General features: G+C 39.9%; 3 protein-coding genes across 5 annotated transcripts; 1 reads left to right on the forward strand and 2 right to left on the reverse strand.

Annotated features, from left to right (window-relative positions):
* Positions 1 to 20,545: 20,545 nt before the first annotated feature.
* On the reverse strand, positions 20,546 to 29,971 carry si:ch211-76l23.4. Of its 2 annotated transcripts, none has more exons than XM_038707863.1 (4): positions 29,770 to 29,971; positions 25,448 to 25,573; positions 24,811 to 24,940; positions 20,546 to 22,465 (listed from the first exon to the last, which is right to left on the reverse strand). In XM_038707863.1, exons 1-4 carry the CDS (start codon positions 29,786 to 29,788, stop codon positions 22,201 to 22,203), a joined length of 540 nt encoding a protein of 179 aa, XP_038563791.1. In that variant the 5' UTR covers positions 29,789 to 29,971; the 3' UTR covers positions 20,546 to 22,200. The 2 variants fall into 2 exon arrangements, with proteins under 2 accessions (XP_038563791.1, XP_038563800.1); XM_038707872.1 differs by having other exon boundaries at positions 29,791 to 29,955.
* Positions 29,972 to 33,442: 3,471 nt separating this feature from the next.
* flr (fleer) lies at positions 33,443 to 49,259 on the forward strand. 2 transcript variants are annotated; one of them, XM_038707886.1, is made up of 20 exons: positions 33,443 to 33,616; positions 34,077 to 34,142; positions 34,992 to 35,201; positions 35,834 to 35,890; positions 36,010 to 36,145; positions 37,071 to 37,175; positions 37,294 to 37,422; positions 39,046 to 39,095; positions 39,557 to 39,709; positions 40,906 to 40,971; positions 41,161 to 41,214; positions 42,143 to 42,208; positions 42,533 to 42,609; positions 42,878 to 43,085; positions 43,303 to 43,350; positions 43,956 to 44,027; positions 44,867 to 44,970; positions 45,811 to 45,889; positions 46,827 to 46,956; positions 48,442 to 49,259. In XM_038707886.1, the coding sequence occupies exons 1-20, from the start codon at positions 33,569 to 33,571 to the stop codon at positions 48,576 to 48,578; spliced, it is 1,995 nt and encodes a 664-aa protein (XP_038563814.1). In that variant the 5' UTR covers positions 33,443 to 33,568; the 3' UTR covers positions 48,579 to 49,259. The 2 variants fall into 2 exon arrangements, with proteins under 2 accessions (XP_038563814.1, XP_038563824.1); XM_038707896.1 differs by lacking the exon at positions 43,303 to 43,350.
* Positions 49,260 to 49,620: 361 nt separating this feature from the next.
* Positions 49,621 to 60,202, reverse strand: cunh16orf89 (chromosome unknown C16orf89 homolog). Its single transcript, XM_038707907.1, has 8 exons — positions 59,866 to 60,202; positions 58,630 to 58,782; positions 57,619 to 57,769; positions 56,814 to 56,931; positions 56,322 to 56,484; positions 54,955 to 55,059; positions 52,014 to 52,103; positions 49,621 to 50,442 (listed from the first exon to the last, which is right to left on the reverse strand). The coding sequence occupies exons 1-8, from the start codon at positions 60,185 to 60,187 to the stop codon at positions 50,339 to 50,341; spliced, it is 1,206 nt and encodes a 401-aa protein (XP_038563835.1). The 5' UTR covers positions 60,188 to 60,202; the 3' UTR covers positions 49,621 to 50,338.
* Between the last annotated feature and the right edge of the window lie 746 nt (positions 60,203 to 60,948).

Raw genomic sequence — 60,948 nt, forward strand, 5'->3', positions numbered from 1 at the left:
ACAGCCTTTAAAACAGGCACAGCAGCCGCATCAAATCCACTGAAAAAGCACTTGTAAAGTTACTCAGCTATTTGAAAGGCATCTGACGTCCTGTTTCTTCTTGAAACTACTTTTATGGTTGAATAGCTGGCTGCTTGCTTGCACGTGTGCTCTGCTAGTCTACTTGTCAGATGTTGCGTTTCACCCGGTTTCCGGAGTCGTGTCGTCTTGTCACATGATCATATGTGGGCTATGTGACACGAATATCAAAGAAAATAAAACTAAATTCATTCTGTTGAATCTGTGGAATCTATTTCTTTATATTTCATCATATTCCTTATAGCCTACTGATTGCTACAGACTTCTGAGGTCAAAAAAATGGAATGAGAATGGGCCGGATATACCAATTCCTTTATCAGTTAGTTTGTTATTTTGTGACTTTGGTGTTTTAAAGGGTTAGTTTGGATTCATACTAACTGATCGAGGTAGACCAGCAACTCCTGTGTTATTGTTTTTGTCGGAGAAGCATGGTGGTTTTGAAGAGAAAATGTTTTAGTTACGCTGTCAGAAAATGCTGTAATGTTTTGATTAACAAATGGAAATAAATAGCACATAACAAGAGACAGATCTGGTCTCTCTGGTTCAAATGTTTTTTTGGGGGGGGGGGCAGATTGTTATTTTCTCAGTGAATCACGCCCATTTGTCATCTCAGTGTGGTTTTTCACCTGATTTTCAGCAAGCAATGAAACTGAGGAATCCTTCCACGATAATGAATCACTTCCTGCGGTGTGAAGATGACGGACACACACACCTCCAGACCTCGTGGGGACAATAATAAAGGCAGATGATATCTAGATGAGTAGAGTTCCTGCAGTCTCACACACATACAGACTGCTACTTGCGGCAGGAAGCATCTGGTCTCACCAATGACACAGTTGGTGGAGTGTGACTCCGACCACCTGGCACTCTTTAAGTATCCTTTTATAGATGAAATGAATGACATTATGTCTGTGTATGATCTCATCAAAGCCCTCACCCTGTGGAGGCTCTTTATTAAAACACCTGTTGTGTTTTCTCTGTATGATCACACCTGTCCGTCATTGGCGAAAATGAAACTACTAAGTGTGTGCTGACACATTTTAACATTTAACTTTAGCCTTAGTGCCGACAGCTGAAAACAGAGGACTTTAATAAACAATTACACAGACACTCACGTTTTCCATCCTGGTTGGATTTGGCAAAGCAAACACATAAATCCACTGACAGTGTGTTTGTTTTTGTTTTTTTATTAAAATATGCTCAAATAACACTTATACTGTGCATGTTCCGGTATTTGTTTTGAGATGTCGTGTGAGACCACTTGACGAGCGTTTTAAGTCTTTTTAATGTAAACGGAGATCAATTCTGATACGCAGCTTAAACACTAGTGTGGACGGAGATCGAAAACGTAGCAGTGTGGATGTAGCCTTAGTTTTCCTTCCTCTTCTGTGTCTTTTGTCAGGGAATGTAACCTCTTCCTGAGACCCTGAAGAAAGAATGTTTTTAAATTTTGATTTTGTAATTGTCGTCGTCGTAATCGTAATTCCAGTAATTGAGACGTAAGAAACATGTCACAAAGATTTATTTTTCTCAAAAATGCATAAACTTGCTTTCCTTTTCTATTACAGTTATCTTATATATAACAATGTAAAACTAATTTCAAACACATTCATCATGGAAAATTCATATTTCTTTTTTTTTTATATTACTACCTTTTAAAAACATTTTCCTCACATGAACGCATGAATGCATGGTACATTAATAAACAATTCTCGGTGTTTGAGACACAGAGAAACATGTTGCACTTCACACACTTCACAAAGATCTTCCTGTTTCGTCCTTCTCTCCCGCACCTTAATATGACGATTAATACCAAAAATATGGAAAATCAGTGGAAGCAAGTCCCACTGTCTGCTACAAAGGACATAAAAGTTTATTTTAAAAGGCTTAACGTTAACATACACCTCTAAAATCTTAATATAATATAGTTATCAACAATACAAACTTGACATTTGTATAAAGTTTATCATTGGCCTCTCTTAGCGCCACAGAAGCTGGTTGGTGTGATTCAAGCCATTTTGAAAAGACATCACTAGAAAGCCCAGGATGTACTCTACACAGTACATTGGGACTCAAACAGGTTACATGCATGGTGTTTGAAATAAAGCCCTAAGTGCCATGTCCCCCACCGAGGACTAAAATGTTTGTGGCACCCATTCACAAAAAATTATTCATTAATTCATTTTAATTCAGTTACATGTTGTATATATGTTGCAGTAGGTTTTCTGTTCATGTTCAGAAATTTCCTCACATAAAAACTCTATCCCTCATGTTTTCTGACATGTCGAGGAAAAAAGTCGTAATATTACAAAACTAACTTCATTATTTTACTACTATACTCTGCTGTGCATTGGGAGTTAGTGGTTCAGGGCCTTGCTTAGGGGCACCTTCAGCAATTGTCCATGCTGGATTCGACCCTTTGGTTCCCAAGCCAAGTTCCCATGGACTGAGCATAAGGCAACCCAAACAAATATTTCTCCCCATCAGGGAATCAAAGACCGGTCTTCCACGTGACAGGCGGAGATACTGTCCACTATACAAACGAGGAGATGTTGTTTAGATCTGCTCATCTGACAGAGATCACAGCGGCAGGCTGTAACAAAACAATGGACGGAGGATGCAGCTGTGCCACACGTCACATTTAATTGACGTGGCTTTGAAGTGATGGCTGCGAAGCAAGGATGTCTCATTTTGTTACATGCCTGTTGCCTCGACTCCTCTCTCCTCGTTTCTTTTTCTCGTCATTCTCACTCTGCACTGTTTTTCGCTGCCACATACTCTCGTTTCACTTCAGATCCAGCCCCGCCCTACTGCCCTTCAACAACCTTGACCTTCCCTGCTCACCTTTGCCTGCCTCACCCTGCATCCTTCACTGCCTGATCTTTGGACTTCTGCCTGACCTCTTTTTTGATATGTTTGCATGTTTAGTCTACCTGCCTGGTTCTTTTGACTGTTTTTGACTAAAAGTAAACACAAACTTTTACCTAACCTGGTTATCAGAATAGTTCAGTACACATATTTTTTCAACTGCCTGTTTTGTTGAGGAACACTCAGATTATTGTTTAAAGAGCTCTGACCATTTCACTACTGCAAAGATTAAGTCAAATAAAAGTGATTAGTAATTAAATATCCTTATTCATCTATCAGGTAAAAATGCTGCAGTGTTCTTCTGCAGTGTTAATGGAAAATAATGCGGAGTAGATGCATAATGTGGGACTTCTGCCATGACTGTTATTCTATAAGACTCTATAAGACTCACCTCAGCGTTTTCCAAACCATATGTCGCAGCACTAGTGTGGCTCTATGGCAACATACAGCGGCGCTCTCAGGATACCCAGGGGTGCTGCTCATCGGCAGGATAAATGGATTGTTGTTTAGAGAGTTGGAAGGTCCGGATGGAGCCCGGAACTGTGGAGAGAAACCACAGAGTTTGGTTCAGATTATGTGAGATGTGGACCAAAGACGAATGTCTGCACAGGTTTTGGTTAAAGGATTTTTTGACAACAATATAGAATATCGCCAGCATTCAACTTGGTATGTAGCAGTCTGCACTCAAGTATTTAGGTAACTAGATCTTAGCTAATTGTTGATTAGCAGTTGGTAGAACTATGAAAACAAGACCCAAGTTGTAATGGAGCAGAATGGGCCTTTCAGATGAGTTTAGGTGTTTCTTCTTGCACTTTGCTCTGTCTGATCCGAACAAACTCACACATGAACACCCAGTTGGATATTCAGCGGTGGTTCATTGTTCGAAGTGATGTTTGTGTGACACATTTACAAAAATGTACACACCCTGACACCCTGACAGAGCTGTGGATGGGCTGCGGTCCCACGCCGCCTGTGGGGACCACATGGCCTTCAGTCCAGGGCCAACACACACAACTCGCCACCACTTCCAACCTCCACCGTCTGTTCTGTCTTCGTGACTGGCTTACGAATGAAGTGTGCTGTGTGTGTGTGTGTGTGTGTGTGTGTGTGTGTGTGTGTGTGTGTGTGTGTGTGTGTGTGTGCGTGCGCACATGCAAAGATATTGGGTGTCCACATGTGTGCTGTGTGTGCATGTTTGTGTGTTACTGTACTCAGGCTGGAGGAAGCAGGTGCTCTGTTTATGTGGACTCATACAGTACAGTTAGCATGAATTACAGGTGTTTGTGTGTGTGTGTGCGTGTACATCTGTCGTGATTGGCATCAGATGACAGTGGAGGCTCCTCTGCGTACCACTGGGAGGAGGAGTTCATCTCTGTCTGAAGTCTCTCACACAAACACACTGATTTCATGAGAAATTAATGATAAAAAATATAACACGATGGCATGTGTGATGAAAACTCATCTAAAGTGGTTCTTCTGCACAAAAACAAAACATATGACCAAAACCCTCACATTATATAATAATAACAAGCCCAAAGTAGCATTTGCACATCCCAATATTCATATTTATGTAGCATCTTTCTAGTTCAGACGTCACAGACTGCGTCACAAAAGCAGGACATAAAATAGAGACACAATGTAAAATAAAAATAAAATATATACAGTTTGAATTAGAGTCAAAGGAGATTGAGCTGGAGCAAATCTAATTTTTAATAGCATTTTGGCAGTTATATTTCGAGGTTCTACATGGATGTATAACTGAGTTCTACCTGTACAGCAGAGATAAGATATACCTTTAAAACTCCTTGTAAAAGGCAAACATGACGGACCCAGAACAGAACCCTGGGGCACACCATAAAATACTGTTGCAGATGAGGAGGCAGAGTTACAAACTGAAAGCCTCTGGTCAGAGAGGTAGAAAATGTAGAAACAGCACCCACACACTGAATTGATGTAATATAACCCCTAAAAAAATAAGTATTTTTGTATTATTTTGTATAAGTATTATTGTTGTGCAACCTCCTATGATTGTCATTTGGGCTCTGTTTCGGTCTTTCTTTCTTTTCCTGTCCTGTTTTAAAGTATTATTTTAATGATATCTTATTTATTTCATATGCATGTTTGTCTTTATTTCTTTTAAGAGAAAAGAGTTAAAAAGGTTGGGAAAATTTGAGACGTAATATGTAAATGTGACCATGTGTGCACCTTCTTCCTTCTCTTAAACCCCCTAAAAAATTAACTAAAGGGGGAAAGAAAGTGCTGACTGACAGATGATTGACTGACAGGTGGAGATTTATTTATCACAGACTGGGATTTATGTTCTGCCCAGTTCATCCAATTTTACACTCAAACGCTTCAGTTTGTTCTGATTGGACTGCTGAGACGCTCCCAACAAAGCTAACAGTATCACAGACCCGGATCCTCTCTGTTCAGACTGTAGCTGTTTTGTTTTTTAATGATTGAAGAGAAGGATCCTTCCACTAAACAGACCACTACTTCCTGAAATTATATTAGTTGTTGATGTGATTAGTGAGTTTTCTTCCACAGCAGCAGCATTATTTACATTCCACTCTGCATTCCAGCAGAGGAATATGTGCTGCACATCAGCACCGTCTTAAATCAAAGCCCGTGAATCTGTGGCAGGTCAATTACTGTCTGACCTTGTGAGATCAAAGTTAAACACAGAGTGAATCAGAATACAAGTCTGTGCTGACAGCTGACATTACATGCTCACTGTCACTTCTGTAATTTAGTAGGATTTTGCCAAATGCAGTGTCTTGCATCACGCCATTAAAATACAGCTAAATGTCCAGTGGGTTTTCCTCTTTTTTTCCTCCAGTAAAATTAAAAGTGCATATGTTTTATCTGCAAAATGTAAAGAAGCATCTCAAGTAAACGTTCTTATATTGCAGAATCGCACAGTATTTCTGTATGCATAGTTTAGTCTTTCCGTCATTAGCGACTACAGTTGCAACACACGCACCACATACTGCTATATAATGGCTACAAAAATATATACTGACAATCTAAATAATTTAAAAAACTAATTTGAATAACATTGTCTAACCCACAGAGTCACAGTCATAAAGGCTTAAAAAGGTGCATTTCATTTGTAATTGAATCATCTCCAAATCTCCACTACATAAAAATGTATGGCAATCGCTTATCTGGAAGTTTGTTGGGGTTTTTTTTGCTGTCTTCATGATGCGATGTGTCAACAAAGTCATTGTTTAATCACTAAGTATGTTTCCATTGCACTTTGTCACTTTAGTTTTTCTTGATAAAGTTTTCAGCCAAATGTTTTTATCAATATTTTGAGATTTCCTATCAGGTTTTTATATGCACAAATTAAAAAATGCGCATGAGGTAATTTTGGAAACTAAAATTTGTTATGTGATTTTGTAAAGAGGACTAAAAGAGGACTCACTTTTCAACCAAATTTGTTTAACTAGACATCCAGACACCTTTTGCGTTCACATCACCAACGTGTCGTTCTCACAACAGGTTCATTTCATACAGGTTGGGTTTTCTTTAGGATCATATCGTAATGTTACTTAAGACATAAAGATTTCTATCAGCCTAAAAATGCTGTAAACCTGTATTTTTCTCAACAAAAAAAAAAAGATGTTTGAAGAGAGGTTTCATTAGGTTTACCCTGAACTACATCACAGCTCCAGCGGGCATAAAGGTGGATGAGGTTGTTATAGGTTCAGTCACGGCTCAATGCTTTCTATCAAGACTACAGTTCAGGCATTATTAGACGGAGATGACGTGTGTGTGTGTGTGTGTGTGTGTGTGTGTGATAAGATGAGAGAATCTAATTGACAAGGGAAATTTTCCGCTTCAGGTGTCGCCAACTTGTTTGTGACTGTGTCTGTAATCAAGCTGCCTCCACAAGTAAATGGAGCTGCCACCGTCTCCGACTCCTAATCAGACTAACCAATGTGTCTGTTCGCACAATTTGGCCTCTGAAGAGTCTCGACATCCTGCACATTTTTGGCCTCCAGATCACCTGTGACAGATGTGTCGTCCCGTTGAAAGACAGCCTGTGCCCCGATGTCACCGGGGCCCCTGTAAATGTCAGGGGCTGCTCCCGATGGGAAACACATGACGTGCGTAATGATTGTCCTCTCTTTTTTTTTCTGGCTAACATTTTCAGGTGTCTGACGATGAAAAGAGCTTCCTGCATGCTTTGGCCTCACCTTCGTCATCTGACATTTCTCCTCAGTGTCCTGTGAAGGGCGTCTTGTCACATTGTGTTTTCAGTATTTAAAAAGCAGGCCTGTCACTTCAAGAACCGCTTCAGAAAAATCCCTGCAATTCATGTTTTTTTAGCTTTACCCATAGCTTTTAAACCTGCTCATGACACGGAGTTATTGAGGTGTAATAAAAGGATGTAATATTGTACCGTTCGCAAACCTAGTGACAGAAACACCATACTAAAGTGAGACTGTTTTCATCCAAAGTTTTTTCATTGCGCTCAATGTGACACACAGAACAATTACAGTAACAGACATGCAGCTGAAAACAAAGACAACAAAGCTGAAGAAAGATCGGTAAACATGAACACAGAAATATTATGTCCATATAAATAAATAAATACAAGAGTGCAAGAGGAATAAATATTGAATAATTAATGTAAAAGATTACTTTATATATATGAAGTCAATGATCTAACCTTTGACGACACTTGGTCACTTGGTCTACGATGGTCACCGACACCCGTCACCATCCAATCACAGCCCCCCCTCACGCGCCTCAGTAGGCCTATAAGTTAAGTAACGTTAAATGCAGCTACTGTGGAAATAGCTGCAAGTGAAGCCTCGTAGTGCATCACACTATCAAACATGGACTTCAGCACCGACAGTCTTGTTAAGCTAAACGGTGCGTTGTTTCATGACTCAAATGTTGTGAAGAAGATGCACTTGGTAAAGCTGAGATGATCACAATAGGACCAAAGACTGTGCAGGATATCCTGAATGATCAATCCCCGACTGAAGGTGAGCCCGTGTTGTACTTTGTTTCCACCGACAGAAAAATGTTTCCAGTGTGTGTGAGATATTTTTCTGTGTCTGATGGAGTGAGTTGCAAGTTCCTTTACTTTTATGAAGAAAAAGCAAGCACACCACAAGTAGCTGTGTACTTTTTAGTTTGTCATGTGTGCATGAAGGGAATAACATTTTGTAACCTACAGTGCAAGAGCCAGAAGTGTTTTGACAGATAGCAAAGGTAACAGGTGCTGTTTCAATTAAAGGACACTTAAAGTTACCTGCTGTAAATAAACTATTATTAAACCTACCAAATATTTAATCAAGAGATTAGCTATCATTATGACAAATTGCTTAAAACAATACACTGTATATTCACCACCGTACCCGTACTGCTGCAACAGGCCACTTTTTGTCTCTTATTTCATGGTGACAAAGTTGGCAACACTACTCTGCACTCCTCTGCATTTTGGGATACCATTTTCTCTGTTGGAAAGTTTTCAGATACAAGCAAAGAGAACAAGCATGTTTTGTTATTGAGCAGCCTCTGGCACGCCCCCTCGCTGTCCAGAGTGTAGAATCCAACTCCATCACTGTCACGTCAAATGATGGTGCTGAGTGCAGGAAGAACTTCTTGGCAAACTCAGCTTTCTCTGTCAGTATGTGAAAGGTGCTGAATTTCCCCTTTAATTACTGAGTGTAATCAATTAACTCTTGAAACTAAAGACACTTTTTACTTTTTACTATTTCAGGTGTTTTGGAAGCAGTTTTTATGTGTAGAAATAAAAGGAAAAGATAGATTACTGGTGTAAACAGAAAAAATATCTCAACATAACAGCATTTGAGTTCTGTTGGCCTGCACTGAAGAGAGATTAGATATGATTAGAGTTGTTTATTCAGGACATTACATGTTTTGTTTCTGTACTTCTAGGAGGGCTTTCAGCATGCATGTCTCAACCAACTAAAACCAGCTCATGTAAATCCACTGGCTCCCTGTTGCTGCTCGTATACTTACCCACAACGTCAATCCAGACTCTTCTCCTGTGTTACCAATCTCACTTCAGTTGGCAGAATCACTCTTCAAAAATCACTTGAAGACCGACCTCCGTCATTTGCTACGCCCCTAAATGTCACTTCATGCACCTGCAGCCTCGTGGCTCTTGTGGAGGCAGTTCTTCTTGAAGACTAATCCTTGATGTACTGTGGCTTGGATTGTACCTCATTTCATTGAACTTGGACTAAATAATCTGCCAAATGACTAATCATTAAAATGTTTATTTGCACCGTAGATCATTTTGGGATTGTAGGCTCATGTTGTCTCCTAATTGTAGGTATAGCTGTCAGTACATCTGCTCACAAGTCAAGTCTCAAGTCACTCGTGGTTATAATAAATGTTGTACCACCTGCTGCGTTCAATCCAGGCTGCTTATAAAACTGCATAGCTGTAAGGAATTCTGTAACTGTAACCTGTTTTTCACTTACAGAGCACAACCATGAAATGAGCACTGCAATTAATGACAGCTTATTAACTAGCCTACTGTAAGTCAACACACCCCACAGTCACTGTGTGTGCGACTTAAGTCGGACTTGGGTCCGAGTCTCAAACTCGAGTCCCCATCTCTGACATCTAACCTGCTTTTTGTTCTCATGGTTGTTTCCCCGAAATTTTTGTCAGCTTACAAAGTTCTTTGCGTGGACGACCTCTCCTTTTTCTCTGTAATTTATTAATTAAACTCTGGCCCCGTAATGCACCACAGCATCACCTTACATTCTGTTTCGCTTTTGCTGCATCATCCTGCGTCGCCATGATTCATCTAATCTCACCTGACTGCGAGCCAACTCGTTTACCAGTTTTACAAGAAAGATAACAATTAGCTGGTCTGAGCTGCTGCAACACCTTCTGCTGTTTGTGACTCACGTCCAAAAGTCTGCAGAGTCTCCAAACAAATTAACAAGACACTCAACAATTCCAGCTGTTTTCTGCTTTGTTTCCAAACAAATACCCGCTGTTTGTGTTGAACGAACCAACACACACACACACACACACACAGACAGAGTTGGCTGAAGAGCCCGGGGCATCTGGGACTTGGATTAGAAGCCATGACAGGGAGATGGAGGAGGGATTACTCTGCCTGCCTCGTTTCAGCTTTCCTGCCTCAGTTTGTTTGCATGAGTGAGATGGAAGAAGAAAAAGAAAAGATTCAGAGAGGCTGAATGTGTTGACCTGAACTGTCTGCTGCATTATTGGAAAATAACAAATGAGAAAAACTAAACTAAAGCTGAGAAACAGCAAAATATAAACGGTAAAAGCCAGAAATGATCTGTCAGTGAAATGACACCAACTCACCCCACATCTGTCATCCTCCTCTCCACCTCTGATTACCGGATACTGCCAAACAGAAATGTTGATTTTGGGCAATTTCCGAAAAACCCTAAATTACATAACATTACATTTCATGTACATCTCATTTCCTTACATCCAAAGTTTTTGCATGGGTCCAGACCTTAGGATCCACCCGCTCCACTGAGTTGACTAATTCTGATCTGGCATTGCAACTTGAAGCAGCCGTTTGTCGATTAAAAAGCCATCGATCCAATGAGCACAGCAGGCGGGCTAACAATTAGCCAATCAGTGCCACGGGCGGGACTAAGGCTGCTCTCAAGCTGTGTCAAGCTGTGCACCAGAACTAAGGAGAGGAGGAGTATTAACAACAATGACTGTGACATCCCCCCACATGGAGAGAGGACTGTTGTGAAGTTCAACAGAAGTTCCATCATCAGCCGGATTTCAAATAACGATGAGACTTCATATTAGGAGGAAATTGATAATCTTGCAGATTATCATCCTCAGCACTGCTCTGCTGAATATAAGCCGAGCAGTGGTACCATGAACTTCAGTCTCCTGCATTAAAGGCGTCCTTTCCCCACCCAGGCCTCCACACTCTAATTTTCATTGATCATTGACATGAAACATATAAATTGTGAAGTGCTGAACCGGCCAAAGTGAACTGTAGGAATACAATATGCGTATATTCTACTTTCTCTGACATAGAAAAAAAAAAGCAACAAATTCTCACATTTTAGGAAGCAGGAGAGGGCGCTGTTGGTCTGTCAGATGGTCCGTTAGTTTGTTGGTACGCAGGATAACGTTGACGATGGATGGATGGATTGTTACAGACGTCCAAGTTCCCCACAGCATGAATTGTTATGACTCTGCTGATCCCCTAACTTTTCATCAGGTCAAATTTGAAATTTGTCAAACACTTTTTTAGTTATATGTAGTTAGTTATTTCTAGTATATATAATAGTTTATTTTATAATCAGCAAATGTTAACATGATAAACCTCAGTGTGTTAGCATGGCTGTGGACTTATTACATAATGAATGACTTGTGACTGATTCATTATTTTTTAATATAAGTTATATATATATTTATATTTGATATAAGTTAAATTACAAATTTACAATAATACTTAGAAATTGATCAAATCTCTTGTTCAGAAATGTATATTAGTTGTTCAAGTTTCGACTCTGAGCAAATCTCATATCATTTTCCTCGCTTCATTAGGTTTAATAAAGCCTGCCATTGTTACAGTGTTTCACTGTTTAACCAAACAGCCGAAATCATGTTATTGCCAACATAAATATTAATATTTACAAGTTTTTTCATTATCCAAACCAAATTCCTTTAGGATGCTTCTTTTCACAACAGTTTTGTGAATAATGAGAGAACAAGTGTGAAGCTGTTTGAATGAGGCTGCTAATATTTAATTACTTTCCAGTATGTGCCAGATAAATATTTTGCCAAGCCTGTTGTCTGCGGGGCGCGAGTGGCTGAGGATTTCTGTGAATCATGATCAAAAGAGTCGTTACCCTTTAATTATCATCCTCAGTGTCACAATGCTCATTATTCAAGACGGCAGATACCAAAACAAACTGCACGAGGAGCTTCGGGCGTGTCTGTTTACTGATGACACTGAATGCAGCACGGTCGAAGCATCACTGTGCCTCATTCTTATGTGACGAAAACAGAAACACACAAGAGAAATAAATGTCACATGATCATTATACCTTTGAAAAGTGATATTTCACACAAAATAAACCATTTGAATATCATTATGGTTTCCATTATTGACCCATTTTGCCATTGTCCATCTGTATCACCAGATTGTTCCAAACACTCTCGCCTAAATGTGGCTAAATACACAGATTTGTCTGAATCCTCGTGCACGACTCTCGTGATTCTCCATCCAGGTCATCCAAGGGTGAGTGGACATTTTGTTATTGTTTAGCGGCAGAAATAACAACCAGTCACGTCAAGCCTCTGCAAGTTGTTTTTTAAGACCAAAAGTTAACTTAATTCATTTTTTAATCCTGGTACAGAGGTTGTTCATTGATTATTTTATGTTATTAATGTGCATATGTTATTGCTGCTTTTGGTGAGCATCAGTATGCATGGGAGTGCGTGGAAAAAACGCTTTGAAATATGCCGTCAGAACTTCGTCTACATCCTTGACTTGAGTGAATTCAGACAATAAAAAGAACTGTAGCTCTGTACCTGATGAATAATGAAATCAGAGCAGGATATTAATGTCTGTGCAGAGCTGAAGCCTTTAGTAACTTCATGAAGTCACGAATGTCCATTAAAGAATGTCCATTAAAAGGGGGAAAAGATGTGTTAAAAAGCTGTTATAATTTAATAGGCAAAGAAAAAGTTAAACTTATAACTGTTATATTTAATTGTTTTTTTTCCATGACCAAATTCAAGTTGCAGAAGGTAATGAAGTGATGATTAGACCGTCTGTGGAAACAGAGAGGTGAATTTCATCAAGTAACCAAGTGGATGCCACCTCAGTGACACCGACTGCGGTGAATGCAAACGAAGCCGACTCGTCCTGCCTTTGATGCTGTACAGCTGCTGCCTCTAAAGTTGCAGTAAATGACATCAGAGAACTGGAAACGAAAGAACTCCAGAGAAGACACTTTGGATCTCAGTGCAACGAGCCTGATTAGAAAAGATTAGGGAGAAGAATCACTTGCATACTAATGATTAGAGCGGTCGTGGTTTCAAATCATTTTTAGCCATGCTAGGGACGGTGGTGTCAATTATTAAATGTCCTGTAACAAATTGGCACCGAAATAAACCTTGACTTGTCTGTTAATTATGTAGCCTAATTAATACAGCATTAGAAAGGAGGAGGTAAGCTACATCTTACTCTTCTTTTTTCTTACCAAATTCATGCAGCTAATAACCACGAACACACACAAAGTGGGCAGTGAGCCACACCTGACCGCCCCTTTCCCCTCTCAGATAAAACAAAAGGAAACCGAATGACATCCAGGCTGCAAGCAGAAAAATGTACTGCAAATTACTACACCGAAAACACATACAGATGACAAATAAGGATCAGACTAATCCTACCTGACCAAGCCTCAACATACAACTTATTAACAATCGTCACCACCACCGTATCCTAGCATACTGCTACGTTTGCCTGAGCAGAAGCCCAGAACAGAGCGTGGAGACTCAGGTCTGGCCTTTCCAACACTTCACTGTCAGTCACATTAGGCAAAACAGCATTCACCTGCTCTAACCAGCCAGGCAAACATTTCCTTCTTTTATCTTTTTTTAATGCCCTTCTGTCGTATGTAAAGCACCTTTAATTACCTTGTTGTTGAGGTTGTTGAGATGTCATCCACAATTTGGGAATGGATGCCTTTCAAACAAATAAATTAAAGCATATTGAATGCTAGAGTACTTTTTTTTAAAGAAACGAGACATAAGTGATTTCTAGAGAGGGTTGTTGAGATGTACCCTGAAAAGGGAGGTTTTAACCTGCGGAGGACGATGGGCAGTGACTTCACTTTATTCCACCGCCGTGAAGCCAAAACCGAGATGCGCCTTAACCAAAAGGGTCCTCTGAGTGATGGGACAGCTAAGCATTAGCATGTAAACATGTTAACTACATTTCATATCAGCATTTTAACATTTATAGCTTCGAACTTGCAGAGTTGGTTTAACCAAATCACAAAAAAACATAATATGCCACAGTGGTATCTTGTTCTGCAGATAGTTTTTATAATGTACCACGTTTTCTAGCATCTGTCTTTGCATTTACAGCTAGTGTTAAAGCGTTCACGCTACCTGAAGTCTGCATGCTAGTGTAGGGTTGCCCTCTGTCCTGTATTAGCCGGGATGTCCTTTATATTAGGCCTAATTGATTTGTCCCATACGTGACCTCTCTTGCCCCGTTTATTGACTACTACACTGATCTAGCCACTAACAGCAGTTGTGCTGATAACAACACTTGACGATGGTCACCGACACCCATCACCATCCAATCACAGCCCCCCCTCACGCGCCTCAGTAGGCCTATAAGTTAAGTAACGTTAAATGCAGCTACTCTGGAAATTGACAAAATAGCTGCAAGTGAAGCCTCGTAGTGCATCACACTGTCAAACATGGACTTCAGCACCGACAGTCTCGTTAAGCTAAACGGTGCGTTGTTTCACGACTCAAATGTTGTGAAGAAGACGCACTTGGTAAGAACGAAAGCTGACATGATCACAATGTATGTTTTAGGACCAAAGACTGTGCAGGATATCCTGAATGATCAATGTTGTTGTCTGATCCTCTGTTTGGGCGTTTTACACCTCCTTCAGTCCGCTCTCCAGTGTCTTGCGTTTGGGCTCCCTCCTGTTTGCACTTCCTCAAACTCGGGACACTCGCTTGTTGTCCTTTATTTCATAGTGACAAAGTTGGCACCATTATGCTAGGGCCACCTTCAGATGTTGATTCCCTACTAACACGAACTGTTTACTTCACAAGTATCCTCACATACAGAGCCACTCACACATTAAAATGTATTTTAATATCTATTCTAAGCCAGAGCTGTGGCTTTAAGAGGTCGAGGCCCTTTTTGTACCTTTTTGTAATTTGACACCACAAGTAGACTTCACATGAAAGCATGAAATCAGCTAGTTTATTAACTTCACTTCTCCGATTTATGTTGCATTTGGGAGAGTAGAGATGTCACTGTAAGTCAGAGTGGAGAGATTGTGGGACAGTCGCTATGTAAAGCTTCTTCCAACTCGCACAGATTAAGATCTTAAAATGATGGAGGGCCAGCGGCTCGTCATCCCTCCCCGGGGAGCGCTGCAGATTTACCCTCTGATTTAAATGTGGTCCAAACACAAGCCAAGAGCTGCAGCATCCTGTCTCTCTCAAACTGTCTGGCTCTCTCTGTCACTCTGAAACTAACTCTCACTGAAGGAATCACACAGCATGACACGAAATATATCAAGACATCTAAGAGACGGCCCTAGAAGAAGAGACGAACGACACTAGCTGCTCTTTTCCCCGCCAAGTGCTGCCTTTAATTTATGCATGCAACACATTGCTTCAATTGAACCTTTCAAAAAACTCAGAGTACATTACAGAAAAAGATGTCTGTGTCGACTTTTACATCCCCCTGCACACTGAGGACTACGCTCGCTGCAGCTGACAAATCAACCTCCAATGCAATGTTCCCCAGATAGAGCTTATTAAAGTTCACTCTCATTTTTCACCTGGTGTTTTTTTCTGTTAAGTCATATCACAACCTGTCGAGAAAATGCTTGCTCTCAAGCTATGTCTAATAAAAGTCTGTTTATTTTATCGGCCAGGGGGTCTGTTCTTGATTCCAGGAAATGCAAACGGCTCCACAAGGGCATGTCACCGGGAAAAATGACGCAATCTCCCCATTTCCTGCAGACAGGTAAGGGTGAAATGCTGTGCTTTACAGCCAGTTATACAAATACTATATACATCATCAGCTCACCACCTGTGCTGGAAGATGTATGAATACTTAAACAGGAAAATTTTTAACAGCTTTGAGCTGTCAAAATATGTTGCACTAGTTTAATTTATATTATTAAAACTGAGTCTCAGTCAAGTACTGGTCATATCTTTGTTGGTCTGTCAGACGTCCACCTCTTTGTTTGGCGGTATGGCTCTGTTCAGGGACCTCCCTGTCCTTCCATGTGCCCACAGCAGCACAGACCCCAGTGTCCAGAACAAAGCAGGCATAAAGGAGGAACTGGCGTGGAGGTAGGTAACGAAGCATCTTGCAGAGGAAGCAGGAAGGGTACGCGGGCTAAAGCAGTTCCAATAAAGCGTCTTGTATGGATGTTAAGAGGGGAATCGGCTGGCTACTATCGCCTGATCTGCTGGGATTGTGAGCTGAGCTCGACTTTGTTAACTGCCTGAACTGACACTACGCTCGATTTAGCACAAAGCGCCGCTGTGCTGACCCACAGAGCTGCTAGCAGGGCTGTAGACTCTTAGTTCTGTTTCACTTTTGATTTAGCAAGGCTTAAAGGTTTCCACCTGCTTCCAGTCTTTGTGCTAAGCTAGGCTAAACATATCCTGGATATCATTGTACAGCACACAGATAAAACTGGTATGTAACAAGGCACATCCATAGCATTTCAGTTCTTCATTTGACAATAACTTTAAATCTGCCATTAAGAGGATCATTTACTGTTCTTTTCCAGCAACTGATTCAAGGTGAAACCAATAGTGTGGAGTAAAGACTCACGGCCATGGATGAGTTAAGAGGATGGCAGCTTTTCGGTTAGAGGTGGCACCTCCCTTTGACCTCCAGATCAAGGGGCCTTGAGTAAAGGGCTGTAAAATCAATACCCACACCTGATTGGTCCCTATCTGATTGAATCTTGTGACATACAATGATAAATGACTTCCTTTCAGATGAAGGGTCAGAGGTCATCTGTGTTAACAGCGTCCCAGTAAGTAAGTAGACAAAAAGATGTTTTCAAGGTTTGTGTGGGATGGAGACAAGAAGAAAATGAGTTCTATCAGCTTCAGAAAATCATATTTTATCAGTGATCTGAGATACCAGACATTAAAGTTTTAAAAAAGCAAAGTGCTGCTTCTTCAGTTATATCACTGCCAGTGCAGCGTGTCGCTGACACCAGAAAGCATGAAATGTGTTATTGATCTGAGTGCCCCTCTGACACAGAAATGTGAGGACAGCTGAGGATCTGCTGCCGGTGAATCCACTCATGAACTGGTCAAGTGAGGAAAAGCAATAACTCTGTGTGACGATGAATTACGGCATGAAAGTGAGTCATGGGTTTGAGTTTTTCTTTCATGTTGTATTCATCACATGATTTACTGTACAGTCAGTTCATCACTGAACAGAGAGAACCTGGAGTTCATGGTTTAGTTTTGGACGTGTCACACAAACATCAATGAAAACGTCACACTATTTAGTTTGAGAACAAAACATCATGGTTTTCCTCAATGACTTATGATCTGCTAGGATTAAATGTGCTCATTTTTGCTTAAAGTAAGTGGATTAATACAGTATTACCTACTACTGCAGTACACAGTATTTGCTGTGTGTTCGAGGTTCGAAGGTAGGTAGGTTACAGAGTTACAAATCTCAATATTACTCTGTAACCTACCTGAGTAATATTGAGATTTGTAACTCCCTTCTGCTACAGAGCAGACAATATACATTAATACAGAATCAATTGTTTAAAATGGTAAACAGAAATAAACTATAATCAGTGAAGCAGTGCTGAGGATGAATTAGAGTTTAAGAGTCTGATAGTGTCTGATAGTCTCTGCAGTCTGGTGGTCTCTTCCCAGAAGGCAGCAGGGTGAACAGGCTGTGGCTGGGTGGGTCTTTTAGTGTCCTTTGGGCTCTGCATAGGCACCTCACCAGTATCACTGACGCTCGGGAGACGGGTAGCAATAGTCTTCTGAGCAGTTTTAATCACCCGCTGCAGAGCCCTCCGGTCCTGGGCCGTGCACATCCCATGCCAGTTTCTGATGATTCCAGTCAGGATGCTTTCTGTTGCTCCTCTGTAAAAGCTGACAAGAACTTGGCGTGGGAAGATATCAAGATGGTTTCTTTATCATTATACAACACAAGGTTGTACAACAAAGTTAAAGTTTGTATTCCCTTCATGCTACACATTTATAAACATATATACAGTACATACATGTATACTCATAACATACTGATACTCCATCAGACAAAGTTAAAATAGTTAATGATGAACAATTTTAAAGATTATTCTAATTCAAGACATGTAGACATCAGCAGGTTTATATTGGGGTTGTATTTGTTGCAGTTGTTAAAAACAATTTAATCCACTTATATTAAAAATAGATCAAATGAATGTGTAGGGTTCACTCATAGTGACAAACTATCACCTGACTGTAGTTTTCCTCATCTAAAGGAGCGTTTTAGCGTCTTTTAGCTCATTGTTTTAATTTTACAGCTTTATATCAAACCAGCTCTGATAATCCCACTGAACAAGACCTGCTCATCACCAAACAGCAGGCAGACACAGTTAAAAACTAGCTGGTGAACATAGTGGAGCATTTAGCCCCCCCGTTCTCATCGCAATGGACCCTTGGTGCCACTTTTTAACGCCCTGGACTCTTTAGCATCATTTTTTCACATGTAGTGTTCTAGTGTCAAATTAGCGAAAACAAATATGCAACGTCCAGTTAGACTTTCAAAATCAAACAAGTGGTCAACGTTGTGAAACGTTACAATATGGTTAGGTTAACGAAAGGATCAAGGTTTGGATTAAAATAGCTACGTTACTTAAGTGACTTAAATTAAGTACGTTAAGTAATGTAACAGACGTACTTTAGATAACTTACGTAACATTACTAAAAAGAATAATGCTCACTTTTTGTTTCACGTGGGAAACAAACACCGGTCTCCTGGGTGAAAGCCCAGTTTCTGACCCACCCAACCAAATCCTTACCCAGACGTTCATGTTGTTTACACTTTGTATTCTTTTAGCATTGGTCCATTACGCTAAGGGGTGCCATGTGCGTTGGTACCAGATGCCGAAGTACTTTACAAAGTGAAGCTATTTCACGATATGGGAATGAGAATGGATTTAGCAGCTAAAGACCAGATATTTCACTCAGGAGGTGGTGAGGACCAAATCAGAGCTTTAACTCCTGTAACGTTCACCCTGCTTCACCTCTGTGGGCTCTGCCCCACATCATCTCCTGCAGTGAGTCAGAAATGAGAACAAGGACAGATTACACACAGTATGCTACAGTATTTGGGATTACTGATATTTCTCTCAGTGGCTCTGATGTAATACAAACTGGGTCACAGCTCAGGGACACAGATACAGTAGAGTTTGGTTTGAGTTTGAGTTCAAGTCTTTGACAGATTAAATTTTGTGCCCGCAGATCTTTATTTAATATTTAGCACACATTATCCACACATTACAAGCATTTTATTCTTTACTTGTTCTCACAAGCCCCAGAAATAGCTTTGAGATCTTCACATTTAGCTTACCATTGTCATCAGTCATCATACAGTACACTGCATAAATCTTTTAAGAAACGGTCCGAAGCTTTGACTCAAGAGTCAAAATACTCAGAGTAGAAAGACATTTTGTGACAAGTGTGATTCTTCAAAGCTGAAAATTAAGACAAACAATCATGTCTACCCAAAATGCACTTCTTTGAGCACTGACTCAGCCAATAACTAGCCTCCAAATGTGATGTGTCATTACTGCTTATTATTTATCACAGCGTCACGCACACACCTTTGTCATCATTAAAATGGCAAACCACCATTTGTTGTATCCAACATTATAAATCTTTGATATACTAAAACGTGCAAGAGGACAGGTTATAAAATGTACTTCCTGTAGTCATGTTGACACTATTAAAAAATTTAATTTGGGATTTTAATGACTAAAATCTTAAATGAGTTAAAGAAGGATGTAGTAACCATTTTAAGTGATGCTTATCTGTGGAGGTCCTATAAGATGTGTGTATGTGGATCAATAGCAGCAGTATTCACAAAAATATGTAAGAAACAACATTAGCCACATATAGCTGAGAAACCTTGGTTAAAATTTGCATGGGGCAGAGCTGACATTAAAATCTAAAGCCAGGCCACTGTCCACAAACAAACAACTTACTGATTATTTAATTTTTTTAGAGCCTCAGCAGAAGCTAAGAAGAGATACAGTTTGCCTTGAGGCTGGCGATAAAGCAAAGGTCTTGAGGTCATTCAAATCAAAAGTTGGGGGTCGCTTAAGTCAGTCATGTTAATTTTCTAGGAAACATGAATAACACATACCACGGCAATCTGGCCAATAGTTGTTGAGATTTCTTACTCCACCGCTTGGACAATACTGCCTGAACTACATGTGATTTTAAATAAAGGAAAAGATCACTGCAATAAAACTATTTGGAAGACCTAGAATAAATAAACTTTAAATGGCTTACAAAACTTTATGTATTATAAAGAACAGGCAGGATTATGGTGATGGCGCAATGGATAAGACATGTACCTTTGGTGTGAGAGACCTGGGTTCAGTTCCCCACTGTGACCCATCTACCATTGTGTTCCTGAGCAAGACACTTAACCCCTAGTTGCTCCAGAGGCGTGTGACCTCTGACATGTATAGCAATTGTAAGTCGCTTTGGATAAAAGCGTCAGATAAATGTAAAAACACTTCATCTTAAAAAGGAAATCAGATATCCTTTAACATCTTCAGCTGTTCTGTCTTCTGATCAAAGTGAAACTTATTTTGAAGAAACAATGACTGAATTATGAATGTAATGCAATGAGTGAGTTTATTTTGAGCTCATATGATGCAGCAGGAAATCCAAACCAACAAGCACGTTTGTCCAACAAGCATTCAGAAGAAACAGAACAAGTGTTTTCTCACCAGCTCAGCCGTGCTGTAAGATATCACTCAGCATGTGTAGCTGAACTCGCCAGGAGCTAAAACAACAACAACAACAACAACAACAAGGAACGAGGAAATCTTTCAAACAAAATGATTTGAAATGTTTGTCAAGATACAATGTTACTGGGGGGGTCACACTGTAGAAAAAATCATCCTTTATCAGGAAACCGTGGCTGTGTTTGAAACCACTACACACCTGAGTGTGCAATTTAATGTAATGGGATGGATACAATCCCACAATGTATTTTACAGATAGAGAAAAATTCACCTTTCAGCAAAATATGCTTCTGAAATCTCAGTTTACTGCTTACTTTACTATTCAGTGTCGAGTGTGACGAAATCAAGTGAGTGATTTCAGACACAGCAGGTGTGTGGATTTCTAAAACAAGTGTCTATGTTACCAGTGTCTGTACACCAATTACACTGATTAGAAAACCGTCACAGGAAAACAACATTTATTTGGAGTGCTGGATCCTGGCAACACACTGAGTGCAGCTCTGACATCTTTTTATATAATGTGTGTTTTTATTTAGTTTTTATTTTATGTATGAGTGTCATCTTTTATTTACAGTATATTTTAGACGTTTTATCTTATACTGTATTGTATATGTTCAACCCGTTCTCATCACAGGGCATCACATATGGATGCTTAGTCAAGACCCATTGGCATCATTTTTTTACGCCCTGGGTAAGCTTTAATGAAAAAAATATGTGTCCGGTTAGACTTTCAAATTAAAACTAGTGGTTAACATTGTGAAACGTAGCGATTTGGTTAGTTTTAGGCAACAAAACTACTTGGTTAGGTTTAGGAAAACATTGTGGTTTGGGTCAAAATACGTTACTCACGTGGTTTTACTCACGTGGTTTTACTCACGTGGCTTTACTCACGTGGCTTTACTCACGTGGCTTTACTCACGTGGTTTTACTCACGTGGCTTTACTCACGTGGTTTTACTCACGTGGCTTTACTCACGTGGCTTTACTCACGTGGCTTTACTCACGTGGTTTTACTCACGTGGCTTTACTCACGTGGCTTTACTCACGTGGCTTTACTCACGTGGTTTTACTCACGTGGTTTTACTCACGTGGCTTTGCTTATGTAAGTTATGTAAAAACGCTAAAAAGAGTCAATGTTGACTTTTTGTTTTACACAGAAAACAAATACTGGCCTCCTCTGTGAAAGTCCGGTTTCTGACCCACCTGACGACCTAGACCACCTCCTTACTTGGACTTTTCTGTTACTTATAATAGGCCTACTTTTAGCGTTGGATAATGACGCTAAAAGGTGCCATGTGCGTTGGTGTCGGACGCCAAAGGACCTGACAAAGTGCCGCTATTTGACGCCCTGGGAATGAGAACGGGCCGATATTTTAATTTTTTTTTTATTTTTGTGCTTGGTAAAAGAATTTCATTGCATGGAACATGATAATTATGGAATTAAAGAAAGATTAGAGATGTAAGACAGCCGTGAGAAGAAGCAAACATCAGGATGGAGGAAGCACACCATTGGTTGATTAGGAGGGAGTGGGGGGTTTTTTCCTTATCAGCCTCCTCCCATTCTGTTTGGGGCCGGGGCCCGGAGCGGGACCAGGTGCCAGATCGGTGGCCGGGCCAGTGTTGGCGTTGTTGGCGTTGTTGGCATTGTTGGCGCGGCTGGCCTTGACCTCGTCAATGAAAGTTTCTATGGCGGTGAACTTCTCGGTCAGATCGCCCAGGCGGGATTTGAGGGCGTTGAACTCCTTGTAGAGGTCGTCTAAGGCCTCAGACAGCGGCTGGATTCTGAACAGGAACACAGAGAGTAGTTAGTTCTTGCACAACTTGCCCTCTGTAAATTTCAAACAGGAGAATTCAGACCACATTTAAATTCAGATATATGTTGTTTTTTTGTAATTCAGTAGTATTGAAATGTCAACATGAGGTTTTCAGTACTGATTAAATTTCACAATTGTGGAAGATATAATGTATGAAGAGCCAGTATGGCGAGGGCGGACTAGCCGTTGGGAGTACCGGGGGTTTTCCTGGTGGGCAGCTGAACAAATGGGCCGATAAACCACATAGTATTAAAACCGAGACAAAAAAACTGCAGTTGAAAATCAATTTGTGTATGGCTTGATTGACTGGCTCATAGTGTGTGGTTACTGGACCAGACAGGGGTGGGGGCGGGGCCATTTTAACATGTCTGGTTATGTCAATCGCACACGCCACATCAGAACATAATAAAACAACTGCTCCCAAACTTGCCTAATGGTAAGAATAGTTATAAAGTTAAATTAACATCCTAACATTACGTACTAATATTGAATTTTCCATTTATATATTTTACTGAGAGTGTTATGTTTTAGTGGTATACTAACATAATCTCCTAATCCTAATGTCTCATCTAGGCTGAGGTGTGAATGAGTTTCTGCAGCGATAACCAAAGTCGCAAGCTTTGTGTATTGGTAATTTCACCTTTTTTTTGGTGCAGATAGAAATTGTTATTCAATTTATATTGAAATATCCTGTAGAGTGTTTTTTTTAATGCACTCTAGTGGTTGATTCTGGGTACAGTATTGTTTTTTTCCATGTGTCTAGCATGGCTCCAGCAAATTTGTGGGTCCAAATTTTGTTGCATCAATAATCTATTAACATTTAAAACACAGATGCATGGTCCGGACAGCCACTAGGCTTGTATGTGTCATTCATTTTTTGTACTCAAGGGATCAGCTGAGGTACTTGAGGAGAGCCAGGTAGGTGTTTCTAGTTTTGAAAATGCATTTTAATGGCTCATTTTGTGATGCACTGAATAAAATGCTTCGTCCCAGTCCGCCCCTGCAGTATGGGGAGGAGACAGCTTAGTTTAGTGGGAATTTAGTTCAGTAACTTTTGTCAGAACTGACAGAGCAGACGTTTTTGTCCTCCTGTGTGTTTTGAATGAGCAGAATATTCCACATGAGTGAAATAAAACAGTCTGGGTATTGAGGGTCCCCACAGGAATTTGGTTTATGCTTCGGGCTGAAAATAAAGTCAGAGTTGGTTGGGTGCACTCTGAGGCCGACGCCGTCATAAGAAACTGCAGCTGAAATTGCAGTTTTAAAAAAGTCAAAATAGAAACGTGCTGTTGTGCAGAAACAGGCTCGAGTTCTCCACAAGGAAGTCGGGTGTTTCCCGCATCTCGCCGCAGTTTAGAGGACGAGACATCATTATGGTCCAGTAGTTACTTAAACAGTAGTGTAGTGGCCATGTGTGAGCTAAATGCTCTGCCTTATTTTCTTTTCTGCTCAGTTTAAATGTTTCTGTTTCCTCACTTTTTCCATTTTTGTCCTTTTCTGCTTCATAGTCATCGAGTCTTGCTCCAATATATTTTAAATTACAATGCTATAATGAAACACATCAATCAGGTTTAAGAGAAAAGTAAATTAATTAACAGTTTTGTAATAGAAATGTATGCTCTCATCTTACACAGTGTGATCTTTTGTCCTGCTTCTCATGTGAAAACTAATAGAGGTGAAATGTTACTGTTTGTCTCAGAGGGATGTGACGCATGAAGCTGTATGTATAAATACGATCATTAAATCCACAGATACAGTATCTCTCAGCCCAACAAGCTGGGAGGTCCATTTGCAAACGACATTACAATAAACTCTTGCAGGACAGTTCTCTCTTTGTGAAATCCAGCTCTATTAAGGAAAATATTCAGACCGCTGTTGGTATTTAAGAAAAGTCTAAAAGTTTCATTAAAGGACTGATCAATGCAACAAGATTTTACATATGCAACTACTTATTGAGTCTTGGGTCAAACCAAAAGCTTTCTGCAAACGTCTCAGCCAAGCTTCAAAACCAAAATTACATCTGTGAGCATGGCAGCTAGACTACAGTCTGGATGTTTAGTCCCAGAGGATAAAAAAGAAATCAACCCACAATTCCATGACAATCTGCTGATAAAGATTACTGTATGTGAAATGATTGAAAGTGGATCTTATAGTGAGATTATTTAGTTTAACTGCTGTTAAAGAATGAATCTCAACCTGCCAGAAGGTTAACAGAACTGTTTACGTGGTGACCTGGTGTGCAAAAATGTACAACTCATCCCACTAATAACCTCTGACACAGTTCAAAGTCTTGCCCTCTCTCTCCCTCCGTACCTGGCGTAGTCGGGCAGGAGAGACTGGTGGTCGTTCTGCAGAAGTCCTTTCATCTGGTTCAGGATGTCGAACCTCCAGTTGTCCAGAACCTCAGTCAGGTTGGACACGCCGCGCATGCTCACCTTCTCGGCTGGGACAGAAAATCACAATTAAAACACATCCAAAAGTTCACGCACAACTGATGAGGAGTGTTCGGTCAGGTGACACATTGTTAGGCACAAGAGACTCATAACTGAAAAAGGACAACAAAATGATGAGCGATGCCTCTCACTTTTAGGGACCCTACTCTCTTCCATTGGCACAAAGAACTGCAGTTGGACCTTATTGATCACAGGACGTGTAGCCTGACTTAGCGCAAAGACTCAAGGCAGCGAGAAACTGCTAGGTCGGGAGCATTTTTGTCAAACAATCTGACTGGTCATTGTTGTATATTAGTGGTCTGCGCCTTCTCCTGTCTTCTTGTGTCTGCCTTAGGAGAGCAATAAAGCTCAAAATTAAAAGACAGATTCATTCACACGTTTACAGACAGCTTTGCTCTGAGCAGCGTGATCTTTCACCTCTAGCTTTGACATCATCATGATGAGACCTGAATTTGACCTTTGACCCAGAATAAACAGAGACTAATCTGGGTGCTCACAGCCATCCCTGTAGTTCCACTCGCCAGTGGTCGACTGGCGTCGCCTCTGGGCCAGAACCGTTACTGTGGCGACGGCCAGTAACAGCAGCAGCACGCTCAGTTTGGTGGCCATGATCACACCAGCACCTGGGGGAAGAAAACCCCATGAAATTAGTATTTTAAACACAGAGCGATTCATTTCCTTCATTGTTTTTTTCTTTTTAACAATGGAAAAAATGAGGACCTAAAAAGTTCCTCTCAGGAACTTTCATGGAGCATTTTATTGTCTTTCAGCACATTGTTTTGGTTTTGTAACCTGCAACTTTGATTTGCTCGCACCAGTCGGATCAATGCCACTTCCAACGACATGCAGCGGGCCTCATCAAATACTGAAGCTTTGAGAAAACCTGACAAAGCTTCGGTATTTGATTCAAATACGCTTTGTCAGGATTTCTCAAAGCGTCAGTTTTTTACGCCCCTGTAATAAGGATGTGTTGAGCAGCAGGCAGCAGTTTTCATCAAACAATCTCTGTACATTATCTGCCCAGCATCAACAAACACATTTAGAGACTAGCTGGTGAAGAAAGTGGAGCATCCAGAGCCAGAAGCTGGTGGAGAGACCAAAGCAGAGCTAGAAGGAGAGTGAATACATTTATCGGGTGGACACAAATGCAACTCCAAACAAATGCTAATGTTTCTCTATATGTCTGCTGAATGAGTAAATAACTAACTGCAGGATCATGACTACTATGGTGAGACCCTTCTTAAAGAAATATCATTTTCACCATCATCTTTGAACATCTTTAACTATTTTAATCTCCCTTTTTTGTTTTTCAGTTCTGAGCCAGGATTTTAGTTCCATTGCTTTTACTTGCACCACACATCTGGAACAAATGTCCACAAGTTTTTCAGCTATTTTAAATCATAGATCTCAGTTTTCCAACTGCATTTAATTCAATTCGGGACCATTCATTCAGGTCTTGCACTGCAGTATGACTCATTTTTGCCTAGAATTTTATTTAGCTATTTTTGACTCCTATTTAAATTATTTTTTTATGTTTTATTGTGTTTCATTTATGTCTTGACTTGATACGTTAAAATGTCTTAAGTAAAGAATTTTTAATTACCTTGACCGTGAAATGTGCTCTACGAATTAACAAAACTTGCCTTTGCTCGTCTAGTTTAATCCACTTTTTTTCATTTTTTGTAAAGCACTTGTATTTACATCTTGCACAAACCGTACTATGTAAAAATTGATTGTTTTACTGACTAATTGATTGATTTCAGAAATGATTGCCACCATGTGAGCCCAAAGTAGGCACTGTTCCAGTTCAGTTATGTAACTTGCAAACCACTAATGTTTCTGCATGCCTTGCTCTTCATCAAGTCAAACGACTCGGAAGCAGAGTGAGTATATATGTTTAGTTATTTGCACTTCATCAATACATTAGTATAATTAAATCATGTATCCAAGCACCATTTTTTGTATTCAGTCTTAATGAATCTCGTCTTCTGTGCTTGAAGTGCCTTATGTCCTCTCTGTGTGGCAGTCTGTATTTAAGTCCATACATTTTGTCCTGTACAGCCTGAGTCAGCATGCTGCCAGGATTACACTATTCCTCAATGTTAAACCTTGTATGGCTTTGCTTCCACTGTGGCTATCACTCCTAATAAAGCAGAGAAAAGGGGAAATCTAACTTTTCAGAGTACAAACTTCTAAGTCTTCCAGGCGTGTCAAACGGTGGAACAGGAGAAGAAGCCCTGAGGCTAAACTCTCAGCTCCTGCAGTCAGCTCACATTAAGGAATGAGTCCGAGCAGCAGTCAGAGAGCTGATAGACAAAACTGAACTGACAGAGAGGCTTGGAAAAGTGGAGGGCGAGCTGCAGAGACATGTCGAGTACAACCTCAGCAATTTCATATTTGCTTCAGTGATACACACACACACACACACACCTACAATAATACACAGAGGCTCTAGTAGACTATACAGTTACTCATCTTAGACATGTGTCAATTTCCCATATTTGAGACATGCTGGTCAGCTCCAGCTTGGAACTGAGTGTGAGAAAAGAAGATATAAAGTAGTAGTCTTTCTTCTGATTGTCTTAAAGATGTAGTTTTGTCATTAAAGGCAAAAAGTCGCTGTGGTCAGCTTAGTTCAGTGGTCGGCAATAGGCGGCCCGCGGGCCAGAGCCGGCCCGCCAGCAATACTATCTGGCCCATGGCCTGATTGCTTTGATAGCAGAAAAATAAAAAAAATAAAACATTGATAGCGGCTGGTGCTGAAATAGATCTCAGTCATGACAGCTACAGTTACTCACATAATCACCTCCTCTTAAGTGACTGTTCCTCTAAAGTAAAAGTGCACAAGAACATATTTTGCAGCAATGCGTCATGTCGAGTTTATTAAGAGCTTTTACTTTGAAGAGTTCTAAAGGACAATTCAAAAGAGTATCTGGCCTTCTTGACACACCTCTGAAAAAGCTGTCAGTAAACGTGTGATTGGATTCCCCTGAATGAAAATAAGCCTCCGTAGGTTTATGAATGCAGATCAAACGCTGGAGCGCGCGCACACACTGCAGCACATGCTTTATTGTGAGCCTGTGCAAAAGTTTCCCTTGATTCAATTTGTTTAACAAGGGAGAAAGAAATATCTGCAATAAGATGGAATTAATCTTACAATCTACCCGTCAGGAGTCCCGCACAGTACCAACTGAGCTAAACGTGCACATGATTTCATATGGTTTGACTTTGTTCTGGCCCGCCATATAACGGCTTGGAGAAATTGTCCCGATGCCAAACTTATTTGCTGACCCCTGGCTTATTTTCTGTCATTTATGATGAAAAATATGGACTCGGGGAGGCTTGTGAAGCGTTCAGTGTTACAACATCTAACTCAGCAAAAAGAAAACACTGCAACTAAGGAATGCAAGGCACAAACACCTACAAACAAAAGACAGAAAGTGTTCATTCATGGACAAATAAATGTTAAGCTTAATGTTAATGTTTTTTATTTGTATAAAAAATTTTAAATAATGATAATAAAGTACCCCGCGACCCCATACGCGGGATAAGCAGTTGTCGATGGATAATAAAGTAAAGACAAGCACATTTTATAATCCTTGGCCAAATGTACAAATTCTTTACACAAAATGTTTTTCTACACACCGTCTTTAAAACTTGAGATGAACATAAGTTAATAAAAGTTTTAAAGTGACATTCTCAGCAGGGTACATGAGAGTCTCCTTGAATAAAGTCACTAAGACAAGGAGGCAGAAAGTATCACATACTTTTCATCTGTATAATTAGTAATATCCAAACATTTTATTTTAGCTAAAATATATTATAAATAAGTTTCAAAGCTCCAGAGGATTTGGCCTGATTGTGGTATCATATTACAATTATGTAAATGAAAAATGCAATGTGTGTGTGTGTGTGTGTGTATCTTCTACCTCTGAGCCTTAAAACAGCATGAATACATAAGCACTGTTGTTTATTCTGAATCGGTCCCACATACCCCGTCCTGCAGCCTCAAATACTCACTAGAGCACCACATGTGGATTCATCCGCTGCTGAAAATAGTCCCCAACAAATGCACTTTTTCCTCCTGTTTATTTGATGAAAACTAGAGTGAGCAGCTGCTTTAAGAAATTACTAAAAACTTTAATAATTAAATATGTGTGAAGACTGAAGATTTATGTCTTAAGTAGGAACCAATGAGCTTGGAGATGAGAGCCACAGACAGGAAGTATCGAGAGTTGGACTGACATGTTGTTGGTTTGGTCTTTTCATGGAATTTGTTGGCAAAATTAAAAAATATAGTATTGCCAGCCTGATATATATATATACTGGGAACACCTAGATGATGTTGGTGTCATCACTTACCTCATCACTTAATGACAAATGAACCATCTCCCAAAAACTTGCTGTTTTCAATTAAACCACACAAAAACACCTTCTGTCTCTGGTACACACACAATCACATAAACACATGTGCTTCTCCTCTGTACGTTTTCTCTAAAGGATCTGCAGTTTTTTTAAGCAACCAAAATCTCATCAGCTCTAACCAGAGTCATTCAGTATTTAAACAGCAGATGTCTTATTCAAATTAATGCACATGCAACATCATTAAAGAGTCCCATTCAGTTTAATCTCAAGCATGCATTATAGTTACTGTGCTTGTCTTTTTATGCAGCGTGAATACATATTTTCTTGCGAAGCAGCAACTAGTGCTCAGAGAGAAGACGTAGTGTTTGAGAGTTTATTTATAACTCTTTTGTAGGAAAATCAATTTTAAAATAAAATATAAATACAAATGTGTAAATAAAATCTCTGCACATACCTGTGTAAACACAGTACATACCTGTTGTTGTTCAGCTCCTCTACTGCAAGGCTTCCCAGAAGTCCCAACAGAAGGCAGTGACAGGACGGATAGACGGAGAGAGTGAACACACACCCCTGCTGCACACAAGCATGCATCCACATGCGTAGACACACTCACGAAAAAAAAACACACTTTCCCTTTCAAACACACACGTACAGACAGACACACACAGGATCTACCCTTTCCACCATCATTATGGAGGCCTAGCGGTCAGCACAGTGTGGTTTGGGTTTGAGGCAAGGCTCCAGCACCTTGGTTGGTTTCCTATGTTTTGACCACAGTGTGTGTGTGTGTGTGTGTGTGTGTGTGTGTGTGTGTGTGTGTGTGTGTGTGAGACTGTTGGATGAAGTTACATCCTGGATCCTTTAAATATGAGATCATTGGTGGATTTTACCAGTCTGCGCTTGTGCTCTGAGCTCTAAAAGAAAGAAAGAAAACCATTATGAATTTGAATAAAGACAAAATATAAAATTGTGGAATTGAATTGAATTCAATTAATTTTTAAAACTTGTCTCATTATTATTAAATACTATTTAATTATGCTTGCTTTCACAAAATGTCATTTTCCCACACTGTTTTAAATACACAATGTCTGTATTTATTTCACATTGTCATTTTTTACGATTATTTATTTAATAAAGCCACTTGGCTGTCGGCTCATTCAGACTGAGGCAATCGCCTCGGACAATCACCGTCTTGCTTTAATAGATAAAGACTGTCTCATAAAGTGTCAAATACAGTAATGATAATAATTAAAATGTACAAGAATTTAGTAAAACATGCCTGCAATAAACTTCAAAATAAAACAATAATTGTTAGGATACACAAAAACAACATTTCCATCCATCCATCGTCAACCGCTTATCCTGCATACAGGGTCACGGGGCAAAAACAACATTTATTATGAGGAACTAAGTTTTGTTATTTCTTAATTTAATGATATTATGTATATTGTCTGTAGTTCTGTAGGCCTACAATTAGTTATTACATGATGTCTTATTTATTTATTTATTTAACATTTAACTGTCACACTGCCTGTCTGACCTGTTTAGTTATCCGCCGTTTCTGTTTTTCAGTCCGTTGTATTTTGGTCTCGTTCTTTCTGCTTGTGTTCTTGTTTAGTTTGTTATATTCATTACTCTGATCTGTTCTGTCATATTTTGATGTAATCTGTACCTGTCTTGGTTGATTCTGTTTCCGCCTGGTTATTGTTATTAGTTTCCGTATTGTCTTGATTGGTTTCTGTCTGTTAGATGTCAGTTTGTGTTCCCTGCCTGTTTCATTATTCATTTGGTCATGATCATTCTGTGTTAGCCTGTTCGGTTCTGTTCAGTTATCTTAGTCTTTTCGGTCTTGTGGAGTTGCCTGTGTTTCTCAGTTACTTGGTCTGTCTTGTCTATTCTGGGTTTTGAATTCCAGTTAGAGTCTTGTCTTGTTTTTTGCAACCTGTTAGTATCAGTTTCCCCTTGTCATGAGGCTACCCCATGCCTTCATTTAAGCCAGCAGTAGTATTGCTCTTAGCATGCTAAGCTAACCTTAGCTGAGCATTAGCATAGGACGTTTACCTTTAGCATATGGGCTAGCACCAATGGACACATGGCTTGACGTTTCATGTCAGTTCATTTAAGTACTAGTCGGAAGAGTTGAAATCATGGTTAGATAGATACAACACATACACAGCTCATTTCAAGTCATTTATTTTAGCTTATTGGATTTACACAAGGTCAACCAAATGTTTGTACGTTTTATTCACCTGTTCTCATCCTCAAGCAGGGATCTGGGCCGAAGGGGCAAACAGGAAGTGATGGAGTGTGGAGTCATTTAGACCTGGAATGGTCCCAGTGTGAGCCAGTACAGACGGGTGTACTGGAGTACCTTAAAGTGGCTGTTTGGAGAAGCTTTTGGTTTAGCATGTAACATTTCATTTCTGGTTTTATAGTTGATGTGCTGTGTATTAATGTAGCCAGAGATGTGTTGGACTGTTGAGGTAACATAATGGTGTTTAATTGATTGTCAATTAACTTTGGTTTGTCTTGTAAGAGGGGCTTCTGGTATAAAGGAAGGAGGCAGAGGTTCCCTAGAGAGAACAGCTTTGGCCTGGAAGGGCACATGTGCTAGAGCCCATAGTCAGGGCCTGATATAGGGTTTTTTTTTGGTGTTGTGTAACATCAGTGTTTAATGATAATTTGAATAGTTTATATTTGTTTGTTTTTGTTAATTTTTGATATATTTTTGCAATAATTCACTTGCGCAACTGCACTTTCCACGTATCTGGTGAAAAAATAAATTGAAGCACCAGGTGAAGAACTCCATGTCCATGTCTCCTCCTTCCACCATGGGGCTAAACATTACACCCCTGCTGTGTCTCTGCCTGCCTGTGTCTCGTCAATCTCTGTCAGTTGTGTTGCTCCCACCCTGCACATTAATCCCAGTGTATATATGCTTGCTTGTTTCTTTGGTCTTTGTCTGGTCATAGTTTGCTGTTGCTCTGTCTCATGTGGTGTGTAACCTGTCATGTTCTGTCTCGTTGTGCCTCTCCTGTTCCCATGATTTCTGGATTATTTACCCCTCTTGGATTTGTTGTTGTATCGCCTGGTTTGTTTGAACTGTTAGGGTTATTATTATGGATTACTTGGACACAGCCACTCATCGTAAGTGTGCTCGCCTTTCGTTGATTAAACCTTATGAAATACTAGTCTATTTCAATTACTTTAAATTTTCTACATTTATAATGAAAGTTTAAACACTTTCAGACGGGTGGGGCTGCAAAATAAAACATGTGAACCAGTCAGAAGCATCAGAACAGCATCAAACTTTACTAAACAGCTGTGGCTGGAATTATTATTCAACATTTAACTGAGCTTTTTATAGAAAATATTCAGATGTAACCTATAATTTAATCATGAACATTTTCATAAATAAGCTAAACTACTGCATTTCTTGAGGAAGCTTAAGAAGGCCAAGTTCCCATGCCAAGCTTTTACAGAGGACCAATAGAAAGCATCCTGACTGGAAACATCACTAACATGGGATGTGCACGGCCCTAGACCGGAGGGCTCTGCAGCGGGTGATTAAAGCTGCTCAGAAGATCATTGGTGATATCGGTGAGGTGAGGTGCCTGCAGAGCCCACTAAAGGACAGTACCCACCCAGCCACAGCCTGTTCCCCCTGCTGCCTTATAGGAAGAGATATAGAGGTTTCTGCACCATCAGACTGCAGAGGAGCTTTTTCTCCAGGCTGTGAGACTTTTAAACTCAAATTCATCCTCAGCACTGCTCCATTGACTATATTTTATTTCTGCCTACCATTTTTATGATTGCTTTTATATAACTGTATATTGTCTGCTACGCATAAGGGAGTTCCAAACTTAATTTCACATTACAACCTGTTGTATTGTGAGAAATAAAACCTACCATCTTGTATCCACCTTGTACCTTTGTATAAGTAATTTAATTGCTTTTTTTCAGTGTTCATTTATCTTGTAATTTAATTACATGTAACTAGTTACTCCTCAACACAGGTGAACAATAACAATTGAATTAAAACATCAAGTGTAGATGGTGGGCGGAACCTTCCTCCTCGGTGATTGGCTGTTACACATGTTTTTTTTTTCCCTATTTCCGGTCTATTCTGTTGCTAAGTAACATCTCCTATCCACTGAGCGTAAGCTAGCTAGATGCTATATTTATTTAAGAGTTCGGGAATAACGCAACGTTTCAAGTAATTTGTCGTCGGTTAAAACTCCTCACTTGAAGCCATGACAGCTATAAAAGACGGGGAGTACACGGCCACAATCTACAAACTGGTGAGAGTGTTGTTGTTTTAGTTGAGAGGTTAGCTTCAACGCTAACGTCGACACAGCAGGGTAACGCTCAGCCAAACTCCATTCACAAATCTATCAATTCTGTCTTTTATGCTTACTGACAAACATACACACCACTAACAACACATATCCGGAGTTGTGAGGGACTGCAGGTAAATTCGGCATACATTTATTTGCAACTACGTGGTAATGTGTGTGCTTGTGCCTGTGAAATAACATTATTGTTTACGTTATCTGTGCTGTAACGTTAACGTTGCTGCACCGTTAAATTGAAGTTTTTTGTTAAGTGATGCTTTCACGGCAAGGTCAAATAAATCCAGACCCAGCTTAGGGATATACAGTCGTTCAGCCGCGTTTCTTCCCTGCTAGATTGTTAAACAGTGTTTAAAAGAAACGCAGTGTGTATAAAGACCATCACGGTTCATTTTCATCTGTATTTTAGATTAAAGACGGACAGTATGTGGACGCAATCCACATCCTAAATGGCCAACTTCAAAAACACACGAAGGTAAGTGTGGAATAAAGTATTGTTCATTTGTAAAATATACTGTAAAGTTAAAGTAGGGTATGTGTTTTTGGAGATGTCTGCGGGTCTTTTTATACAGCTGGTTTTAAAAATATTGGGCCTAAAAAGTTATTAAATTGTCTTGAATTTTAATTCATTGTATGGTGATGAACTAGAGCTGATATGATTCATCAATTAATCGATTAGTCTGTTGACAGAAAATTAATCAGCAACTATTTTGATAGGCGATTCATTGCTTCAGTTATTTTTCAAGCAAAAATAACAAGAGCTGGCGAAAACACGTGTTTTTATTGTCAGTTAATGTGCTGATAATAATCATTAGGTTTATAAAATGTCAAAAATGTGTGAAAAAACGCACATCACAACCTCCCAAAGCCTAAAGTGAAGTCTTAAAAAAGTTCAACAGCAACAGAGAAAAAGTTCAGAATCCAAAGGTTTTCAGTTTATGATATAATCCTCCACTTTCAGCAGCGGGAACCTGAAATATTTTAGCATTTTTTCCGCACTATTTTTGAACAAAATATGAGGAATTTATTCACAGGTTCCAGTTTTTCAAATGCAAGATTTGCAGCTTTTTTTTTTAAACTGTAAATTAAATATATATTTGAGTTCTAAACTGTAAAGGTTGAACAAAACAAGCAATTACAAGATGCCACGTTTGTTGGGCTATGAGAAAGTTTGAGTATAAGAAATGAAGTATTTTTTAAAGATATTTAATTGTAGTGCTTTGTTTTTGTCCTTCCATACTGCAAGGCTTTCTGTTATAAACATTTCAAATGTCCTACAGATAACCGCCAGTTTAACACCCTCTTGCTTTCCACTGTGTCCCAGTCCAGGGCAGCGCTGTCTCTGCTGGGTTACTGCTACTATCACATCCAGGATTTCACCAGCGCTGCTGAGTGCTACGAGATGCTCACCCAGCTGCACCCGGAGGTGGAGGAGTACAAGGTATACTACGCCCAATCCCTGTACAAAGCTGGTGCTTATCCTGAGGCCACGAAGGCCTCCTTCGTGCTCGACAACCCCAGTAGCCACACCAAGGTACAACACACACACACACACAATCACTAGCATGATGATGTGAAAACCTTGTGTTTCAAAAATGACAACTTTTCAGCAGCTCCACTTTGACTTACTGCTTTGTTTTATGGGGAAATGAAAGTGTTTGGATCCATCACTGCTACAAGTTTGAAATTTAAGAAGCCCCCTTTATTTACATTGAAATCTTTCATTCTGTTCCCTCCATCTGTTACACAATTTCCATCACTGGGAGCACTGTTTCCACAGAAGTGCTCTAACAAATGCATATGGGCCATAAATGCTCAACACATTAAATAAAGCAAGCTAAAATCTGGATAGCTCAGCAACAGGGAACACATTTTCATTAACAGAAAGTTAAAATGATGCTGCCTTTAAATTAACTTTAAGTTATATTAAAATCAAGTAGAAACATTATGTAAATTTGTAAACAATTACTTCAAAATGTGTGAAGTAATTGTGGAAAAACAGGTTGCAGGACAGGAATTAAAGATGACAGCTTGGATCAGAGTGTGTAGTTTATGCTAGTGCTTGATTTTTTTAGCCCCAAAGTCAAACCAGCACTTGGCTCGTCACATCGTGTCCCTGTTTTACCTTTGGTTTATCCTCTCTCTCTCTCTCTCTCTCTGGCACAGATGATCAAGCTGCAAGCCTGTATCAAATATTGTGAGGAGGATTACTCTGCTGCCAAGGTGACGAGCTCTCTCACAGTATCTGTTTATACATATAAAATATATAATTTTTTGTCCTTGAAGCTAACTGTGTGTGTGTGTGTGTGTGTGTGTGTGCGTGTGCGTGTGTGTGTGTACAGTCAATGCTGGAGCAGCTGCCCCAGGATGACCCAGACTACGTCTACAATATGGGCTGTTTGCTTTATCAGGACGGCAAATATGAGGAGGCCTGCAAGAAGTTTATGTCTGCCATGCAGGTGCTGGGATACGTGCCAGGTAATCATCCAAACACACACATGAACACACCTTCACAGACACTGACTGCCTCTTGTGTGGTTTTCTTATATACAGATTCAGGGTTATCTTCTATGTAATGTTACAGTATTTTACAATTATTTGGCTCAAAACAGAGTTTCAGTGTGCAAAACTGAGTTAATTAGAGAGCCTTATGTCCCTCCCCTTCCGGTGGACCACCAACGGGACCTTATTTTGGAAAAAATATGTACGGTAGTCAACGGCAAGAGATAACAAATTTAGTTTTATCCTGTTTTGAATTGTGCCTTGAATTATACAGATGATTTTTGTCAAATTAAAATATAATTTTACAAGTCAAGAAGAATGTTGCAGTGTGTCGTAAAACATAATTACAAAGACCACAAACCCAAAAGTATGTGAGGTCCTAAATTTTAGCTTCCATGTGTAGATGATGTGATGAAAGGCCAAGGATTGTTTGATGAGACACATTAGATGAGACACATTTGTATGTGGAACATGTTTATAGTAATCAAAAGGAAATACTCATGAATGTTCACCAGGTCAGTAAGACTCCTGGTGGACGAAGATCTGGATCAGAGAACAGCCAAAGGGAGAGAGGAGAGGGGGTTTGTGTTATAGTTAATACACTATCACTAATTTTGGTTGCAGAAAAAGATGAATTTATTTTTCATATCACTACAGAAAGGTCTAATTAAACACTCAACAAAAATTCTACTTCAACATAAAGTGTTCAGCGAGATAAAAAAAGTATTTTCCAGTTTAAAGTTTCTGAAAATACAACTTGACTCCTTGGGATTCTATTGTCATTGAACGTGAAGAACTATGAATTTAAAGAGGAATTCAGCAGGGATTGTGTTTGAAAAATGACTGGTACCTTCATAGTTCATCTTGGTTTCTTTGTCTTTTTGCCTCTCCTCTCTGTCAGCGTTGTCCTACAACATCGCCCTGTGTTACTACAGCATGATGAACTACGCTCAGGCCCTCAAATACATCGGAGAGATCATAGAACGAGGCATCAGGGAACATCCAGGTAAAACCACATCTCAGCAAAACACCAGTCTAAATAGCCAGTTTAGTTTCAGCCACTCGTACTGTAGCAGTCTGTTTACAACAATCTTTTTGACCTACGTGTTTTGTCTTCACACCAGAGCTGAGTGTGGGGATGACGACTGAGGGCATCGATGTCCACAGTGTGGGCAACACGCTGGTTCTGCATCAGACAGCCCTCATCGAAGCCTTCAACCTTAAAGCTGCCATCGAATACCAGCTCAAGAACTGTAAGAACCTCACTCAGTGTCTCTGTGGCCTCATGAAGCATAAGAACAGGAGGATGGAGAGAGAGATGAGAGAGAGGCACCATAGTGGAGAGGAAGTATTGTATTTTTATGTTTGATCTGAACTGATGACAACCTAGGTAGCATTAATAACCACAGATGAACAGACAGACAAAAGAGCATTGCCTCTTCAAAAATGAGCAGTTTGCACCAAAGATGGGCATTAGAATAGAATAAAATGTAAACTTTAAGTTAAAACCCTTGCAAGCTATTTATGGCTTGAAATCTGCCCAAAAATATTTGTTTGCTTAATAAAAGGGCAGGTTTCCCACTGTGCAACACAGTGATGGAGTCAACATTTTAAAAAGACAGGAAACTGCAGGATTATAATTTACTGCTTAAAGGTTCAGTGTGTGAGAATTGAAACTACTCTTCACCTGTCAAATTCATGCTCTCAAGACATTAGGGTGCAGCATATCAAAAAAATCAGGTCATAATATTAGGCAACTGTTTGATAACATATTCACCATCTCGGCTGTATAGAGTGATAGTATGTTAATGTTGTGTATACAGCTTGTTGTGTCAGTTAATGCGGGTTTGAATTTGCTATTTGTCGCAGCAGAACTTGTTCAGCCCCAAACCACCTGCAGCCGGTCAACAGTATCATGGGAATGGTTCTGACCAACATTTCCTGTTTGCCTTCACAAAGTTACACAATCTTTGTGTAACAAAGCCAAACATTGGAAACATTGGTTATTAGTTGTATAATATATATCTACCAAGTCAAGTCCATTTTATTTAAAAAGCACTGAACAAAGTTATACAATAATAAAACAGATAAATAAAAACAGACCAATCAATTTATGACAGACAACAAAAAATAGAAGAATGAAGCATGAGCCAAAGAATAAAAATGAATTAACCAGGGTTGTTCTTGCTCAACTACAGGTTATATGATTCAGCCCTAAATAAGGTCACTTAATGTAAATGTATCCAGAGAGAGAGAATAAACTGATTGAGAGCAGTGAAAATCACCCCGTCAGAAGCAGGGTCGTCCTTCCTCCTGTCCTCAACCCTCTGTCACATTATCAACCCGAGACTTTAGGGATGAGCTCACACGTAGAGCTTAAAAGAAGTTGAAAGGGGACGCACCATATAACCGCAGCGTCCGCTTCTAAATCACTCTTCCTCCCAACATTTCCTGTCTGTATCTCCACCATCAACACCGTCGATTAAAGGTAAAAAAAATAAAGGTTCAACAGTGTTTTGAAAACGTAACGCTGAAAGTTTCAGGAAATTACACAATAAGAGCAACAGAGAAAAGTTTTTACAAGTCAAAGAAGAGCAAATGTGGCAAACAATGCAGGTTTTTAATTAATTATTAGGAAATGAACACATTCAGCACATCAAGGATAAACACTGAATGTAAACATAAAAACATTTGTTTCTTTACAAGACACCTGCACTGGAAACCTTTTTAAGTGTTCATTATTGAGTTTCTCCTTAATAATTTTCAAGACTCTGTTCAATTTGTTCATCCTGCCAAAAAAGTATGCAGGAGAAATGCTGATACAGACTACAACTAACAGCTTTCTATTCTGCTTTGTTTTCTTTGTGTTCCTGCAGTGAAAGGCGCTCAGGAGGCTTTGACAGACATGCCTCCCAGATCAGAGGAGGTAACTGTCATCACCCATTCACTCACCTGTGTGTGTGTGTGTGTGTGTGTGTGTGTGCTGGATTCTGGCTGCGTGTGATTATTCTGCTGTAATCTAAATTAAGGCTGCCTGGACCTGCCCCGCTCGCAGCCTGGAGATAACAGAGATTAATAGAATATTAGAATAGAGACATAGGTGTGAAGGCTTACATGGAGGTAATGATGATAGTTTTATCGTCTTCAGACTGCTTCATTAAAATTAATGTACAGATGGGGCACTGTCCTTGGTCCAGTCTGTAACTCCCACTTGGTCATGCAATTTTAACCTGAGAGAAGTGTACAACTAGTGCCCCCTACTGGAATTTACATTGAGTCATCCACCAAAACTCACCCCTTTTTCTTATCATATAGCGTTTTAAAGAGGCATGAAACATGGTGTATCCCATACAGTATACTATGGTGTGTGTGTGTGTGTCTTGGCAGGAGCTGGACCCAGTGACACTGCACAACCAGGCTCTGGTGAACATGGACACGAAGCCGTCGGAGGGTTTTGAGAAGCTGGCCTTCTTGCTACAGCAGCCCTCCTTCCCTCCCGTCACTTTCGGAAACCTGCTGTTGCTCTACTGCAAACACGAGGTACACAAAAGGCCGGCCTGCAGGGTACAGCGATCCTGAACCTGGAAGGGCCCAGACCGGATTGAATATGGCTTTGAGTATCTTTGAGCAAGGAATCCTGACCTGCCCAAGGACTTTTATAGACCAGTACAGGTTGTAGGCAAAAGTAAACAAGCTGCCATCACTGCAGTGGGCTCTTAACTGTAAAACTTTGTAGTAACACTGTGAAGTAAATAAAGGAAAAAGCAGGTATTTTAACTACTTTTGCTAGGAAATACTGTACTTCCAGGAGATCCTGCAGGACACTTACCTACCAGTTGTAAAGTTTTTATTTGGTTAGGCGTCTTTTCATCTGCAAAAAAAAAAAAACTAAACTTGCTGGGCTCCGACAATAAACTTTTAAAAGAAGGAAAAGCAAAATGCAGAAGCCCTCGCTGCATGAAATCCCCTTCAGTCATTTATGTGTCACTTTGGACAAAAGCATTTGTAAAATGAATAAATGTAAATGTAATTCGCTGCTTAAAAAAAAACGCTGCCTGCCTAGAAAGGGGCTGACGTCCACACGGCCAGGCATCATTTGTTTCGGATGTTTACTAAATGATTAATCGCGTCTGATCGTAATGCAGGAAATCATGGATTCCAAGTTTGATTTATAATGAGAAATTAGCCGGTACCTCCGGCTGGACTTAATTACTTCACAGAACTTTCATGTCTAGCCTGTGACAGATGAACAAAAGTGTGTCCCCCAAAGTTTGTCACATAACCAATTTCACACTATGTGTTGAGACTGAGTAACATCCACATTCACTCAAAATACCTTCACTTGTCAAAGGAAACAATTACTGAATGCAGTCAAGCCAAATATCTCTGAGTTAAAAATGTGTTCGACTCCAGAGAGCGACTGAACTTCACATCAGTATATAGATCCACAGCAAAATAAACCTGTTTTCACGACTCAGTTTTTCATTACATAAGCCAGCAGCTCCGTATAGGGTTGTTTTACTGAATGTTAGATTGAAAGTTATCATGGTGTTCTCCTTCAAAAACATGACCCCGAGGGTCCATGCAGGGAGTAACATTGGTTTCAATAGGATTTGAAGGTCATGTGGAGTGAGTCTTAGTGGAAAGGGGTAAAAACACACAGGGAGCTGCCGAGAGGTGTGGGTCTTTCATTAAAATGGTATTAATGTCACTGTTGGATTTAATCTCTCTCTCAGTACTTTGACCTGGCAGCTGATGTTCTGGCAGAAAACGCCCATCTCACCTACAAGTTCCTCTCCCCGGTAAGTTCACAGTCACACAGGGGCTGGACTTTAAGATCAGGTCCTAATTCACACTTAATTCTTATAAATGCAAATTTTCTGTCTCTGTTTTTCCTTCATTTTCTTGTTTGCCTGCAAAATGTTCTAAATAATCATGAAAGGTTTCCAATGGCTGGATCCACATTGAAGTTGTGTTTTTGTCCTTTCCAGTACATGTATGAGTTCCTTGATGCATTGCTGACCTGCCAGACAGCACCAGAGGAGGTACTGTAAGATAAGAAGGTGGAAAACTTGTAGCATTTATAAGACGCATATTTTTATTTTAACAGTAGATTAAATGACGTGTGTGATGTAGTAATAGTTACAAACCCACAGAGAATCATCACCAACCCGTTTTTCAGCTCATTGTTTTGTTTTTTTAAAACATTTACTGTTTGATTGTTCAGTCTCGGCTCTCTCATCATCATGTTTTCCAGCTGCACTAAGCTGTTTTCAGCAAACAGCGGTAAGGCTTGCTCACCAAATTACCATAACATCTTTATGGGGATGACATGTCGCTGTGTTTACAGTTTGTTAAGTTGGCTAAAGAAATCATTAACGTAGCTTTAATTATAGTTGGTGCAACTGAGAGGATGTCAATTGGTTCCAGTGATGAATCCTTTTAAAACTAAAAAGAATTTCATAAAGCTTTGCATCCCAAACATGCAGAGATCAACTACATTTTGGATGGTTTGGACTCATATTGAACCTGCACACTGACATTTGAAGTTCTTATCTAAACCAGACATTTAGACTAAGCTGGTAAAGGTCACCAGAGAATTACATTTAATTCTCAATGTGCAGGTACCTCCTCTGCTGAGACTTTATGAATGTCCATCCATCTTCATCCGCTTATCCGGGGTCATGTCGCAGGGGCAGCAGCTCCAGCAGGAGACCCCAAACTTCTCTTTCCCGGGCCACATTAACCAGCTCCTTTATGATTGTGTACTCAAATACCTGTGCTGATAAATAATTAGTATTTTGTCTTATTAATATTTTCACACACAAATCTTTCACAGTACAGCTTCAGGTTCTTTCACATCTAGAAAAGGCTCATGTTTAGTTGTGTGGTGTTTTTTTTTTTTTTTTTTTCATTCATGAATAAAATCATTTATAACCTTTTTTTCCCCCCTGCTGTCCGTTTATTTCACAGGCTTTTAGGAAGTTTGAGGAGATGAACGGCAAACTGACGGAGCAGTTGCGGAAGCTGGCTAAGCAGGTCTTTTTCCTCCTTCCACATCTTCCACTTTTTTTGTTGCTTTCTAATTTATTGTGTATTGTACTGTACATATGTTTATTTTTCTGTATTTCATTTTGAGATATTATGTTTAAGGCTGTAGTCGTTTCCAGACAACTCAAAACACTGACACGCATCCTGAGTCACAGTTGCTTAAGGAAATTGTGAAAATACATATTTTACACTTAAAAGCGGATTTCTCAGGAATGTTTCTAGATATGTTATTATTATGGCAAAATAAACAGTGGTTGTAAAAAAGCCGCTCAGCTTCGAGTTTTGGCTGAATGTTGTTATTTGTTCTTTAAGGTGCAGGAGGCCAGGCTTGCTCGAGACGATGACGTGCAGAAGAAAGCTCTGCAGGACTACGACCTGATGCAGGAGAAGTGAGGACTCACTCACCCACACGCACACACACACACACACACAAACACACACGGATGTGAAAAGATGAAACGGATGGTAAAACAGTTAAGAGGCTGCTCGCTGATATCTCGCACCAATATTTAATATTTTTAAATACAATATTTGAAGATGTAGAATTTACATCTGTATTCACTAAAACACACTGTAATCCTGCTCTTAATGAAAAGTGTAAGGAGATAAGTTCTTATATGAATTGGTGCTATATAAAAACATTTAATTGAATCCCAGGTACATCGTGGTCCTGATGGCTCAGGCCAAGATCTACTGGAACCGGGAGAACTTCCAGATGGTGGAGAAGATCTTCCGCAAGTCGGTGGAGGTCTGTAACGAGGACGATACCTGGAAGCTGAACGTAGCCCATGTGCTCTTCATGCAAAACAAGTACAAGGAGGCCATCGGCTTCTACGAGCCCATCGTCAAGAAGCACTACGATAATGTGAGTGCTTTTAGGATGGCTCGTCACGTTCGTGAACAATATGGAGAAAGTAAATGTGTAAAGGGAGAATATTAATGTCAGAAAATGCATGTCAGACATCAGACACCTGACTAATTTATTGTATTTTGAAGCAAACGCTCAATTACAATGCTGTTAATCGGCACCACAAAGAGTCTGAGGTCAGGACTAAAGCTTGACAGTTTGCCTTTCTGTCCAGGTGGAGCAGTGTAACATTCAGGAGTGTCCCTGCAAGTGCAAACCTTCGGTAAAAATAGAGACCAAACTGCTTTGTTTTGATTCCTCTGCAGTGTTTTTAACATCCGTGCATGTCTGTTGATTGATGATTTTCTTCTGTTGTATTGTGTGTGGGATTTTGTTTTGTTTTTTTGCAGTGGTGTTTATGTCATTTCTGACATCTGACCTTTGTCCAATTTCAGAAAATTACGTCATGATAAACGTGGTAGAGGGCGAAAAATAATCAGAGTTAAGTTTTAGTCTTTAGTGCAGTCTGATAAATCTTAAATTCAGTTTTAAAAAAACAGCGATTTCTTGTTGGTATTTTAGTGAAAAATAACACCAGTTGTATCTAGTATATCCTGAAATCTTGACTTCAGTTTTCTTTCACATTAAAAGATCTTCACATCAGCATGAGGAAACTTGCACGCAGTCTGGGTTGGTTTTAAAAAAAACAAAAAGGTTTGTTAAAGGTCCGAATGCTGGTTGATAATGTTCTGTAAAATGAGTCTTGCTTTTGAATGTTATTAAATATATTAATATGTTGAACAAACTGATAGAAAAATGTGTGTGTGTGTGTGTGTGTGTGTGTGTGTGTGTGTGTGTGTGTGTGTGTGTGTGTTTGTGTTACTGCAGATCCTGAATGTGAGCGCTGTCGTCCTGGCCAACCTGTGTGTGTCCTACATCATGACCAGCCAGAACGAAGAGGTACTGTACAAAGACGTTAACGCAGTCCTGTTGTTCTGTTCAGTGGTCAGTAGTATCCTGCCAGAGCGGTAACAATATACAACACTGAAAGGGAGCACTGCATAATTATCACTCTTACACAGTGGTGAAAAGTAACTAGGTACAAATATTAAAGTACAAATATGAGGTACTTGTGCTTCACTTGAGTATTTCTATTGTTTTCTGCTTAATACATCTACTCCACTACATCTTAGGAGGAAATATTGTACTTTTTACTCCACTACTTTTATCTAAAAGCTACAGAAACAAAGCTTACTTTTACACACAAACCATATCTGCTTCTAAAATATGATTTTTTTGGGGTAAACCTCAAAGCAAAGACTTTTACTTCCACCGGTTACAACATTAAAATGCTGCTTTCACGTTAATGTGTCAGTTGGGTCTGATGTGATAGAATAAATTACATATTGTAAAATTAACCACTGTTAACACTCTTCACTCTGGGAAATAAAAAACTTCAGTAACTAACTTTATTAGTATGTTATAAAAAAAATAAAAATTCTCAGAACTCAACTTAGTTTGTTTGTTGTTTGTATTCCACTGAACATTTGTGGTATATGAATAAAATACCAATCTGCATAATGACTACTTTTACTTTTAAAAGTAAAATTTGTTGATAATACTTTTGTACTTTAACTTAACTTGTAACTTCAGTATTTTAACTTAACTTTTACTTGTAATGGAGTATTACATTTAATACTTTACTGTAAGCATGCTTTGAGGATAATACTACCTCTGACTGAGGCCCACTCACACTGCTAAGATGCCTGTAAATCCTCCTGGTCGTCCTGTTCTTACAGGCTGAAGAACTGATGAGGAAGATCGAGAAAGAGGAAGAGCAGATCTCCTACGACGACCCCGACAAGAAGGTGTTTCACCTCTGCATCGTCAACCTGGTCATTGGGTGAGTTCCAGCTGCTGCTGCTGCTGCTGCCTTTCACTAATCCCGCTGGAAAAAACTGGCTGATGGTTGTGAGTGAAGCAAGAAATATTCCACTGTTCACAGCGTGTTTATTTAATTATTTAAAAGGGACGGTGTACATTTATAAACATATTAGCTTTGCAGCAATGTAAGCATGCCAGATTTAGCCAGGAGGCTATTTTCTCCAGCAGGACGTTAAAAGGTCAGTAGTACAAGAACATCATAATAATAAAACAAATATACAATACATCACAATATAAGACACCACAATTATCAAGACAGTCATGATGCTTTACTAAACCGATCATGAGCTGGTTGCTAAATTAAATAATGTGCAAGTTAGGTGGATTTATAGTTAAGGTGCTGTTTATGCAGTAAAGTGTTATCAAAACATTATATTATTACCACACAGCAGAGTGAAACTTCTCTCACATCCGCTACAAGTCAACATTTATACACTGACTGCACCATGCAAGGTCACAGAAACTGAATCATATTCACACAAGTAGGGGTTCAGTATCTTGCCCAAGGACACTTGGACATGCTGCAGTCTCCACCTCCTGAGCCACTACAAAATTATCGGCTTCCCGAGGGAAGCCAGACCAGAGGGAGGTCAGACCTCAGCAGCAGAGCCATCACAGCACTGAGTACTCACAGTACAGTCCACTGTTCACATTACTTTACGTCATACAGGTCTTATATCTTGTTGAACACTATGCATTAATGTGTGTGTATATTTGTCCATCTGTACATGTGAGAATATATAGGTTATTTTTCATCAGTATCACTGTTTTTGTCTGAAGTTGTGTTTTTATCTTTCAGGACGCTGTACTGCGCCAAGGGGAATTACGACTTTGGCATCTCTCGTGTAATCAAGAGCCTGGAGCCTTACAATAAGAAGGTCGGCCATTTAATTGTTCTCAGGCCTTTTTTCTGTAATGTTTGTAGCACATGTTTTTAAGGAAAGTTGTTAAGCTTTTATTTGTGAAGCAGTTAATATTTTCAGTGATGGACAGGAGATCATAAACACAACTACAAGGATATAGGTTTAGCATTCAGTTTGTGAAATTAAAAGACAAGTATCCAGTTTTAAACCCTCCAGGACTCTCTTGCTGAGCGTTTTCTCTGACGCCGAGCTGCTCTTTTTGGGACCTTTTGATCTGGTCCAGTCACAACAACAACCAAACTCTGGCTGCAGCTGAATCCACTAAAGTCCAGCTGAGAACACAGGCCGTCATCCTGAGTGTTTCCCCTCTTGTCCTCACAGCGTTCCCCACCACAGAGTCACATTCCCAGAGAAAGCAGAGAGGAGTTCAGGAATGTGAAGCCTGGCGAGCCACACTGTCACGCCAGCTTCTCACAACCTGACCGTCATATCTGAACTCAGTCACTGCCACACACCATCCTGTAAAGTCAAACCACAGCTTCTCCCCGCATTCCAAATTAATATTTACACATCTACTTTGTCTTACCCAAAAGCAATTCAAAATGTACCACCTCCACTGCTGCAGAATAACTTGAAGTTGTAAACTCATTACTTGAGTATCTCTGAAATGTACATTGTTTCTCAGTTTTGCTGGCCTAAACTTTGTGTTTACCTTCTTCGGCTGTTCTGCAGCAGGTGAGGTAAATGAAATCGATGCATACATTTCTACAGGCGTCCCGATTTGTAAACACCTTGGACCTCCCTGTGTTAAATCACCCACAGAAGCTTTATTATTTTATATATTGCAACAAAAAAAAGCAATTGGACAGGCCAGTTGGTCATCGGTTGATCCTTTCAATGAAATACTGAAAAGTGTGTGTGTGTGTGTGTGTGTGTGTGTCTGTGTGTGTAGCTGGGAACGGACACATGGTTCTACGCCAAGCGCTGTTTCCTGTCTCTGCTGGAGAACATGTCCAAACACATGGTCATGCTGAGGGATGCTGTGGTACAGGAGTGTATTCAGTTCTTGGAGCACTGCGAGGGTGAGCAGCAATATCGCGCACACACACCTGTAAAACTGCCCGAATCACGGCACTATAGTACCAACATTTCAACCCTACACCATCAGTGTAACGTCAGGCTTTTACTTTTTAATGGTGCACGCGTCTGCTTTAAATACAACTGCAGGATACAGCTTATAAATTTATTGTTAACATTATGTTTTTAGTATCCCATGATAATCTTAATCCCAATGACCTCCTGAGCTTTCCTTCAGCGTCACCATCGGGTCAGAACCAGCAGTTTATTAAACCCTTCTCTTAATCAGCAATCATCCCGCCATAACTTAGCAACTGTAAGCATTTCCGGCTAACTAGCTACCTTGTGCAGTAAACCCTAGCACTACTTTAAAGGCCAAGACTACAGTAAAGTATATCATTAAATAACTACATTGCTTTGTAGTTCACAGGTTACATACAATAGCACAATGGACAAAAACGTCCAGCATACTATCAGCGTGGAGGCTAACGTTAGCAGCTCTGTCCTGATACTTTGGGCTTTTAGGGACATTTACACTCAATCACACTCAAAGTCTCTATTGAAGTGTTACAGTCGCCAAACACACTCTGGTTTGTCGTCATCCTAAAAGCCTTTTTTTCTTGTTACGTTAAAAGTAAAACACTTGGAAGCTAGGCAGCAGGGTTACGTTTGTAACCAGCCTGATCTTACATTTGTCCTCATCATACTTGATCATACCAGGACTAACTAACTCTACACTACAGTAAAATAACAATGCTGTTTATTAATTTTCACGTCTTCTACATTTGTCATCAACTGGTCAGGATAATAGCGGTTTGCCTGTTAGCTTTCGCACTCCACTCAGCTACCTCGGCTGGCCAGCTCATACTGCTGTCGCTCAGGGATTCTGCTAAATGACCTAAATCTAAATGTACTGTATGTAGCCATCTATTGCATACAGAAAGCCTTTTTACAGGATTCATTTTAAAACCAGTCGGCTGGAGACATTAAAAAGTGAGCTAAGGGAGGTAAGCTAGCTCTGATAGCTCAAATCTGCTAGCCAGTTATGATTCAGCTAGATTGACAGTCAATGACTTTTTTTTTTCAACCTTTGTCTGAAATCAGGGACCCATTGTTAGAAAAATTCCTTCAAATAACAATCTGCCCTCGTTTCCACTGTAAACTGCACGTGCAGCGTCCATACAAGACCAGATTTTCATGATATCTATGGAATCCAGATGAATGACCTTTACCACCCTGTCAGTTTCCACTAAATGCATTTTATATTAATCTTTTGTTAAATTTGCCGAGCCATGACATTCATGTTGTCCAGAGGATGAACCCTTTATCACCCCGTGCCCTTTCCTCTACTGCCACCATTAGGCCAGGCTTCTCAGCAGTGCTTTAATAATGTGAGGCGTTAGAACATTTCAGCCTTTCTTTGATCAGTCTTGTTCCGTTTGAGTTGATATCAGTGTTAACTCTGGGTGTTTTCTTTGCTTCCCCTGTAGCGTACGGTAAGGAGGTTCCAGCCATCATCGAGCAGCCTCTGGAGGAGACCCGCATTCACATCGGCAAGAACACAGTCACCTACGAGGCTCGCCTACTCAAGGCGCTGTTCTACGAGGTCATTGGCTGGAACAACTGAAGTGTTTAAGGTTTGCTGATCCCCGTTTACCAGATTATTAACACCACTGACTGCAGCCAGCGATGGCATTTGGTCGATGGCTTCCAGTCAAAGGATAATGGAACTAATCAGCACAAATCTACTGGTAGTCAGTGTCACATATGTATGTGAATAAGGGCTGTTGTGCAAGCTTTATACACCTGTGATCCAAAACCCTTTTTCAGTTCCAGACTTCCTTTTGGACTCACTCTGTCTTGCTCTTCAACACTCACACACCCCAGGGGAGGCTTTTATTTGGAAGTTGAGTTGAGCTGGGGAAAGTTTTGGCACAAAGTTCATCTCTTACATAATCAGCTTGAGTTCTTTCTCACTTTATGATCCGACTGAAGCTCCACTTCAGACTCTTATAGCAAGAGATTTACGTTTTATTTTTTTAATCAGTGCTACTTATTATACAGGATACATGCAGCAAACTTGATTGTTTTGTTTTTTTTATTCTGCTAACATAAAATACATGATAACAATTTTGTATGATGAGTTCATCTGCATGCATTCAGTTCATGCGTATCTCCTCTTTGGTCCGTGCTGGTTGTACAGCTGCCTTCTCGTCCTGTTCTGTGGATTTCTATTCAGTAGATATGATGTTTGTGAAAAGCAAAAACATAATTTAACTAAAATAAAGATATTTTTGAACAAAGAAAAAGTATCATTATGTTCAGATGTTTTTCTTTAAAGCTGCAGTAAATATGCCTTGGCCTTTCAAATAGGGATGCTCCAATCAGGCTGCTTTTAAATAACTGACCGGTTCCTTGTATTTAAAGCGTTTTGACCTCCTGTCCCACCTCTAGCCTTTCGGAACAACTATCAAAAAACATTTGCCTTCAAACAGGTTTGGACCACTTTAAATGTTGTTTTCCAACAAGCCACTGTAAGTCTTATTTTCATAATAATGGCCATCTGACTGATAACTCTGTACCTGCCGCCTCCGTTTTCCGCTCTGCCGTCATTTTTCGCTGTCATATTTTCTATGTAGCCAAGTGCAAATAAGAAGAACCAGGTCAAAAAGTACAATCATTTTCCTTTAATTCATTACATCTTGTTAAGTCAAGTAAATTGTATTTCTATAGCCCAATGTCACAAATCACAATTTGCCTAAACTAAATTCTGGACAGGTCTCTCTCCTCACAGAGCAGCCAGAAATATTAAAACGTTTTGACATAAAATTCATACAATAACAGCCAACCAGGGGACGGCATCGGGGTTACAGCTCTAATCCCTTCGCCCATAACTCCCCAGAAAAATGGTTAAGCTTAAACTGTGCGGCAAAAGGAAAAATCTGACAAGCCAGCTCACTCTGGAAAAGTGAAAGTGCAATAAATTCTAAACTAAATCCTCCAAAATTTCATTTAGAAAAAAAATTATAATTTCTTCAGCTAGCAGCCTGAAGTCACCGTGTCCAGCTCCACGTGGACCGGAACGTGAGCTGCCTCGGACGCCAGTTTGCTGAACTGTGAATTCAGATTGCTTCCTGTAGGATTGGAGCATCGCTACTTTTAAAAGGACATCTAGTTTGGGATTAATTAGATACATAGCATTAGGTCAGATTCAGCACATCGGGTCTAAAGCATTTTCCTCATTATAATCATCGAAGATAAATGAACAAAAAGTGGAAAAGGGAAAAGTGTTGCTTCCATTTTGTGTTGAGAGTCGTTCTCCAGCTGTGAAGAGCTACCGGATCTACGGTTTTGCTTGTGTGAACGCACAAGGGTGAGGATGGGAGTTCAGGAGAGCGGCCTCTTCGTTATGTCCTGTTCTGCCAGGTAGTAGTTCAGGTATCCGCCCAGAGCGCCGACAGCCACTGCCGTCATGTGACTGGAGCAGCCGTCTGGGAGACGAGAAGGGCAGAGGGGGAGGAAAGAGTGAGTTTGACTCGGGTGTATTGGAGCATTTTATGATCAGTCATCTTTTTTCCCTCCCAAGCATTCAGATTTTTACTCGCATGAAAGTCAACAGTATTAGCAGTAAAATTACCTGCGATTCAAAAGTAAAAGTACAAGATACAGACATGAAATGAGTATCGACAACCGGATGGAACCGGTTCTTGATTTCCAAGAACCACGGATTCGATAAGGATCTCAATTCTGCTCCTCTTTTCCTAACTTCCTGCATATTTCAGCTCCTGACTGAACTGCAGTGAGCATTTTACAGTCTGTAAAATTGTCTCTTATCTGCCAGGAGCTGCTACGCCGACCTGACGTCACCTCATTTGTTACAACAACAAAGCATGAAGAAGAGAGTCCTTCTGTTTCCAGTCCGCAGCAAATGCTCCAAAGTTTGGCTTAGCTGCACTAAAAAAAGAGAACACAGCAAAACGCAACAGCTGCAGTAAGGAGGTTTGGTGCGAGGGAGGAAGCAGCTCCAACATGACGAAGCATTTCCTTCAACACGGCGTGAATCTGAAGGAACGCACCGTGTTCAAGGTGTCTCGCTCCCCCAGCTACAATGACGCCCCAGATATAGCAAACAGTAGCAAGCTCTCCAGCACAAAACACAGGTGAGCTGACGTTCACCTTTTATACTGAAGGGAAATGAATGATGTCTACAAATGACTCAACATAATAGTTTTCTTAGAGACGAGTCCCCAGAGACGCCCCCTCTAGGACTCCTCTTCCCCTTCACTTTAGACATGAAGGGGAAGAGGAGCAAGAGGGTGAAAGTCAGCGAGCGCTGAGGAGATCTAAGATGAAGGAACCAGAACTGAGATACGATAAAATTTAAACCATACCCAACCCTACTACTCAACACCCATCTTTATTATCAATATATTTATTTCTGCTCAGTAAGCTTAGAAATAAAATGTACTTTAATGTTCCTGTGGGGATGTTTTGTCTTGGAGTTCAGTTCCAGAAACAATACAATTCTTTGTAAGCACATCAGGTATCGACCGGACGTCACGATCCATACTGAAGACAGAATCTTGTCTACGTTGAAGGTCCTTTAAGGTGTCAGAGCTACCGACAGCTCTTGTCCTCATGTAACGTAAAAATGATACCAAGTTCTACAGATTTTAAATATACAGATACTGTTTTATAAATTTTGCGGAGAAAAAGAGAGAAAAATTGTTGCATCTCTACCTTTTTACCTCATGACATCAGGGTATAGAGAACGTTTTTAGAGATTTATTCATACTTTTATCTTCTGACGTGGAACATGAAGTGAATCTGATCATCTATCGATCAGAGATCAGCGATTCTTACCGGCCACGACCTTCAGAGCAGGCTGCACCAGGCAAATGATAAGAGCTCTAAGCTTTACTGATAATACCAGGCAGTAATCCCAAATCTAATGATGCTCTGTGATACTACTCCTTGTTTGAGCTCTTAATAAATGACTCAGCAGATCACAGTAAATAAGCCTGTGTGACGGCAGAATAATTCGATGTGTCCTGGAGCTGACCTGGAAGTATTTTCTCCCTCCTCTTCACTCTCCTGTGAGGCTGCAGCTGTTCCAGCAGCTCGTCTCCAATGATCTGAGAGATGATGCTCTCTGAGACAAGAAACGGGAAAACAATAGCAACTGTTAATTCATCTCTTTGTCCGGTTCAGGCTGTCAACACCTAAGTGAAAAAAATATGTAATAATATCTTACAAGTGCCTGTACTTACACCACCTGTGATTAAAAGGACAAGGATGCTGATATTTTTAGATCCGTTTTATTGCTCATTTATGGATAAATATTAGGGCTGTCAATGCATTAATGCTCACAATTTATCTTTTTATGCTAATTAATCATATTACCAAATTTGACACCGTCGTGGAAATTATGTTCCTGGTGAGGGATTGAGCAAATAATTGGGTTACAACAAAACTTTGTCTTTGAAGAATTAATAATTAATAAAAGAGAATAAACAGATACAGCTGGTCCAGAGACCTGCTGCCTGGGGCAGCTTCGGGCGTCTGGCCCCGAGCAAAGGGATGCATCATCATATACACAGTCTAGGTTTCTATGTTTTGGGGAGCAGAGATCCTTTCTCAGCCTTAAATAGACATTCAAGGAGAGGAGAGGAACAACAAGAGGGGAAAAACACCAAAACAATCTCTATAGTTCTGACCTAAACCCTGGTAAATGTGGACGGACTAACATAACGAGTATAGGAGAAGGAAAGGGTAACGATAAAATACACAATATATACCTATAAGACATAACAATATTAGTAAAAATAATAGTAATAGTATTAAAAGAACATACATAAAAGATTAAATGTAAGAGGACACAATTTTAACAGACACCAACTTCTTCCCGTAATTATAGAGCAGATTCTTACCTGGCTTTACTTAAGCTGTGGGAAACGCATAAAGCAATGTCTGAGGAGACGTGCTAAACAGCAAATTTGGTTTTAAAAAGCTTCCAGACAGAAGTTTAGATACATCTGCAACTATTTTTTGGATATGTCCAAGCACCTGCTGATTCCAATAGATATAATCCTAAAACAATTATGGCATTGTTCTGTCACCACAGCGAAAAAATAGTGGCAAAATTCAAATTCAAAAAATACAAATGTGACACAATCTACAAATAGAACATGAAATTCACCTGCAAACAAATCACTTTACATTCATTCAAATTCTGGTTTTCAAGTACAAGTCACTGATTTCTATTTGTGAATCATGATGTGTTTATTTGTAGATTTTTAATCTTTTTGTATATCATGCTTTATATCTGTGGATCATGAAGAGTCTGTTTGAGGATTTTGTATCTATTAGTAGATCGTGTTTTACATTTGCGGATCATGAGAACTTTGTTTGCGGATTTTTAATCTATTTGTAGATTGTGTTATGTGTTTACAAGTTGTAATATCCGTTTGTGACTTTTAGTCTGTCCATTTTCAATGTTTTTGGCACTGATTTACCTCCATAGGATACTTTCAATTCAAACTGCAAACTTCCCCTGAGAAGAATCTGACATTTAACACATTACTTTTTTTAGTTATTAAATGTATGCATCCATGAGTTCCACAGTTCACACATCCTGTGTTCTCAGGATTCTCCTGTTGAGTCTTTTCACATTCTGTTTAGTTTAGGTTTATATTTAGGTTTTTGGTTTATTGGTCAGTTTGTTATCTGTTAGTTTGCCTCTGTTGTTCTGCCTTCTGCTTGTTCTGTGTAGTTGTTCTGGTCAGATATCTTTAGTTTAATTATCTGCTGGTTTGTTTCTTAGTCATGTATTGGGTTTCAGACTTGTCCGTCTGTTGTCTTATTTTTAGTCGGCCTGTTTTAATGTGTATTCATATGCGGTATTTTTCTGTGTACTCTGTTCTGTTAGTGCTAGTTTTAGTTTGTTTTCCCTGTTTTCCCATCAAATCTGATGTTCTGTGTGCGGGGGTGTTTAAAAGACTCTTAAGCCTCTCTGGGACAGTCTTGTCCATATTTGAGGGCCCTAGCCGTAGTGGTTTTTGATCTGGCCCAGGGCTTAAGTGTAAATATCCTAAATCATCCTTTTTATAGCGTTTTCACAAACAGGAAAAAATGGTTTTACAAATCTGAAAGTGGGTTTCTGGCAGCATTAAGGTGTTTGAAAACCTGGTTGAGTAAAGATTGTATTACTATTTACCTAAAGTATGAAAAGGACTCCTAATGCATTAAAATGTTCCTGTCAGTGTTTCATTATTATATCTGATGTTTCTGCTACACTAGGCCCTGTCTTGCATTTTACTGTGATAGTTGTGTAAAATCATTTTTGGGTTGTTTTAATGGAAAGTCTTTATAATCATAGACCCAGTGCAAACTTATTGTTCTCCCCCTCTAATCAATGTGTTCTGGTAAGCTTTTTCTGTAGAGTGGTGGCAGAAGTATTCACTTTATTTAGACTACTACCACACAGTGAAAATACTGCAGATTGTGCTATGTCCCAGCCTTGACAAGCCCCCAATTCACCAACAAGATTTACCAACAATTCCCACCAAGAGCAAGCACTAGGAGAGAGAGGCAAGGATAACTTCCTTTTAAGAGGCCTTTTGTGAACATAGATTATATGCTACTCAGCAAAATAAGAGATTCTAATTCTGATCTATTCTGATTCATCAAAACTTAACTTATTATCGCTATAATAAAGTAAAAACTAACTAGTTTGTCTAGAATTTCTTCACTTTCTTCTCCATCACTCCGCACTTTTGTTTCATCCCCCCTAAAATACAAATAATATTTTAAATTGTATTAATCACAGCCTTAAATTGCTTGATTAATTATTAATTGCCTCATTTATGTCCACAAAACAGGTCAGATATTTTGAGAACACTTAAGATATTAGGTTTAATTTGACAACCGTGCTCCCTTGAAAAAATTTGACATTTAACTGTATTTTTAAAACTGGTTTATTATAATGCTGCTCAAACACTCACTGTCTCGTCCAAAGCAGCCCACTTCCTCATCCTGCAGCCGGAGGATATGCTGCAGCCAATCAGCTTTGTAGAAGTCGAAGAAACCAGACAATCCACAAATCAGGACTGTTGACAAAGAGAAGAGGAACTTAAGTCAGTCCCTGGGACATTTAGCCTTCTGTTTTCTACACTGTTCTGCCGAAACTCCCGCTGCAACTCAACCGTGCAAGGATTTACATTTGTTCACAGAGCAGTTTCCCTCCTTTCAGCAGTTTTACACGAGCATCAATATCTCATAAAAAGACACCTGAAGGCAGAGAGAATCAATAAAGTGTTGAATTAGTGAACAGAAAACAGACATGTCACAAACACTAAAACATGCATCACCATTGACTTAAAGCTGTTGTGGCCTGTTTGAACCATAAAGACTAATAATATTTGATCAAAAAAGGATTCACCTATTTCATATCTTCAGTCAAAGCCTATTGCTAAAATTATTTTGTCTGATTGGCTGATTTGTTTTACATCTTTTGCGTGATTTGTTAGAAAAAGGTCAAACTTGAATAATGCCTGCAAGAAACTAACACAGCAGAGAGAAACTCAAAATATAAATAAAATATAGGGCAGTGTTTATACAAAGAATGTGGGATGATTAAAAGTAGGAGGTTTCATATCTGGTTTCAAAGCTAAAACCATTGGTCGCTTAATTGATTAGTCTGTTGACCAACATAAAGTTAAACTATTTTGATAATCAATTAATCGTGTCACTCACTTTTTAAACAAAAAAGCCAAAATATTCAGTTTACAGAATCTATAGGCTATTTTGTGTGTAGCTACAAATGTAGTTTAATTATGCAGCCTTGTGCTGTATAATAATAACAAGCTTGTACCTTGAATCTCTAATGTGAGGATTTCTTGCTTTTGTCAGATTTAGATAATTGGAAACTGAATTTATTTGGGGTTTGGACAAAATGAGACTTCACCTCTGTTTCTAGAACATTTTGATTGGCACCATTTCACTTGTTTTTTAACTTTTCATAGACAAAACCATTAATTAATTAATCAAGAATATAATTGTAAGATTAAACAAACAGAATATTCTTTAGTTGCAGCCCTTAACAACAGTTTAACAAACCAAGGCATAGCTATCAAATTATCCAAAGGGTTTTATAAGCTTGAAAAATTGTCTAAACTCGAATTTTCTCAATGTTTTGAAAGCATTTCAGATACAAGTGTCTTACCTGACAGGAATAATATGCAAAATATATGCAGTTTGAAATAAGTAAAACATATTTTAAAACACATGTTGAAACACAAACTACAAAAAAGGCAAATGTGGAGAAAAGGACAGACTCGTACCACAGTGCCCGCAGCAGAAAGACACTCACTGTTCTCGATGAAGATGTCCACCGTCTGTTCGGTCAGACCGTCTCTGATGATGTCCTGGTTGGTCTTCATCATGTTGGAGCAGAAAATCTTCTCGTAGCTCCGTTCAGTCATGTTGACTCGGGACTCTCGAGTGTCGCCTTTCAGCAGGTTGCTGCAGCCTCTCTGAGCGGGAAACACAAACCAGGAGCCGCCCAGAAACTTATAAACACATTAATGCTGCTGATCTCTTTTTATCTTAGCATCTGCTGTCAGTTCAAAAGGTGCAGGTGTTCACCCTCAGCATGTATTCATACAAACAGATTTTAAAGCATCATGTCAAAATTAAGTTTCTAACCAACTGCAGGAAAAGTTTCTCACATGTTTAGCCTGCATCATTAATAAAAAAACATAGATCCATATGATAGTGTGGCCAAACGATATTTAACTTCCCTTTTAACAAGCAATCTGTTTCCTGCTTTTCTGTAATAGAATAATTTGGGTGTTTTAGTTACCATTTTGCCGATCATGAAGTAGAGCAGCTGGTGGGACAGAGAGTAGTGTGGACAACCGAAACGAGTCATGGTGTCCCGGCAGGGCTTCGTGACGATGCAGGGCGTCCCGTTCATCTTCCTGCTCAGACACACAGGTGAGACAGACAGGTGAGTTCCCTCACACTGAAACGACATCACAGTTTGTCTAGTTTGTCAGGAAATAGTATAAAATGTAATTTCCCACCTCACAAATGGTTCATTTTCTGACTGTTTTGTCCGACCAAAAGTCCAAACCCCAAATTTATTTCATTTATTTATTATTTTTTTTATTATAAAGATCATTTATTTGATCATAAAGTTTGTTGTCAATCATTTTCTGTTAAAAGAAAACAGCTAGATAATATTAACTGTATATGTTTGTTAGTTTTTTTACTCTCAGGCTGCATATGGCCCCAAAAAGCTCCTCTAATCAGAGGGCAGAGCAAGAAGCAAATCAATATTTACACTTTTTCAGAGTTTGGCAGCTGGGCGATCAGAGCACTCTGTTTAGAGAGACTTTAGTGAGCGAATCACACTAATACTGTAAACGCTGGGAGATGAAAACAGAGTCACAGAACTGGAACACACCACTACTCCCAAAAAGTCCTCAAACCTCAGCAAAACAGGTCATTTGTCAGTGCTTTCCAAAATGACAAACATTTTCTGATCTGCAGTATTAGGCAACTAAGAAGTCATAAAACACCGACTGTGACTGTTAGACAGAAACCCTCCCTCCTTGTGTTTGTCGCGCTGAAATAAAGTGATGCTACGGCGTGTGTGTTGGTACCAGGTTCCCAGCAGCAGGGTCAGGCACTTGTCACTGAGCTGCTCGTCGTAACACTCGGTGGTCATGGAGGAGGGATAGACCAGGCTGGGGTCTGTGGAGCTCCACTCCTGAGGAATCAACCAGAAGCTCCACGACAGCAGGGGCTCAAACTCTGCAGGACACACAGGAGAGGAAGCTGAGAAGGACACCACAGGGCTCTGATTTCACAAAGGTGCAGTACAGACGGCCACAGGAGGCAGTTTGTCGCTAGAAGTCACACTGCAAGATCACAGCTGCATCTTTCAGGACCTGCTTATTTTGTCAAGAGTTTCACATGAAGGTATTAACCATTTATTAACGATGATCAACCATTTATGAATGATTATTAACAACTGGAATTAAATAGCATGTTTTTATACTACAGTTCATCTCATGTGTAAATCTCATGTCCTGTGTTCTGCTTTGAGAAAATGTCAATAGCCAAAAGGGACACTTGCATGTGGCGTCTGTCCGTCAGTCTGTGACAATATAAATAAGACAATATCTCCAACAATAGACAATATGGGGTATATAGGGTCGCTAGGGTTGCTGAGAAAAATTAATACATTTTGCTACTCAGTTTGTAGAAAAGTCTACAAAATACAAACGTTGATAACTTAGACATGCAACCTGTGACGAGGGCTTATAAAGACATATTGTTTTGTTTTTAAGGGACAAAAGCAAAAATAAAGTTAGGAAAACGATGGATTACAGCCTACATGAACAGTAAAAAAATATTTTTCCTTCTTGTTGATAAAAGATTTACCATGTAGACATTGGTTGGACTTATCATTGTTACTTTTTACCAATACTAATTCACATTTATCACCCGGTTATTTTAATGAGGTTTTCATGTGAGACAGTTGAGTAGATTTTGTTTATTTAGTAAAAGTGAGTTTTCAATTTGAGTAAAAGGGTTAGTGTAGCCTACTTCCTTCGCTTTTCACACCACATCACATGGATTTGTGGGAAATGAAGTCCCCCCTCTCTCACCTCTGTAGTATTTGGGGTCATTCTGCTGCAGGGCAGCGACGGCCTTGTCGAAGCTTTGGTCCAGACGCTTGACCAGAGCGACGGCGGAGGTTCTCTGAGCCCAGCTGACCGTGTCTGTGTGAGGCCACGTCCGAACTGCTTCCTTCAGTTCAGCTGAGACACAAAACAACACAGAGAAGACATTTACAGACGTTCATGGTGCCCAGATGATGAATCCTAACTGTGGTGATCCTCTGACTTTTCCTGTAGCGCCACCACCAGGTCAACACTTTAATGTGTCCAACACTTTGTGAACAAATACCTCCAGAACCTAGACCATTATTTTCAGCTGCATCACTGCATGTTGATGTTTTTAGCTGTCCCTACAACCTGCTGAGCTGATAGCATAAAGACTCTTATTTAGTATAGACAGAAACAAAACTAAGTAAATAAAGCCCCTTTTAAAAAAAGGGAAACAAATACTTTGTGTTGGCAGCAGTTTCTCAGTCCACACTGACCAGCCAGCACAGAGTGTGGAGAGGTAGCTGAAGAGGAGCCAGTTCCCCTCCTGGGTGCTGACAAGGTGCCCTTGAGCAACATAACGAACCACTAACTCCTCTGGGCGCCTGACTACGCGGCAGCTTCGTCACTCTAACGTCTCCCCCCAACTGAATGTATATCCTGTGTGTGTGTAAAAAAAAAAATAATGGAGTGAATTAATGTAATTTACCCTAAAGGGGATTAATAAAGTAATTATACTTACAAGTATTAAAGAATAAAGGCAAACCAGGGCAAGAAAGAATGAATGAAATGCCTTTTGAGATAAACAAAGAGTGAGATGAGATCTTAAAACACTGGATGTGAGGAAGACTTATTCAAAGTCTCAGTAACCACCTAAACAATGAGCAGGGCAGTTGTTCTGATGACCCCAGAGGCCTGTTGGAGCTTAAGAAATTCACTGATAGGCTGTGTGTTGTTGGAGTCAAACCACATAACCTCTTAAAAGCAACGAGAGGTATTTTGAATTTAACAATTTAAGTATGCAGCAGAACTAGATAGATATTTTATTTAAGTTTTTTTATTTGGTTCTTTAAACTTTTAAATAAATAATTCGCCTCAAACCTTTCCATGATAAGCAGGATCGTGCTCTACCATTTCGCAAAAACACTGCAGACATTCCGTGCAGCTGACCCGTCTGTTTGCAGAGAGGAGACTCTTCCTGCTGCCCGTCTCCCGGCACAGGACTTGTTTACGTACCCTGCAGCATGAGGAAACCGACCACCCCGTCCAGGTTGATGTGCTCATGTTGCCGCTCCAGGAAGGATGCTCCCCTGGAGAGGCTGCTCAGGATGTCATCGATCACCTCCGCGTGTGACCCGCACACTGCGGCAAACAGAGCCAGCACTGCGGCTAGCTGGTGCCCTGCAGCCCGCATGTTCTCACTCCTATAATCCCAGTCTGGAGGCTCCGGGACCGTCTTGTCCGACCGAGACAGGGGAGCAGGGAGGACAGGCTGTCTCTCTCTCTCTCTCTCTCTCTCTCTCTCTCTCTCCTCTAACAGGGGGGAGGAAACAGGCATGACGTCAGGAAGGCTTGCATTACGAAATCCAAACTTAATTTAAACTTAATACACATAATTTGCGTATTTACTTATAACATCACCTCACATTTTGTCAGGTAAGTCGAGACCAACATGTTTTTTCTGTCTCGGAACTATTCACATGTAATAGCAACTAAAGATAAAAGCTGTCTATAGAGCTTCATGCAAAAGAACAAAAACAGAACTGTCTTTTCTAGACAGTAACCCCACATTTGCGAAATCACCCTTATTCATGCACACACGTGATCCATTACAGTCGCGCTTGATGACAACATAACAGGGAACTTCTCTTAATATCTGACGAAGCATTAGAAAGTTTTTGGATTTTGTCAGAAAGTTCATATTCTTCGAACCTTACATTTACAAATTGTAGAAACTTGCGTTTGTGGAAAATGTATAATGCTTAGAGCTTCTGCTGGCACACCAGCTAAAGTATGAGGACCAGAGATGAAAGCCGTTCAACAGTTTATTGTCCTTAGTTTCCCACTTCAACAGTTGACTGACAGATGATTGAACAGCGAAAAAAAGGCAAATGAAAACAATCAGTAGACAGAAGTTACTCTAACGGGTCATAATCAAATTAAAACACTCACTAGCTGTGAAGGATTATGGAAAAGAGGAGCAGGGCCTCATCAGGCCTTTTATCAGTTCAGGTGTGGCCTGACAGGTTGTGGCTAAGCCCCGCCCCTCTGGAACTGGGCAGGATGGAGGATTTTCTTCACAAATAACAATATTAATAA

The sequence above is a fragment of the Micropterus salmoides genome, unplaced genomic scaffold, assembly GCF_014851395.1.
Source record: "Micropterus salmoides isolate LMB-PRFRI ecotype aquatic unplaced genomic scaffold, ASM1485139v1 Ms_hic_scaffold_10, whole genome shotgun sequence".
Classification (NCBI taxonomy): domain Eukaryota; kingdom Metazoa; phylum Chordata; class Actinopteri; order Centrarchiformes; family Centrarchidae; genus Micropterus; species Micropterus salmoides.

Coding starts and splice junctions, on each gene's coding strand:
- si:ch211-76l23.4 (XM_038707863.1), bottom strand. Junction 24,941..25,447: donor GTGGAACTACAGGGATGGCT/GTGAGCACCCAG, acceptor TTTCTGTCCCAG/CCGAGAAGGTGAGCATGCGC. Junction 22,466..24,810: donor CTCCTGCCCGACTACGCCAG/GTACGGAGGGAG, acceptor GTTCCTGTTCAG/AATCCAGCCGCTGTCTGAGG.
- flr (XM_038707886.1), top strand. CDS start 33,569: ATGACAGCTATAAAAGACGGGGAGTACACGGCCACAATCTACAAACTG. Junction 37,423..39,045: donor CGAATACCAGCTCAAGAACT/GTAAGAACCTCA, acceptor GTGTTCCTGCAG/TGAAAGGCGCTCAGGAGGCT. Junction 40,972..41,160: donor CCTACAAGTTCCTCTCCCCG/GTAAGTTCACAG, acceptor TGTCCTTTCCAG/TACATGTATGAGTTCCTTGA.
- cunh16orf89 (XM_038707907.1), bottom strand. CDS start 60,187: ATGCCTGTTTCCTCCCCCCTGTTAGAGGAGAGAGAGAGAGAGAGAGAG. Junction 57,770..58,629: donor TGACCCCAAATACTACAGAG/GTGAGAGAGGGG, acceptor TGTGTCCTGCAG/AGTTTGAGCCCCTGCTGTCG. Junction 56,485..56,813: donor ACTTCATGATCGGCAAAATG/GTAACTAAAACA, acceptor TTTCCCGCTCAG/AGAGGCTGCAGCAACCTGCT.